This window comes from Chenopodium quinoa, unplaced genomic scaffold (assembly GCF_001683475.1).
Source record: "Chenopodium quinoa cultivar QQ74 unplaced genomic scaffold, ASM168347v1, whole genome shotgun sequence".
Taxonomy (NCBI): Eukaryota; Viridiplantae; Streptophyta; class Magnoliopsida; order Caryophyllales; family Amaranthaceae; genus Chenopodium; species Chenopodium quinoa.
The window spans coordinates 1,649,352-1,721,440 of NW_018743014.1; the positions used below are offsets into that span (position 1 = coordinate 1,649,352).

Genomic DNA, 72,089 nt, shown 5'->3' on the forward strand with positions numbered 1-72,089 from the left:
TGTATTTCTGTAGTTTTCTGATCATCACACACAGATAAAACCTTAATACGATGACTCTCCTTGCCTAATCTTGGTTATTATCCCATGCCTAAGTTCGTAGATCATGAATGACTTGTGCGAGAGGCACCTCGATCCATAAGGTTGATACACACGAGTCCAAGTAGCATACTCCTTCCTATGCCAACTACAAGAATTTGTAACAGATAAATACTTACAATTACCAATTCTTTAGGAGTGCACCTTGCTTAAATTTATGTTGGAAACAATGATACGTACTCATGTTGTTTGTACAGAATTACAATAGTTTAATTGGTAATATAAGTAGTACCTTGCTTAGTGTGATAGAGCATTGTTATTTATACAGAACTAATTTAACAAATCATCTACTAATTTCATCAATATAATATTGCTTAATGTGATAGAGCATTGTAATTTATACAAACTAATGTAACAAATCATCAACTAATTTTGATCAATATATTAATGCTTATGCAATTGTGTAAAGGATGATCATGGCCTAACGAACTTGTTTACAAAAACTTAAACAGGATGTCAAAGAGGAAGGGACAGGGACAGCATTAAGGCAATCGCAACGACTCCTCCGGGCTAAAGGAATTGCATCTCCATGAAGCTGAAAACAACATTTTGGTGGCTATTTCCATCCTTGAGCATAACCAGAAGCAGCATATTTCAGTGCTTTCCTGCTGACATTAACTTTAGATAGTCTAAATGCTCAAGTTTTGCAAAGTTAGGGCTTTTTTTTTTCTTAGAAAGTTGGAATTAATCTATACTAGATTATGACTATACTTCCTCTGTTTTTTTTTTAGTTGACACATTTCTATTATTACGTTTGCCAATGCATGTTTTTCACGATTAATATCTATAATTATCAACATTGTAAAATATTAAAGAGTGGATATTAATTAAATATATATCGAGACAATTCAAACAAGATTTCACGTGACTATATTTTATTGTATTTTATCGTATCTATAAATTACAAAATGCGAATCAAAGTATAACGTGTGAATGGTGTAAAAGTCAACAGGGTCAACTAAATAAAAACGGAGGAAGTATTTGATATACTTTTATGTAGTAAAAGTGGAATAACTTTAGGCCTATTTTTCACTATTCTTCTATGATAGTGACTAACCTATGTTTGCCTTTTCCTTTAAATTTGTGCATTGGCCTAATAATCTTATCCTTGTGACTTTTTTTTTAATCTTTTGGACCACAATCAAAGTTACCTTAAAATTGGCTTTTTTGTTGTGGATAATGTTAATGTCAACGCCTCAACGGAGGGGCAAATTCATTTATAAATTTGTTATGAAAAGTTGGGATGAATTGGAATCCATTTTCCAAAAAAAAAAAAGGTAGCCTTCCTTTAATAATACTTCTATACTATGTGTCCGCACCATGTTTCCTTGTAGTTTAGCAAGAATATGTTTTATAATAACTGATGCATTCCTGTTACACGTTACTAAGAACTTCGGTTGATACAATACACAATATCGATATAAAAAAAATAAATAAATAAATAAATAAATAAAAATAAAAAAAATTGATATGTCCCCGCTAACACGATCAAAAATCGTTTAATTGCCCGAAACTACCGACTCAAATGAGAACCGAACCGAATAAAAACCGATTTTTTTAAACCGAAAACCAACCCGAACCATATTTTGGTAAACCCGAAACCGAACCGATCCGAATAATGTTAAACCGTATAAGAATCGAACCCGTTAACAAACCGAACCAGTTTTAAACCGAACTGAAATAAAATCGAACCGAAAAAAACCGAATCGTTTCTAACCCGAAACCGTTTGAACCGAAATAAAAACTGTTTGCACCGAACCGTGAACAAACCGAAACCCGTTTGCACCGAACTGTGTACAAACGAACCGTTATAAAGCGAACCACTTACAAATCGAACCGTCTATAAACCAAGCCGTTTATGAACCGAACCGCTTATAAATCGAACCGTTTACAAACCGCTTAGTAGAAAGGGAAGATTAAAATCACGTTAAAAGGAATTTTTAAATGAAATCTACTTATGCACACATATTTACTAAGGAGCAAGTATATTATTGTTTTCCTTCACTTTTAAATGAAAACTAATTATGCACACATATTTAATACGGAGTACATTATTGTTTTCTCTGACTTTTTATGTAATTATGATCAAACAAAAATAATTTTCGTCTTCTCTTTAAACAACATCATCAAAGTGCTTCATATCTTGCTCGGAATTATATTGGACCAAGATTAGAAAGCACTATCAAATTTCTAATCAAAACCGTTTAACTGCCCGAAACCAACCGACCCAAATGAGAACTGAACCGATTAAAAAAACCAATTTTTTAAAACCGAAAACCAACTCAAACCGCATTTTAGTAAACCTGAAACCGAACCTATCCGAATAATGTTAAACCATATAAGAACCGAACTCATTAACAAACCGAACCGAAAAAGCACTGAACCGTTTCTAACCCGAAACCGTTACCAACCCAAAACCGTTTGAACCGGGATAAAATCCGTTTACGCCGGACCGTTAACAAACCACAACCCGTTTTCACCGAACCGTTTATTACTCGAATCGAATTAAAACCCCTCAAGAATAAACCAAAACTGAACCGATAATAATTTGAACCAAACTGAAACCGACTCGTAAGGCACTTGAACCGATTTCAAGCCGACCCGTTTTCAAACCGAACCAAAACCGAACTATCAAACCGTTTTAACAGTACTAGTCCCCGCTCTTTGTTCCGCTCTTGTTCATGTCAACGAATTGTGAAATATGTTAGACTGTTAGAGTGTATGGTTCAAAACATTAGTACAGTATTTCAATAATTTCAATCGGACATGTAAAGGTTTGAGACACCAAATTTATTTATTTATTATCAAGTAAGGCTTGGTCTAATGATAAAGGTTGACCTCATAACTTAAAAGACATGAAATTAAATTTCCCTTGGAATTTTATGGGGTGATAATTCAATTATCCTCTCCCAAATCCCAATAAGACTGATTTGTAAAATTGAATTGGATTAACATGTTAGAGGTGCCAATTCAATAGAGTTGTTTTTCTCACCTGTAAAAAATAAATAAACAAGTATTTTAATTTTTTATTTTATTTTTTTTAACGTTTGAGCAAATGTTGTCTTACAAATAATTGAATATGGACTATGATAAATGGCCAATATGTGTTTAATGATCTCCAAACATCCATTCTCTCTGAAGTGGTAATAAAATTTGATTAATTCTGGAAAATAATCACTTACTATCTAAATATGTAAGTTATGACATTTTTTTTGGATAAAATGTCAAGACTCATTACTACGACCCCCACGGCACACATTCACACCATCACTCACAAATATAAAGTATTAGATTAGTGTCTGTGCGATGCACGGTAGTAATAATTTTTTTTTCCCATAATTAATTGTGATATAATATAAAAATGAGGCAACTCATGTGGAATAAACAAATGCAATGTATATAGAAAAATAAAATAATAATAATTCAAAAATTATTAAAACTACAATTGAGGAAAAAAAAATTGTTGATTAGTTGTGTTGAAAATATTTAAAAGTAGTATAAATTATAGGAAAATGATAAATATAGCCTTTAGGGCTATGTATAAGAAGCTCAAAAAGGAAATATTGAGAAAAGTTAACATTAATTATATCGATCCGCGCGTGATTTTGTCATGAAGTCCCAACTTAATTCCATTTTGGGAAGTATATTTAATGTTTATACATAGCCCTAATGGCTATGTATATCATTACCCTAAATTATATTACATTAATGATGCATATTATTCCCAATAAAACTATACAATCTAGCGACTCTATGACTAACGACTTATTTATAAATGTCTTAATAAATATGAAAAATATTAATCAAACAACAGAATAAAATCTACGGTAAAATTATTAGTACAACATACTGTACATGTAAATATATAAATTACAAATAATATATCACCTTTAATTTATATCCAATAAAATAATTTCAATGGAAATAATTACTAATCGGGTTATTAAAGACAATAATATAATATTCAACAATCAGGCAACACTGACTTATGTTATTAGTAGTACATTTTTCTATTTATGAATTGATGCTCTAAATTATATCGTCGTTCTTTCTTATTGTATAAAAATGTGTTTGAAGCTATCTAATAATTGTAATTTGATCATTGTTTGTTTATTACCTTAAAAATTTATTTGTAGATGATAGCTATTTATCGAAAAAATAAGGATACACAAGAAGATATCACTTGTCACTATATCTGATGTGTCTTTTACTGTGCATCTTATTTATAATGTTGAATGTAATAAATTTATTATCACAATCACATGTTTCAGCAAAAGATAATAATTTTGTTTGTATTTACTAAGATATTAATTTATTAATTATGTAATAACAAAAAATGATTGATATTTCACATTTTCCTAGAATAAAAAATATGATATAGTTGTCGAACATAACATTTATTATATAGTCATATGTAATGCTCCATTAGTCTAAGAAACAAAATATTTGATGTATTTCAAAAAAATTAAAGTGATATTTTAAATTAATTTCCTTAATATCAATAATTATATGAATCAATTTTATTATTATTTTTTGGGAAAAATTCAATAATACTCTGTCTTAAAAGATGTCCGGCAATAATAATAGTATCTTGTACCTAAACCAGTGGCTCACTGTTTCTATAATTAAAAAAGAGTTAGAACACTGTGTATGGAAGAATTAAGAACACGAAATAAAAAAAAATACATTTTATGTAAAGATAATATATAATATTTGAAATAATATTATTATAGTTGTATTACGCAAATATTCCAAAAAATAAAGATTTTTTGCTAAAAGGGAAGGGGGAGTTTTTTTTTTTTTTTTTTGGGGGGGGGGGACAACACCGGGGAGTAACACGTGTCATTCCTGATGTCTATTTTAGTATTATGTTATTGATTTCTATTTTAGTATTGTGTTATTGATTAAATAATTTTGCAAAAAAATTGTGTAGTACATTTAGATAATTAGAATCTTTGACGGATAATAATTAGATTTTGATGAACCATTAGATTTATTTTAAAAATGAATTTCATAACAGATATACTCAATATATTTTTTTTATAATTTTAAGATTAATTAACAGCCAATGGGTGAGCACCACTTATTTTCTTTACCTTTACAGATTCTCTTTTAAATCTATTAAATATTACTAAAACAAAATGTTTCTGACGTCATCACTGTCCACATGTCACTCACATAATAATTTTTTTCCTCCCTATATGCAAGGATAATGTCATCTTTTTTTTTTTTTTTTTTTTTTTTTTTTTGGAGAGCTACCATGTTTAACATTTTTGAAATTTGAATATTAGTAGTTTTTAAAGTACAACTACAACCTATAAATTTAACTTTAAAAAATGAAACAATTGTAATAGCACACTAATATATGGACTCCTATTGAAATATATATTAGGCAACGTTAAACAGGTATTATATCATAATATTGATGAAAATCTAAAACTATAAAATTACAAATATTTTTGTACAAGGTGCATAATTCTTATTTATATTTATCCATATTTTTTTAAATATACAAATTATAAAAATAACCGTGCATCGCATGGATTCTAACCTAATTCCCTAATAAAATCTTAAATCTTGTTGGTGGCATGAAGTTTCACATTTGAAACATTCCAATCCTGTGTGCTTGTACTACTTGCGCAACAATTTCCACTCCGCAGCCTAAGAAGATTGTTCATTTTACACTATATCTAGAAAATCTAGACTATAATCAATTATTCACATCAGTTTAAAGTAAGTGACAAGATTTTGGACATATTTAGTCATGTTTCCTCTTTGACTTTCTAACCTTAAATCTTTTTTTTTTTTTTTTTTTTTTTTTTTTTATTTATTCACTCTCAGCTCCCAAATCTTAATTTTTGATAGATTTAACTTAGGCCCCTTTCACTTCACTTTATTCTTGTTGAATTGAAATTATTTTAATTTACTGGACTTAAATTATTTTTACTGAACTGAAATTAATTTTGCTGAATTAAAATTAGTTTTGCTAAAATGAAATTATTTTAACTGATTCTCTATTATATCTCTTTTTTAAAGTTACTGGTTTTTACTGAACTTAAATTATTTTTACTTAACTGAAAAGATTTTTGCTAAACTGAAATTATTTTTACTGAATATTATTATTTTAAGGTGAAGTGAACAAGGCCTAAAGTATGTATTCAGGATTTGCATTTGTGACATGTCAAAATTAAATTAAGAATATTAGCCCATTTATTCAACATTTGGAATATTATTTTGAAAATTAGTTGAAAATCCGATGTGAATGTTTTACGTGTCTCTCTTTAAGGGAAATTTTTGCTGCAATATTCTTTTCATATAGGAACAACAATTAGAATGAGTATTTTAAAAAAGTAAATTACTTTTTATGAACATAATAGACAAATTATATATTATTTCTTACAGGACACAAATTATAAATTAGAAAACTTAATTGTAATCATGTAAAATAATAATAATAATAATAATAATAATAATAATAATAATAAAAAATAAAAATAAATAAAAACCCAAGAACTCCTCAATTTTTTCTTAATCATACACATGCATTCAACCATCAATTGGAAAATGGAGAGGAAAATGGCCAAATTTAACAATTAGATATTGTCTCACCCCTTTCCCCTCTCACCAAAATCGATAGAACTAAATCCTAAGACTTTAATTACAGCCCAATCTTTTGAATGAGTTCATCTATATCGTAATAACAAAGTCACCACAATAAAGAAATTACAGGTTCAAATCTCATCTGAGTATCTGACACTCATTATTTTCGAAGTGATAAAATATAAAAGGTACCCATATAATGGTCTTTTGGCCATATATACACAAATTAAATAAATTCATTGAAAAGACGTCTTTCGTTATTTGATACAATTATATTATACCTAGATATATTCCATGGAGGCCGGAAATTAAATTCTCTATAAGCTATTTAATCCATAATATTCATTTAATTTGTATATGTATGGTTGAATTAGTTTTGGTTTGGAATGAGAGTTCGTTTGACTTAAAGTATGGATGCAATATGGGCCCCACAATCTAACGCTTAATATTTCACTTGAAAGGAGGAGTGGATGATATTTGAAACCCGTGACCTCTATGTCGTTGATTCTTCTTGGATACCATATTAAAGGTTCATCTCAACTAAAAGGTTCAAATACTGTAGGAAAATTGTCATTTCGTAGCAATTATTTTGTATTGATTATACATTCGCTACAATATGCACGTATGTTTGTGAAATAATAGAGGAAATCGTATCATTTTACAATTGCCATATATGGTAAACCCATATAAAATTGATATAAAAAAACATAATAATATATATTTACCTTTTTCTGCACATTTATAAAAAAAATATGAAAAATCATATCATTTACGCAACTAATATATAAACTAAAAATCGATACGAAAAGCCTTTTTTACACTAAATTTACAGATTTTGTTTGACAAAGAAAACATAAAGTACGTCATAACTCATTGGTAAAACATTTAATGTTAGAGCTTGAGGTTATATATTCAAATCTTGTATATATCATATGTATGATTAGTTTTTTTGTACAAAACGAGTTTAACATTTATAGCTATTATAATCGCTACAATAATCACCACGATTGGATGTAGTTTTTCGTATCGATTATTGAGGACAACCCCAGCGATACCGAAAAACACTACTGAACGTTATGGTAACAGTAAATATTGTATCGAATAATCATTCGTTGGGAAAGTTTTTTGTAGCGCTCAATCGATACCAAAAGTTAGAATAATTGCTACGAAAAGGTAATTTTCTTATAGTGTGAAATTGATGGCCAAAGTCAAGAATAGATTTATAAGTTGTATTGTGTGATTGTGTTTAAAGGGAATTTAGTTGATTTTCTATCTATTATCATTGCAATATGAGTACTTGATTGTGTGTATGTCACGTAATAATTCGTAGCAATATTACTACCAAAATATAAGATAAGTTATTATCCGGTAGTATCTCTAATAATAGCACATTACTTTATTGGAATTGTGGTTGAATCTTTCAATTTAGGTAAGCAATTAAACTTTCACTCAATTTTGATAGACATATCTTCTAATTTTAAAAAGTTACTCCGTATTATAATCTCTTGTGCGTGAACCAAAAAAACCTTTTCAATATTTAGAAATGTAACCTTGAATTAATAAAAATATTTTTCCTAGGCAAGTTATATTATGATATTTGCCAACGAAATTGTATTCGAAATATCACTCCATATTTGTCTTGGCAAGTATTATGATAAATCATTGCCAAATACTACGTAATATTTTTTGGCTTGATCACATGTATTGTATAGTTATCAGTTAATTATACATCTGCCAAACTTAATCTCCTTACCAAAATATATAATGTTAAAGTTCAAGTATAAGCAGATCTTTATATCTAGTTTAAAGTTCATAATAAAAAGCTGTCAAAGATTACTATGCAATATACATCTATACCATGGGATCATAATATAATTAAGTTGTTTATGTAAACATATTAGCTGTTTTAGCTCGAAGATGGATCGATTGAAGATATATCGTGTTTATCATATCGAAATCAAATCATATCATTCATAAACCAACCAATTCGCCTTTAATAACCTCATTCAATTTGAACAAATGATGTAAAGTATTATACAAAGTATATTTGAACACTATATCTAATTTCATCGATCAAGCTCAATGAAGTCCAATTCTATACTTATCATAACTTAATTCATAAGTAATTATGAAATTAAAAGTAAAAACAAAATTAAAAGGTACTTTGTACAGGACTTAGAGGAGGTCTACAAAAACTACCTTTCCTAGTTAAACACGATAAATTTGATAAAGAACCCTTTGAATTTTTCTTTGATATGCCAGATTTTGGTAGAGTATATGATTTATAATTATTTAAACCACCTCCATAACTTTTACATGCTTTTAATCTTCTTTGATAAGGGGTATCTTTCTTTGCAAGGTCTTCTAAGCTTGCCACTTTTGCTAGTGACGTAAATGATTGTGATTTCCCTTGGTAAAACTTTGATAATCCTCTTCTGCAAAAATTAATAATAATAACAAACACGATAAGTAAATATGTCATGGATCAGATCATCATAATAATTTTGCTATAAAAGATCTTAAGTATTGAGGATCCTATCGAGTTACTAGACATGTAGTTATTAAAACGAAAGAAAAAAGGGTTATGATAAAATATAAAATTTTGAAATTCCTTCATAAGTGGACCGTCTAGTAATTGGAGAGGATCTTGTTTGGCACGCATTTTAATTTTGATCAAGGCATAAAATAGTGGAACTTACTTGATGGGAAGTTGGTTCATGAGCTCGGATAATTCATACAAGGGTCCATTTGGTGATGATGGTGATGATGATGTTGATGATGCATCATCAAGCAAATCTGATGAAGATGATTCCTTAGAGTTGTTTGAGTCTTCAAAGGAGGATGCACTTGATGATTCACTAATGTATGTATCATCATGATGATCATGATGATGTTGATGATTTCCTCCCATCATGAACTTATGATCTTCATCTATATGATAAAATCTCAAAAATTGTGATGCTTCCATTTTCTTGTGTTTATTTCTTTGTGTTTTTGGAGAGAAAAGAGAATTAAAGAAGAGAGAAAAATAATAACAATAATGATAGAAAGGAATGGTGAGAGATGAGAATATATACTAGTTATGTTTATAATAAAGATAGTATTAATAATACAACAACAAAATATAAGATTGAATCTTTTATGGGGAGCATATTTATAATATAATATATATCCACAAGATTTATGCCACATGTCTAACGATGATTGTTGTCTTGGCCCCTTCCTAAGAGATGATAAGGTGACACCAAGTAACACGGACCAAGTAACATATCACCCACCATGATCATGCAATGTGTATTGATTTCTTTTGTTGATGTTCTTGATTGCTTTGATTGAGTGATCAAGTCATATTAATACCAACCAAATATGGGTTTGGTCTAGTGATAAAATTAGTTTCGTATTTTATGACATTAAAGTTATGAGATAAATTTATCATTGAGCCTTTAGGGGATGAGAATATGAAAATAATAACCTTGTATTGATTATTTTGTTTTAATTAATCTTGATATGCGGACTATAATATAGACAATTTCAGTATTTATACATAAATTCTAATCATGTTGTTATAAATATATTAAATAAATTTACATGTTATCATTATAAATTAGAGCTCTAAATCGATTTTAATCTTAAATTTAAAAAAATCTATCCGTAATAGATAATCAAAATGGTATTAACAGGCGTAAAAGTCAAAGTAGAGAATTAGTTCGACGAAAATAATAGGATATACAAGAAGCATCCATGTACCCTCATGTATGGGATAATTTATAAATTTTGGAGTAAGGAATTCTTTTTCTTTGAAATAAATAAAAAACCTTATCTTAGATTCGATGTTATCCTATCCTATGTGGGGTTTGTGGATGTATGAGTTGCTTATATTAGACCTCGCAAAACATTTGATAATAATTAATTGCATACTATGAAAGGATAAGCTTTATCGGCTATATCCGAGTCACCTTTTCTTACTCGCCGACCATTTATTTTTGTAGTGTTATAGGTCACCTATCAAATATTCAAAAGTATGGTATGGATTCTTAATTTTTTTTTTATTTTTTTTTTTGGATAAATTATAATAATTGATTTAACCATAATTTTATGTCGTCCTAATATTAAAATGCATGGATAGAAATCCTAACATATTGAAATACTATATGTCTTATAACGCGTTGTTCAAATCCATGTTGACCCATAATATGTGTTTTTCTAAGGCATGGCTTTGAATGCTTTCTCTTGGTTGAATTTTGGAGTAAACCATTGTTTCAAGTCAAGCTTGAAAATGTTATTTAATTTTAAGGAAAAAGGACTTTTTTAGCAAATAAATATATTCTATTCATTTTTTCTTTTGAGAAAATATATTCTATTCATTTGATATAAAATGATACATATTTGAAAATTTTATTGGTTTGGTTTATGATGATTATATATCTTGACGGTATATGCCACTAATATATGAGGAAAAAAAGTATTATCATGCTAGGATTAGATACATCTCAAAGTATGTTATTCAAATATGTGATTCTTTTTATTTAGTTTTTCTTATTCTAATCTTAAAAGTTTTACTAGTATTCCAATATACCACACGCGTTTAATTGGTTTAGTTATGAATCAAGAATATTTTTCTTTCCTTTTATTTGACACTTGAAGTATTAGTATAATTGGAAGTGCAAAATCTACCACTCTTATGTTTCAAAATCCCATATATATGGATGAACCAAGTAGTACTTAGTGTCGTTCGTAGGAATTCACATCAGGATTTAAACGTCATGGATTTGATCCCTATTAGTTGCGATTCTTGGGGGAGGGGTTCCTTTATCCTTCCACGCACCCCCCTCTCATTTTCCAATGCAAGAGCTTGACCTGCAAAACTAGACTGGTTTACTTACTTGTAAGAGGTTCTGATTTAGTAGAGTCGTCGTTCTCCTTACTCCAACAAAAAAAAGGAAAAATTGATTCTAATAATCCCACCTTTGGCCGGTTCGCTGTTAATAATTTCACATTTGGATTATTATTTAATAATCCCACCTTTATAGTGGATCTTCTTCTATTGGTCCCTAACATGTTGATAACCGGTTTTGATAGATTAAAATGCCACATGTCTCTTTGTGATTGGTTGAAAAATTAAGAAAAAATTAAAATAAATAAAAAAAATAAAAAAGGGAGGGGGTGGTTTTCATGGGTGGGGGGGAAAAGGGAGGGGGTGGTTTTCGGGGTGGGGGAATAAGGGAGGGGGTGGTTTTAGTGGGTGGGGGGTAGGAATCGGGGTGGTTTTAGACTTTTAGGGGGAGGGTTCCAATTTTTGCTGAGTGGGGGTGGGGTTTTGGCGGTGGGGGTAGGGAGGGGGGGGGGGGTTGCCGGACGGTGGGGGTGGGGGGGTTAGGGTGGTTGTTGGGGGTGGGCTGACTTTTTTTTTAAGAAAATAGGTTTTTTTTTTTAAAAGTTTTGACCAATTATTTAGTAACACGTGTCACTTAAATAAAAAAAATAAAAAAATAAAAAAAAAGAGTTTACCAAATATACTGGTTACCGATTATAAGAGACCAGTGGAAGAAGATCCCCTATTAACAGTGAATCGGCTAAATATGGAATTATTAGAATCAATTTTTTAAAAAAAAAAACAAGAAAAAAAAATAATTATACTTTAATAATCCCAACTATGGGCGATTTACTTCTAATAATCCTCAACTAAGGTTAATAATCCCAACTATTAGGTAAGTTTGCCTCCAATGGTCCCAACCGGTCAACGACGAGTCAATAACCTGTTATAACAGGTGACCATGACACGTGTCAACATGTGATTTGTCCAAAATTTTAGAAAATTTTATAAAAATTAATACCATAAAAAAATATCAATATATAAAAAAAAAATTCCACCCACCCTCTCTCCACCCCTTAACCTCGTCGGAACCCTAACACACCCCCTAACCTCGCCGGAAACCGGCCGACCAACTCCCTTAATCACCGAAAAACGGTCGGCCGGCTCACTAACACCCATCCCCGACCCCCGAAACCACCAACCCAGCCCATCCCGACCCCCAAAACCACTGAAACCTCCTTAATTAACCACTCGAAACCAAGCCCTCGCTTCCTCCGCTGCCAATACCGCCCTTCCTCCCTTCCCCCACCGCCGAATGCTGCTTGCTGGTTGTATGGACCATTCACGTGACACGTGGCTAAAAAAAAAAACTCTTTCAACAGGTCACCGGTAATTGAGACCATTGAAGGCAAACTGACCCAATAATTAGGATTATTAGATAATATATCTTAGTTGGGATTATTAAAAGTAAATCGCCCATAGTTGTGATTATTAAAGCGTATTTTTTTTTTTAAAAACAAAAAAATATGGATGAGGTTAACATTTTTAACATTATCAATAAAAAAAATAGTATGGAGTATGATTAGATCACCGGCAAGATACTTCTTTCCCTAAATTTAAGCATTAAGAGTGTTGAGTCCCTTAGGTTTTGATTGATAGTTTTGAATGATGACAAACAGCTAAGGGAAACAGGTCCTTGAAAGTGTTCGATACAGTTGGGGGAACCAGCTAACATAGAACACTGTTTCCCCAGACAAGTTATTACTTACATGAGTTTTCTTATTGAACTAACTTGTCTTTATACAGGGAACAGTTATATGATAAAAGTGTTATGTACTGGTAGGGAACCAGTATGTACTGTTTCCATGGTTGCTACGTGGTAAAGCAGTCACATACTCTTTATTGTGCATTAACCATGTTACATGTGCAGTAGTTGAGTTGATTCCAAGACTTGGAGCATAGAAGCCTTTCGAAGATATTTCGAAGAAAGATTGTTTGCTCATAATAGAAGTATTCAAGGAAGATTCAAGTCTTGAAGATTACATGAAGAAAAGACGATTTATGCTTTAATATGTTATCTAGGTTTTCATGTAATATGCTCCGTAGTATGCTTACATGTTTGGGTTATATAAGTGCTTAAAAGTATATTGAAGTATGATATGAAATCTGGTACAAAGTTGGAACAGGTTTCATAACATGTTTCAATTCAGGGAACCAGGTCGGGGAACCAGGTTCACTGTATTCGAGCTGCCGTTTTGGAAAAAGATTTTACAAAAAGATTTTTTCGAAAAGATTATTTTGAAAATATTTTGTGCAGCTGGAAATAAGATGAAATATTCTTGGTTACCTAAAATCTAGGAGTATTTATCTTAATTGATTCTATCTTTGTGATTAAATCAAATAAGATAAAAACTTTCCTAAAATTACATTATATCTTATTCTCTAAGATTGTGTGATTTAAGGAAACTAGGTTTTAGGAATCTAAGCTTATATAAACTCATCTTATTTCACATATTTGGTGTGCTTCTCCAGAAATTAAAAGAGCAATTATTTGAGAGCATATACTTAAGCACTAATCCCATTCATCAAGTCATATACAAGAGCATTCTAGTACTTAAACTTTTTCTCTTAATTAGCTTCGTAGAAGTGAGATCAAAGGAGAGTTCTTGATTCTTGTATTGAGTCTTTAACAAAGGGGTTAAAGGCTGGGTGAGTGTTTGTGAGTTCAAACACATTGGGCTTACGAGTGTAAGTCGAGAGCACACTCGGAGTAGAGTGTGGGGTTTGCTGGTTCCCGGAGTAGGGAACAGCAGAGTGTTCTTTGTCTTTGTTTTTCGGAGTAGATTAATAAAGAACTTAGGATAGGAGGACGTAGGCCTGAGTTGGCTGAACCTCGTTAAATTTGTTGTGTTCTTTATTGCTTTGTTTTATTTCGTTAAATTTGTTGTCTTCTTTATTGCTTATTTATATTCCGCTGCGTACGGGAACCAGCACAACTGGTTCCTCACACATAATCCGAAAAGAAGCAAAATTAGCCAACGATTACTTAACACTCAATTCACCCCCCCCTCTTGAGTGCCCATTGAACCTTCAAAGAGCTCGTTTTGTTCATATAAATTGAAATTGTATAACCCTAATGAGCACTTATATTTTTGGAACTTATCTTATTTGAACTTACTTTCGCAAAGTAAGTGAGAAAAATAAGGTAAGTAGAGTAGGGCCTAAAAACGTAAAACCATCTTGAATCCTTATTCTCAAGATCATAAATTATACCCGCTTCCATGAAAAAGCAAGAGAGATTTTTTTGGGCTAATCCCCCTTCGTCCTTTTTATCATCTCATTTACATTTTGTGCGATTTTCAATATGTATAACTTAGACTATTAATACCTCTTATTTTGTATTGGTAACATTTATTTATGAAAATATAAATGAGCATGTATATGATCAGTTGTTGGAAAGCTACTAAGACAAAGTTTCACCTCTAATTTCATTCACCTTAAAATTATTTGTAAATTTAGAGGGTTGTGCATTTGAAGTCGACTCATCAGTATTTGATATTCGTTGATTTCAAGGCAAAATTAACAATCCATGAATTGTTTTCTATTTAATTAATGGATTTTATTTAAGTGGGTTCGTTGCTTGGCTAGAATAATAAGTTGTAGAGAGTAATCAATTGAAGCTTCCATAGTAGTTTCTTTTATACTTTTATAGTGGTATAAGGAATATCATATAGTAAAGGAAATATTTACTTTGTTGAGTAGTTTTTGTCATCATATATATTTAATGTTACATTACAAACAAATAAACAATTAAGGGTGTAAATTTCGTTCCTATACTGTAATAGCTACCATTTTTCTGGTAGCAATTATTAATTTATCCTTAATTAACATTTTTGATCGATTATTTTTAATATGCCTCTATCAATTGTCCCTTTGGCATATAAACCAAGAGCATATACTTTAAAATTTTAAAACTCGTTATACATTAGCAAACTATGCTAATCCTTAATCTTCTCTTTTAATTTTGAGAAAGCATTCTTTTCCATCCCCTAACTTTTGGGTAGGGAGGATCGTGGTCCATGCAAGATGGCAAGAGAGTTGCTTTTGGTTAGGGAGAACCGAAGAAGGACCGTGTGGTCCATCATATGTGAGAGGGTCGATGCCCATATAGATAAGGATGATTAAATACGAAGTACTCCGTATTAAGGAAGGATACTTCTCTTTTCTTTGTTGTTGTTATATACTTGATTGTGCCTTTCAAATTATACACGCACCAAGTTTCACCTTGGATTAAAACTTGTAATTACTGGGGGTAAGCAAAATATAATCGAGTAATTAAAACCGAAACCATGCAATATAATACATGGCGGTTCCAAAATTTTAGGAACTATTTCAATTCAAGTTTTCAAATTTTCAGAAAACCAACTCAAAATTTGATTCCTAAATTTTGACTAAGTAACCGATTTGCTAGCCCAATCACCGCTTTTAAGTATAATTGTCAAGTGCAATGATATTGAAAACTTGATAATATAGTAAAGGTAAACCAATTGGCAATAGTTGTACTAGTACTTTTCTTATCATCACAAGGAGAAACAAAAGTACAACAAATTATTAACGCCCACCGTGGGGCTCGAACCCACGACCACAAGGTTAAGAGCCTTGCGCTCTACCAACTGAGCTAGACGGGCTTGTTTGTACACTTTGGCGTCTATCGGACCACCCAAGTTGGTAGAGTTTGAGCCTTGATCCAATAATCATGTGGTATGACCGTACAACGAATCTTCTCTCATGTAGCATATATATATATATATATATATATATATGTGGTAAAATCTGTAAAAATCGAATTATTTTACCGTGCAGTAGGTTTTGTAGAAGAAGTGGCAGCTTGGAGAATTAATTGATAGGCATTTTCCATGCAAGTGATTAATCTTTGGTGATCGATGAAGCCGTTCTCAACTACTAAACCAATTCTTAGATTATCCATGTAACTCATCACTGAAACTGTTAAACTCTGCAATAGCAATATTGACGACATTTGTAAATCTTTTGTTGATAATTGATAGACGTTACAAAAATTAACGTCCTATTAAGTGTTTGTATTATCCCTTCAAAAAAGAAGGAAAAAAAAAAAGTGTTTGTATTAGAATGTGACCACATACCACATACTAAACCAATCGACAATAGATGAAAACCTCTAGTAAATTAAGCATATTGATCTGACAATGGTGTCATATATACCGATAGTAGATTAAAGGACTTAAATTAATTAAGTTCTGAGAGAGAGATAACTTTGTAATAAATGTGTTGAACATATATACTGATGGTCGATGGAGTAGTAATGATAGGAAGGTATATACGAGGATAAGATATTTAAAAGACTACTACTTGTATAAGGGACGAATAGGATAATAATTTAACCTAAAATTTATGTGGAGTATTTTGTTTGAACATTATGAAATTGAAGAAGAAAATAAAGATGAATCTAACCAAGTTCAATCTAGTTGGTACGAAGTAAAAGCCTTTGATGGGATGATCAGCGATACTGGCGTGCTGAGTTGGACCAATCAAATTCGTGATTGCAAAGGTTGAATTTTTCCAGCTTTTTTCAAAGGCCCGAGCTGCTGCCTGCAAGAGCTAGCCTTGCATGAATATCTTAATATAGTTCTATTTCAAAACAATAAAGTATGTTATTTATATATAATCACATATTCACAAAGCCGTCTAAATAATAAAAAAAAACCCGAAAATACGTGTATATAAAATATACAAATAATCGTGAATGTTATAACGGAAGTGTGCATGGAAAATAAATAGCAAAAACACGATAATAAAAGAGACAAGTGTTTATAAAGAAATTTAGATTTCCTCCCCTCAAACAAAATATTGTTTTATTAAGTTCCTACTAAATAAGACAATAACCCTCTTGATGATTTTCCTCCTCAATAAATCATCAATTCAACTATCATAATCAATTAGGATATTTTACTTGCTTCCCAAGCCTAAATATATCTTTTTCCCTAACAAATCTCGTTGGTATTTGGTAAGTTTAGTTTATTTCTTAACAAACCTTCCCTTAAACTCAACTTACCAAACATCCACATATACCAATGAACCTTGTTCCTCTATAGTGCCACATCATAATTGATAGAGTATAAAACATAATCTTGGGCCTTAACCATCAGCTTAAACTAACCAACTCAACCAAAAGCTTAAGCTGATGGTTGAAGCACAAGATTATGTTTTATACTTTATCACACCCCCTCACACGAGAGCCCATTAGGCTTGAAGTGTGAATGCAACATGGGCCCTCCTCATACCCAACGCTTAATATTTCACTTAAAGGTGGGGGTGGATGAGATTCGAACCCGTGACCTTTATGTCACGTTGGCTTTGATACTATGTTAAAGGACCAACTCAACCAAAAGCTTAAGCTGATGGTTGAGGTCCAGGATTATGTTTTATAATCTATCAATAATCATCATCTACTGCAATAGTAGCGATCCCACCCCTAACATTCTTCAACGTCTTCAAGTCCTCCTTGTACTTAGAACACCTTGTTTGAATGTGTCCCACTTCTTCACAATACCAACACTTGATGTTAGGATTGATCACCTTCTTGCCTTTCCAATTTTTTCCACCACTTGATTTAGCTACCAATCCCTCACTATTGATTGACGATCCTTCTTGCTTTATAAATCTCTCCGCCTCGATAAGGCCACCATGGTATCGTCCAAAGCAATAGTTGTCTTCCCTACAAGCAAACTATCTATAACATAATTATACTTTTTAGGGAGAGATGTCAACAATATAATTGCCTTGTCTTCTTCCTCGATTTTCACATCTAAACTCGTTAATTAGGTGATCAAGCCATTAAACTTATTTAGGTGATCTTGTAGTGAGCCACCTTCCTCCATCTCGAGTGAATAGAGATCTTTCTTCAAGAACAACTTGTTTGCTAGTGACTTGGATGCGTACATCTTTGTCAAATTCTCCCACAAATCTTCCGGATTCGTATCCTACAAGACGTTGTACTTGATCTCTGGAGCAAGAGCCAATCGAATTGTACTAGTAGCTCGAAGTTGCATATCCTCCCACTTGTCCTTCTCCACCGCATCGGGTTTCTTATCCTCCAAGGTTTTGTGAAGACCTTGATGTATAAGAATATCCTTCAACGTACTTTGCCATAACAAAAAATTTGTCTTATCGTTAAATAATTCTACTTTGTATTTGTTCCCAAAATCTTCCATGCCTCAATCTAGCTCTTGATACCAATTTGGCATAACGAAAGTGTGCATGAAACGATTTGAGAACTCACCTTCTAACACAATGTATAATAAACAGCAAAAACACGATAATAAAAGAGACAAGTGTTTATGAGGAAATTTAGATTTCTTCCCCTCAAACAAAATATTGTTTTATAAAGTTCCTACAAAATAAGACAATAACCCTCTTGATGATTTTTCACCTCAATAAATCATCAATTTAACCATCATAATTTTCTAGTAAACCTAAGCCCTCTTATATAGGCTAACCAAGAAACCCACATCAATTAGGATATTTTACTTGCTCCGGTCAAGCCTAAATAATCCTAGATTGATTATATTTCTAAAATCTATCTAAGTTTCCTAATTACAATCCTTATCAAAATAGGAAAGCATAAAAGATAGAAATAAATAAAAGATACATCATATCTTTTCCCTAGCAAATCTTGTTGGTATTTGGTAAGTGTTAAAGGACCAACTTAACTAAAAGCTTAAACTGATGGTAGAGGTCCACTATCACGCCCCCTCACATCAGAGCCTTTTTGGACTTGAAATGTGGATGCAGTATCGGTCTCCCTCATACCCTGCGCGAAATATTCCATTTTAAAAGGAGGGGTGGATGAGATTCAAACCCGTGACCTTTGTATCACGCTCGCTCTTAATACCATGTTAAAGGACTAATTTAACCAAAAGCTTAAGTAGATGGTAGAGACCTAGAAATATGTTTTATACTTTATCAATAAGTTTAGTTTATTTCCTAACAGTGAACATATTTAAAGTCAACGGCAGATTGTTAAAAAAAAGTCAATGGTAAACTCCATTAAACTAACAAATGCTCGGCACAGATTATAGTAGATGGTAGAGACCTAGAAATATGTTTTATACTCTATCAATAAGTTTAGTTTATTTCCTAACAGTGAACATATTTAAAGTCAACGGCAGATTGTTAAAAAAAAAGTCAATGGTAAACTCCATTAAACTAACAAATGCTCGGCACAGATTACAGTACTATGCATATGCTATAATAAAATTTACCAAAAGTTAGTTCCTTTCAACTTACTTGAAGTTAATTATTACCTCCGTTTTTTTGAGTTCTACCCAATTACTATTCACAAAGTTGAACTTTTGAAATTTTAACCATGTCTTAATTGTGTACACACAAGAAAACCATTATCATGTTGGATTTTATTAGATTCGTATTATCATTAATTTTTAATATATTAACTTTGCGTAATTTTTACTAATATAATACACAATCAAAGATATTAATAGTCAAAGTTGTGCATTAGAGACCGCATAAAATACAAGTGAGTAGAACTTTGAAGACGGAGGGCATAGTTCCTTTCATATGTCATATATACTCATAGTTAATACTTGCAACAATTGAATTTTAACACATTGAATTTTGCAATATTTTTTAATACTAGCTAGCTATCTACTTTGAGTATAAGTATTTGGTTTTTTCTATTTGAAAGTAAATATTGTCACGTGGGATCTAGCTTGTTAGATTCAGCTCAATGTGTAATTATAAATATTAAGTATATAAATTGTATATTTTTTTTTAAGGTGAAGTTAATATGGCCTAAGGTGATGAGGACAGAGTCTTAAAAATTAAATGAAAATAAGGTTGTTGATAATTGTAACAATGTGCAACTAAAAAATGATGATAGTAAAGTTTGCTCGATTAAAAATAAATAAAAGTTGAAAAAGTGGGGCTTGGTTCATATGTAAGAATAAATTATTATTTTCAAATAATTTCTTATAATTGTACTCGCACCCTCTCCAAATATTTGTCTCATTTGAAATCTTGAATTGAGGAATTTTATGAAAATTGGAATTTAATAATCACACTTTTTTTTTTTTTTTTTAATTTCAAAACAAAGCTATGTGGAGTCTTTTTAGATTTGTTTTAATTTTTAGTTTCAAAATATTGTGTTGAAAATTATGTGCGAAATGCAAATAGGACATACAAACATTTAAAAATGGAAGGAATTTTATTATATATCTTTAAAAGTATTTTAAAAAAAGATCCATTTATGAGATTTAATCGATTAAAAATATGATTGTTATATTGTAATTTATAGTTTCTAGATCCAAAACTACTATAAACTTGTAAGAAGAATGATGATATAAATTTCTTGCTGCATACATATAATTACTAAGGGATCATTGATTCATGAGTAACAATTAAAATAACATAAATATACTAATAAAACTACGTAGAATACACCATTGTTTATCAACTATGGAGTATATTTCTATGGTATATATTGTTCTTATATAAATGATGTCTAATGTCAAAATATCAATGTCCTACATCAAAAGAGACATGCCTCTACAAATAAATGATTTAAATAAATGATATGTGTTAAGATTTGTCATTCAAGCTAAAAGATTAATTTTAAAATCCAATTAACTACCTACCTAAGTCATCAACGGTGCACAAAACTAATAACAAAATAATTTTAGAAATTTAATATTTCCCAACTAGACCTCATTTTGATTTGTTTAAAATTTTGTAATTAATTTTAATTTACTATATTGTTTGAGTGTATTAATTACCTTTATAGCGGGATTGGATTTGTTCAATTTTAGTTAGAACTAGCTCAAAGTATAGCCTCTAAATTTCTATTTTTATACTTATTATTGTCAATTAGAAATATTAGCGGTTAAATTTTCACATTTATTGACACATGTGAAAAGCCAAAATGGGGCAATTTAAGAAAAAAAAAATTAAGATAGATTTAGACTTGATCATGCATGGGCTAGGACGGACCTTGGCAAAATAGTTGTTGGGCTAAATCTTCGGACCAAGATGGCCCAAGTTTGGACCAAAAATTTATGTCCAAAATCCGCTATTTTGGGCCAAAAATAAACGGGACATTTGGGCTATAATTCATTCCGGGCCAAAAGTATAACTAAAGAGTAGAAAGCCCAAAACCACCCCCTACCCCACCCCCCAAAAAAATCAAATTGGAGCGGCCAAAGCCTAAGCTAAGATTCAAGCCAATTTAGCCCAACACAGTCAAATTTCGAGTTGTGAAGCTACATATGTTCAATACTGTATTTATTTTTCATATTCTCTTAAAATGTCTGCTAACTACGAGATTGAGGGCATGTGTATAATATATTACATGGTAAAATTTCTGAACCCCCATTTGTAATTTGTGTTGCCCCTGTGGCTCACTTGTCAATTTCTAAGCTAAGATCTGAGGACATAATTTGAGGACGAAGTCAATATATAATTAATAATGCAACAATCTATTTATGATTTTGGAACAAAAAAGAAGCAAAATGTTGAAGGTCTAAAACGGGACAAAGAATGAATGTGTAACATCCAACTGTAATCGGAATATAATGTAGATCGATGCATATATATACTAATAACGAACCTTAAAGCCTCCGAATATCTTTATAGCATCAAGGGTCCAAGCCGTGAGATAGATGGCACCAATGCTTTTCCTTTTTCTCTTCATAAGTTTTTGGACTTTCATGATGAAATTTAGTGGATTTTTAAGATCTTCCTCTTTATATTTTGGTAGTGATAGTTCAATCACTGAAATTCTATTTCCCCATGTTTTTCCCTTGCGCATCTTTTCCGGATTTGCATATCCCTTGATACTCCTTGTATTGAGGGCTATTGATGCCGTCATGCCGCTGTTGTTTGATCGTCGTTGGTCTATTTCTTGGATATACAATTGAGTTGCAAAAGAGATTATACCAATAATAACATCATTGACAGTCTGTAAATAAAAAAGGATACAAAAGTTAACTTATACAATTATGATTCGAGGTGACTAACTTTGTTGTATACAATACACCCACTGTATTACTTGTGTAGTTGTGTACAAGATACATTAAAGATGTTAAAGTATGTTAGTAGTAAATGGATATGTATTGATCCATATTACATGCATGTAAATTTTTTTTTGGAATGTAGAAATTATTAAACATGCATAATCAAAGGTTTTAACGCAATTGTCTTACTGCTCTAAGAAGTGATTTGATTCTCTTGACATCACTGAGAGGTAGAGTGACCGAACAAACTCGGGCCAAGCTTGGAAGAAGCATGTTGGTATTCCCGGACCTAATCGGAGTACACTCGTCTTCAAACAACACCACCCCAAGAGTTTGTCCAAAATCATAGACCGAAGTAAAAATAGAGGATAGAAACCTAGGCACAACGCTTAAGGTTTTCATCACATTATGAATAGCCCTTTGTTTTTCTCTTGAAGTATTATTGCTAGTTTTTGTAGGGAAAGTGAGAGGAAGCGTAGGATCATCGACTCTCCGAAGGCAGGTGAAGACAACTCCCATGAGGGAGATGCCATCACCAACAGCATGGTGAAACTTAACAAACAAAGTTGAAGTTGCATTGTTTGTAGGGTAGTTGAAAGTGTGAACTTCCCACAAAGGTTTGTTTAGTTGAAATGGTGTTGTAGCTATTTTGGACATGTAATCATCTAAATGCTTACTATAAATTTCTGTTGTTAGACCTTCTGGCAAAATTGGGCCTTTTATAATATGATCTTCAACATTTACTTCCACTTTCTTCCACATATTTCTTCCTTTTTCCCCTTTAATCTGTATACACACACGAGTATATATTGTGCAATCAAGAACATTTGTTAGATTAAGTGTATGATTATTTTCTTTTCATGTGACTTAAGCTCTAGATATAGTACAACTTTATTGTTGACGTTGTTTTTAATGACAATATCAAAATCTTAGACACGACACAGACTCACATGGGATATGCAAATGGAAAAAGCATAAACCTAGATCATATACACATTTATTACTGTACGTTCATAGTCTAACTTAAACTGTAGCGGTGACAACTTAATCCAGACAGAAGCAATTTTACGAGTAAATAAGATTCAAAAATGATAGTGGTTATGGTACGTGAGGGACAGAGGGAGAGAGATAAAGTAGGAGTATTACCGGAATACAGGAAAAACGGGGATGACTGTTGAGAAAAACGCCGTTGAAGAAAGCATAGACGCATGAAGTATCAATAGGGATCTCTAATTCGAAAATGGAAAGAATATAAACTGTTGCAACCTCACTCAAGAAGTATTCTGATGTTGGACTCGCGGGCTCTAACTCATCTAGCTTAGAGCTTGTTTTCTCTAAGTTGGCTTTGGTCTTTACTTTCAAATTCTTTTCCATATCTAGAAATTCTTTGTGATATATGATTATAGATATTAACTATCAATGCAACTTATAGTTGCATATATTTATATGCGAGTCATGCGTTATCAGAATCACAAATACCATGCCCTCGCTATCACGCCAATAAATTGTGCTACGTAAATCATTCTAGTGCACATAATCTTTTTTTTTTTTTTTTTTTTTTTTTTTTGTGTGACAATAGCAAAAAAGAAAAACCATACTAATTACTATACATGTAATTAGTGAGGGTAATACGACATTGTATTGCAACATCATGTGCCCTTTGAACCTGATATCTCTAAACCTTTATAATTGCACATCTCTGGAATGTCGGCCCCAATTCCTTTATCTCCTTAATTGTCTAAGCAATCGAAACATCCTTACCAAGACTGTCTTGAAGGTTGTTGACGAGTGCCACCGAGTCAGAAAGGATTAGAACCCCTTGCTTTCCTTTTGCTTTAGCCCATCTTAGCGCTTCAAGCCACGCCCATGCCTCACATTGTAGTGCTGAAGAAGCAGCTCCATGGCTTCCTCCTCCCTCGACGGTGTTAGCTTGCTCTTTACCTATGACTGCCCAACCAATACTTGCCCTTGTAGTACTCTATCCCATGCTCCATCGACCTGCACAATGAAACTGTCATAATCACCCTTATCTCTTCCTAATTGCACGTTGTAAAAACCAGGTGGGTGACTAGGTTCATCCCTGGTTTCACCGGCAATATTAGTCTCTTGCACTGATGTACGTGTGAAGATATCATGGTCTTGCATAGTCCTGTTAAAAAATTCCGTAGCTAAACTTGCACCCCACACCCCCCCCCCCGCACCATTGAAGTTCCTCTCATTTCTAGTCTTCCACAACCCCCATAAATTTGCTATGAACTTGATGATACGATTAATATGTTTGCCATCCTTGCTATAAACGAGCAGAATATTATGTTGGATCCACATATTTATCAAATTGAACCCAGGAGACTCAGAGCAAAAGTCAGGGAGCCATTCTCCCAGACTTCCTTTGCTAGATTACACAAACGAAAGAGGTGTTGGCTATCTTCCATTTCCACCCCACAATAGTCACAAGTTTCATCAATATGTATTCCTCTAATAGCTAAGTTTACCTTAACTGCAATACCATCATGAAAGAGCCGCCACAAGAACAACTTCCATTTTGGCTGAATGTTTAACCTCCAGATTAGCTTCACAAAGTCTTGTTCTATAGTAGATAGTGTAGTACGTCCTTTCCAATCCTTGCTCCTTGGAAAGGAAATAGAATCCTCTTTTCACAGTGTATCTACCCGAGGTGTGATACTTCCAGTATAGATAATCATCATCTAACCTGGGAGGAAGCTCCATAGACAAGATAGCCTTTGCACTTTTCCAATCGAAACACTCCCTTACCTTCCCCGCTTTCCAAGTAGAGGTACTAAAGTCAATGAAATCACTTACTTTCCAATTCAACGAGGGTCCCAATGTTTGGCTTGAGTTTGCAACTGGAATTTCACCTCGTAGCCAAGGCATGCTAATAGCCTTAATGTTCGTCCCATTACCAATTATCCATGCATACCCTTTTTTGAAAGGACATTGCTTGTTTGAAGAATAGGGCATCGTTGAGGATAGCAGTTCCCTGAATACCTAACCATCCCATGCTATTTGGGAGTATTTCACTAATTGTATTGTACACATAACATTGACTTATTTTACAAAATGGTACTTAAACACATAGTACTTATAACTCTAACATAATTATTACTATATTAATACAATCACTCAAAAACTTAAACATGTAAAACATGTATATGTACCAATTAACTAAGGTTCTGTTCTTTTGGACTTGGTGCGTACACAAGAAAATTGATTTTGCATATAAATTGTTCGTAGAAATGCTCATAAAATAAACTTTAAAACAAAGTCAAACTGAGTATTTTTTTTACAGGAAAACTGAGTCAATTATTGTTATTCTTTAATGAAGGTAGTAGTAATTAGTTTAATTATTTGTTAAATGAAAGAAATAATGGTTAACTAAATTTAGGTAAGCTCGTGAGCTAGCTTTCCATTTCATAAATTAAATGAATTTTCATAGTTTAGTTAGGCATCTTAATCATGACATTAATTTTGGTGACAAGTAACGTAAATTGACTAATTAGCTGACAGCAAAATTTAGACCTAATATATATACTTCGTATATATTATGCAAATGTAGAGGTGTCGATCCTTCGAAAATTCAATGTTATCTAGCTTATCCCCTTCAGCATTGATTTCCTATTTTCACCTATATAAGGTTTAATAAATTCAAATAATATAATACAACAAGATTATAATGCAAAGTACTTCATATAAGGGTTAATAAAATAACACTTTAAATAAAATAAGGTATAATAAGATAATAATGCAAGGTATTTCGGCTAATTAAGCTTAGGCCCCATGCCATGCACGATAAGTCTATTTTTTTTTTAAAAAAAATAATTATATCTAACAAATAAAAGTGATGCTTTAAAGTAACTTCTTTAATATCAATAATATGAATCAATTTTGCATCAAATAAAAAAAATATACAATATGAATCAATTTTATCACGGAGTATTACATTTTTGGCAAAATCTAATATAACTATGTTTTATCAGATAATCAAAAAGGAGTTGGAATAATATTTTAGGTAAATGCGTGTGGAAGAATTATGAACACCAAATAAAAAGGAATATATTTGTCATAAATATAATATAAAAGATTTGGAATGATATTATTATAATACTAGATAATACCCGAGCTATGCTCGATTTTTAATGATGGTAATTGAAATTAAATATAGAAGTCTCATGAAAAATGTGATCTAAAAGTCCATCATAATAATAAATAATTAAAGTATAAAGTTTCTAGACACATTAATAATTCTTCAAAAATCTAAACGAAAAAAAAAAAAAAAATTAGAGTTTAGGAGGGGAAATTCCCTCCAAAAAGACTCTAATATAGTTTAAGTATATAGATAGATGGGCTTAACATTTGAGCGGAAAATTTTTTCATGAGGTAGCACCATGTGTACAACGTTGGAAAAAGATGACATCAACGGTTGCTAGTTTAGTATTAGTTATAGATTCTAGCAAACTACTCATGAATGTTTTTCTTTTTCTTTTTTTTTTAATTCGTTTTCATGGTGTTTATTTATTTATTTTTTTTAATATAAATTTCTCCTTTTTATTTTTCCAATTATTTTTAGAGAAATGAAAAGTTGAAGAAAATAGTTTAAATATTAATTTCACTTAATTTTCCAATCCCTTATTAAGGAATTTTTTTTTAAAAAAGGTAAAAAATAAAATGGTATGAAATATTATTGCAAAGTTTCAATGGGAAGATAAATTTTAAAAACACGAAAACAAATTAAAAAAAGGTATTCTGAAGAGTTTGTCGGGGAAAAAAAAATTGAATTTTTGGTCTAAATGTCGCTTGTGAGTTTATAATTTTCACCATAATTGTCGTAAGTGGTTATCTTTTTTTTTTACCAAATTGTCGCTAAGGTGTTTTTTTTTTTTTTTTTTTTTATTTTATTATTACCGATTTAGTCAATTGGTCATACTAATTCATATAAGATAAGGGTTGATAAGTTCACATCAAATAAGATTAAGGGAAAATAATTTGAATGAAGGATTATACATGGTGACCTCTAATTGTTTCACATTCAATTCTATACGATGGAAAAATATCTTTTGGGCATATTCTAAGATGAACCCTTAATTTTGTATATATTTTCAATGTGCCCTTGTATTTGTTTAATGGCCAAATTTTGGTGCCTTATGGTTAGTTTTAGAGTTAAATAGAAATTTTACTACCTTTTAGGTAAGGGTGAGTTGTTTTAAGTAGGTGTGGGTGAGGTGGGTCATTTTTGGGTTGGTGGGGGTGGTTTGGGATGGGGTGGGGTGGATTCAAGGTGGGGTTAATTATTTGGTGGTTATGGGTGGTGGCTCTACTTTTCTTTTGCGGTCGTATATTATTGCTTGCTTCATTATTTCCTTTTTTTGAAATCTTTCACAATATTTTATTAACTATTTTCTTCTAGTGGATCCCCCAACTGTCATACTTTAATATATTCATATTCTCTTCTCTCTCAACTATCATACTTAATTTATTTTTCCATCAACCCCACTTCTTTCATATTTTATTAATTACTTTATACCGATTCTCCTAAAATTCTGCGCGTAGAGAAATAGAGCTAGTAATAAAATATAGTGCAATAACTTGAGGCCATCAAGAAAAGTAATTTTCCTAATTTCAAATAAGATAAGTTCAAAATGAATGAGATTACATAAGTGACACATCATATATCTTCATATATATAGATCATTAATTATTTCTTATAGCAGTGTGAACTACAATAATGAATCGAATGTTAACATATAACTAAATTTGCAACCACATAAAATTAATAATGTTACACTTGCAATAATAATAATTTTGATGGTGAAGTCCTGAATAATCCGGCCTGGTGCAGCTAGCTAGGGTTGATATTCGATATCAAGAGAACAATATTCTTCTTTCCTTTATTGGTACTTCAAGCTATGGCTCTTCGCAATGTTCTTTTAGCCATTGAGCATAATACTACTGATATTTTCATTGAAAGAGATAATACTCATATATGGATGATATTACTCATGGACGATATCAAGAGTTTGTTGTCGCCATATCTACAGAGAAGCTAATCTTGCAACGTTACAGATTACATAGCAGTGATTGATCATCTTCATTAGACCCAAAATATAGATCCATTCTTAGATCATAAATATTTCTTTTTCTTTTCTTTCTCTTGATAAGGTTGGTTTCAACCTTGAGAAAAGCTCCCTTAACCTTGTTGCATTTTCCTTTTTTTATTTTAAACAAATAAATAAAGTGCCACCTCTTTAATAATCTCTTGAAATAATCCTGGGATCATCCCATGTTGTACATAGGGTTAAATCAATTATTGGTACAGCATATAATAATTATAGCACCTATTCACCTAACAACTACTTGCTGTTAGGAATGCTCTCTTTGATATTTATTGTCAATTACTCGTAGTTTATTACTCGTATATACATAGAGTTTTGGTTGATTTGAATATGTATATACCAGGTACATAAAGATCACATAGAAATAACAACTAACAAAGTGAAAATAATTACTAGTTTTCACGATCCGAGTCTCCTGCCATTATTGCATTGGTCTCTTGATTGATTGTAGGGTTTTTGGCATGAATAAATTAAAATGGATTTCATTTTGATGCATACTAAAGAGAAGGTTTCGCGTGACACCAGACTCATCGTGAGTCCAATATATTTGACAATATTATTCTAATATTTGATAATAATATAATATTCTAATATATGACATTAATATTCTAATATCTATAATATTTGACATTAATAATCTAATTTCTGACATTAATAATATATTAATAATCTAATGTCAGATATTAGATTATTATTGCCAAATATATTAGACTCAACGTGAGTCCGACTCACCCAATTTTTTTCGCATAGTGAATGAGAAGTAGATTAATGAGACTTTAGAGATGTTGGGCGTGTGATGTCCTAGAAAAGGCACTGCCTGAAAATGCATCTTGTCCGATATACACACACACACTCATTTAAGAGGGTGCGGGATTGAAGTTATACAAGGTTCTGCTTAAGTATGGAGAAAAATAGATTATAATAAAACCATTTGAGACATTTCTAACAAAATCTTATATGAATATGTTTGTCTCAAATATAAATCACAAAACATTGTCAAATGAGAGTGTAAACAGTGCAAAAGTCAAATTAGGTCATCAAGTGTGTAAAACTTGATTATGTCATCAATGATCGGATAACTACAAATAAATAGAGTATGCAAGTACAAGCACTAAACAATTAACAATAATGATTTAATAAGGAGTACATTTTAGACGACAAGATAAGAGACGACAAGATAAGAGTAAATTCAGGTTTCTCATATTGATAAACAACATAAGTATCTCAAAGGGGTATTTGTGTCATTTTGAGTATATAAGTGGGGTTAATGTTGTAAATCGATCTTATTTTGGCCTTCTAATAACACCATGGGTTCTTTGTCTTCCTCCATTCTCTCACCTCCAATAATGGGAATCAAAACCTTCAATGGAGAAATCAGAACGCATGAACAACCTCAATTGAGGAGGAAGACAAACCTTTCCTTTAAGGGTTAACCATGCCATAATTTCTCCAATTTTTTTTATGGTTTTTCGTTTGATTCGGTTCGCCGCCGGAAAGGCGAAGGAGGGTGAAGAAGATTGATGAATCACATTTATATAGGATTTTATAGGCACATTTATGGTAGTTTTATAGTTGCTTTCTAGGTTTTTTTGTCGCTTTTTAGGTCGCAAATGCATAAGTTGTCCATTTTGTGCTCTATTACGCTTCGTTTGTGTTTTCTTAATGTTTCTGGTAGTGCTTATAACTATTTGGACGCTTTCGAGTAGTTTTGGATGAATTAGACAATGAAAGTATGAAACGTCGATGAATCGAGGTCGCTCAATGAAAGATATTGTGTTTACGGAAGCTTAGGTTGAGATTAATATGCATGAGGAATGAAAATAGCATCCACAAGATACGCTATGCATCTTTTGGGAATCAATTTAAGTTAGAAACGAAGCTAAACGAATATTTACAAAGTGGCAAAACTGACCCTTGTCCACTATTTTGATAATGACTTGAGTTCTGCATGTTAGATTTGAGTGATTCAAGTTGCGTTATAAACTAGACTTGAAGAGCTTTCCAACGATAGGTAACACGCCCCAAGATGACTTCTACAACAAAAGTTATGGCTATTTCAATCCAAGCGTGTAGTCTGCGACCATATCCCACGCCCACTCGAGCAAGCCGTAGCTACTGCTAGGCTGCAGCCTAGCCTACGCCCGTAGGTTTTGGCGAGTGAGCAGCAGCCCAAGAGGCATTGCCGCTGCACATCCTTCGCTTGGCCTTCGATTCTATCGAGCATCTTTGTGCCATGTCATCTTCTGTCGTCCAATCATTTGACAACTTGCTTGTGTAATTTATATTTTCTTATTTCTTTTCTTTAATTATTTTTAGATTAGAATTTAGAATAATATAAATACTTAAGGGATTATTATTTTTCTCTTATGCTGTTTTAGGCCATTTATTCCTCTTTTTTTTTTTTTTTTTTTTTTTTTTTTTTTTTTTTGTTGTAGTTTTCTTTTGAACCCTAGCTAGTTTCTCATGGCATCTCCATGGATTCTTCCATGGATGATTCTTGGGTTCATTATTTCAATTCATTGAGGTAATTTGTTTCTATTTCTTGCTTTTATTTATGTCTTATTCCTTAGATCTAGTCTTAATTATTTATTTTATGGCAGGGTAGTTTATTTCTAGGGTTTGGGAATCCATGTTTATGTGATGAATTTTGATTGATGTTGTTGATATTTTGATTATTGATTTCTCTAATTGATAGTGTTTTATTGTTAATCTTGCAACCTGATCAATTGTTTGATTAATTATTGTTAATAAGAGTTTGAATCAAAAGATCTTACCTTTAGAGGCTTACCTACAATTAGCAATTCTGATTATGTTAGCGACTGAACTACATATGTTGAATTGAGAGCATTAAGACCCGACCGTAGGCTTAGCAATTGCTCTAGATAATTGATTGATCGAATTGTTATTGATATTTGATAGATTTATAACTATAAACATGGTGAACCATCATAACCCTAGATCTTTTTATTAATTGTTTTGTTCCTATTTTAATTTAGACTTTTTTTTATCCCAACTCGTGACAGAGTTTAGTTTCTCCATACATTGAATAGTCATCTCTCTGTGGTTCGACCCTACTTAACCTACTACATTGTTAGTTGGTTTTGTTAGGAATTTATTTTTGACAGGTGTACGACAACCTATCAAATTTTGGCGCCGTTGCCGAGGAGACGACATAATTTGAATTGAATTTTATTTTTTGTTGAACTAAACTTGTATATGATCCTTATTTTTTTCTACTTACTTCCATTTTCTTCTACACTTATTGTTGTATTGTCGTGAGTGGTATGATTATAATTCGTACGGGATGAATGATTGTAATTACTAGGGGCAATATGATTATAATTCCGGGTATTATAATGCTAATGTTTCTATGTTTGATGCATCACATGATTATCAAAATTCACAAAATATATGCATGAATTCCTGTGAAATTTCTTATTACCCCAGTGAGTTTTATATGTCTGATTTTAATTCCTCTTACCAACCCCAAGTGGATAGTTATACTTAACCCAATTCATCGGAGTGTAGGGAACTTTTTAATATGCTATGATGAGTGAGTTTATTGTTAATCAGCATGAAGCACTTAACGAATTAATGTATGATTGCCAACGTTTTTCAAAATCTATTGAATTGCTTGATGTGCAACAATATACTAACCAACAGGTGATACATGATGATAATGATATTGATTTTGAGGATTGTATTTCAGTGGAGGAAAGCGTTAATTAAACTCATAATATTTACTCCCCATCGAATGAAAGTATAATAGAGGAGAATAATTAATTTTCCATCTCTTTATGATTCCGATGGTGAAAATTTTTGGAATGACGATATGGAGGTAGTGGAGAAGGAAGAACAACAACCAATTATTGTAAAGTCCTTGGTTGAGAAACCATTGGTTTTGGATCTTTTGGTAGTCGAAGATTTTGCTGACAAGCTTTTTTAGCAAGGTGAAGTTGAAGGTAAAAGCATTGATGTTGAGCCTAACCCACCTCCTCTTTACATCCCTTTTTCCCGGAGGCTTGATCTAGTTCCTTCATTCACAATGTTGAATCCTCCGTACTTTCTCAAAATGTCTCCATTGCATGATGGTGGAAAAGTGGACCTTGATGTTCATTCTAAAAGGTTTATGTTGCCCAAGGAACAAGTAGAGAGAAGTTGTAAATTATTCCCATTTTGTTTTTCTTCTGATTATTCTTCCTCTTATTTTTCTTCTCATTTCTCTTTTTATTCTTCTAATCCCCTGTTTGTGAAGATCTTTGTGCTTGCAGTCAAGCCATATGTGGTACTCAATGATATGTTTGCAGGGGCATATGATAAGTTACTCAAAGCATAGGCTTACTCCAATTGGCGATTTGAGTAGCTAGGGTCTTGCGAGACCTTAAAAACTAGCGCTTATCGGGAGGCAACTCGACTTTCTTTCGTATTTTTTTAATCTCTCTCTTTTTTTTTTTTAATTATTATTTAACTAACAAAGCTAATGTGTGTTCAAGTGATGAAGTCTTTTGCTAGGTACAAACATAGCTAAGGTCCTTGGCTAAGTCGGCTATCCAATTACAACCATCAATTGTGGTGGAGGTGTCAATACATTTTGACACTATTAACACTCCCTTCGCTTACCCACCCGTTTGTGAGTTGTGCCTCTCCCTTACATATGCTTTAGTTTCCTCTTTGTTCACATTGAGGACAATGTGATGTTTAGCTTGGGGGAGGATGATTGTTATTACTTTTGTGCATATTAGTTATGTTAGTTTTGGCTTAGTTTTTTTATTGCTTAGTAGGTGTTGTACGGTTTGTACCATACATTCATTAGGAGTGGGAGTTTACGTGCAATGGAAAAAATGTATTACTTTCTTAGTTTGATTTAGTCTAATTTTTGCATTCTTGTGCCTATCTTTCGTATTTATATTGACTTCGAAACCATGTGCGGATTAGATTAGACTCTCTTGAGCTTCTTCTCATCATAGTTATGATTTTGAAATTCGGTCGGTGTGCTTTATACGTTGATAACCGTGTAGCAATATAGCCTGCGATTAATTGGTTTGTGGTAAGATGTTTTTCTCCTTTTGAGTCTAGCTAGTCGAAATTCTATAGACCCCAAGCCATGTGAGTTTTTGAAACTTGATTGATTGATTGCCTGTCACATTTGTAGCAGTCTATATTTTTGTACGTGTGATAGTTACTGGTGCAACATTGATCTTGATTTTGCCTTGAGACTCGTAGTAATTTGGTTGTGATGAGTGCATGATTGAAATGATAAAGGTCTTTTCTTTTTCTTAATTTGAGCCTCTAGAAGTTTTTCTTGTACATTTGCTTCCTCATTGATACTCATGTTGAGCTTTACCCTTCATTGAATTAGCCATATTACAAGCCATCAGCCTTAATTGGTTACTATTCCCAAGCCTAGCTTGGGGGAGTGGTCCATCTTGTGATCTATGACTTTTATATTATATTGCTAAATATTTTCTTGAGGTGCAATAAAGGAGATTTTTAGTGGTAGCTCAAAGTTTTTGAAAGAAAAAAAAAATAAACAAAGCCAAAAAAACAAAAGAGGAAAAAAATAAAGAAAGAAAGAATAATAGCAGAAATAATGGGGTACATTAAAAAAAAAAAAAAAAAGAAGAAGAAGAAGAAAAAAGAAAAAAAAAGAAAGTAAATAAAAAAAAAATAATAATAAGTTTAAGAAAGAAGGGAAGAAGAGGAAATCAAATTACTTTGGTGTATAGTGATCTTTGATTTGGCCTTTATGGTGTTTGGGGAGGCTAGATACTAAATGAGATTATCTTTGACATGCATTCGATTGAGTTGTCATTGTGGACTATCATTACCACTCTCCCAGCTAGTTCATCTATCACATTTCACAAAACGTTTATCCTACCTCTCACCCTAACCCCATTACAACCCTTATAAAGACCTTTTGATTTTTATGCATAAGTTATATATGATTGATTGAATCGAGTTTTAAGTCAAAGTTTAAGAGTATTTGTTGCATTCCGAGTCGACATGGTATAGGTTGAGTGTTTGTTATAACCCTAAGCTGGTTGGGGCACCTCTCATGCTCGACTTTAGCATATCTGTAGGAAATCATCGAAGACTAGCTTGAAAAAAGACTGTTTGTGGCCTAGATTGGTAAGTTAATTGCAGGACTATGAATGCTGCGTGGTTCTATTTGTATCCGAGCCAGATTTCAATATCGTTAACTTTGGTTTAATTGTTTGCTCGAGAGTCGAGTCGGTCTTATTCTAGTTCCCTAGAAGTCTTATTTGTCTTGTTTCTCCGTCTTGTGTCAAGTGTTTCTTAGGGACAAGCAACGCTTTAACTTGGGAGAATTTGATGAATCACATTTATATAGGATTTATAGGCACGTTTACGCTAGTTTTATAGTTGCTTTCTAGGTCTTTTTGTCGCTTTTTAGGTCGCAAATGCATAAGTTGTCCATTTTGTGCTCTATTACGCTTTGTTTGTGTTTCTTAATGTTTCAGGTAGTGTTTATAACTATTTGGACGCTTTCGGAGTAGTTTTGGATGAATCGGACAATGAAAGGATGAAATGTCAATGAATCGAGGTCGCTCAATGAAAGATATGTGTTTGTGGAAGCTTAGGTTGAGATTAATATGCATGAGGAATGAAAATAGCATCCACAAGGGCCGCTATGCATCTTTCGGGATTGAATTTGAGTTAGAAATGAAGCTAAAAGACAATTTACAAAGTGGCAAAACTAACCCTTGTCCACTATTTTGATAATAACTTGAGTTCTGCATATTGGATTTGAGTGATTCAAGTTGCGTTGGAAACTAGACTTGAAGTGCTTTCCAATGATAGGTAACACGCCCCAAGATGACTTCTACAACAGAAGTTATGGCCATTTCAATCTAAGCATGTAGCCCGCGACCATATATCGCGCCCACTCGAGCAAGTCGTAGCTACTGCTAGGCTGCAGCCTAGCCATCGCCCGCAGGTTTTGGCGAGTGAACAGCAGCCCACGAGGCATTGCCGCTGCACATCCTTCGCTTGGCCCTCGATTCCATCGAGTATCTTTGTGCCACGTCATCTTCAATCGTCCAATCATTTGACAACTTGCTTGTGTAATTTATATAATCTTATTTCTTTTCTTTAATTATTTTTAGATTAGAATTTAGAATAATATAAATACTCAAGGGATTATTATTTTTCCCTTATGCTGTTTTAGGCCGTTTGTTTCTATTAGATTTTTTTTTTTTACGTTCATAGTAGTTTTCTTTTGAACCCTAGCTAGTTTCTCATGGCATTTCCATGGATGATTCTTGGGTTTATTATTTCAATTCATTGAGGTATTTTATTTCTATTTCTTGTTTTTAATTATGTCTTATTCCTTAGATCTAGTTTTAATTATTTATTTCATGGTAGGGTAGTTTATTTCTAGGGTTTGGAAATCCATGTTTATGTGATGAATAATTTTGATTGATGTTACTGATATTTTGATTATTGATTTCTCTAATTGATAGTGTTTTATTGTTAATCTTGCAACCTGATCAATTGTTTGATTAATTATTGTTAATAAGAGTTTGAATCGAAAGATCTTACCTACAATTAGCAATTCTGATTATGTTAGTGATCGAACTACATATGTTGAATTGAGAGTGTTAAGACCCGACGTTAGGCTTAGCAATTGGTCTAGATAATTGGTTGATTGAATTGTTATTGATATTTGATAGATTTAGAACTATAACATGGTGAACCATCATAACCCTAGGTCTTTTTATTAATTGTTTTATTCCTATTTTAATTTAGACTACTTTTCTATCCCAACTCGTAACAGATCTAGTTTAGTTTCTCCATACATTGAAAGCTAGATTGAATAGTCATCTCTCTATGGATTCGACCCTACCTACCTTGCTACATTGTTAGTTGCTTTTGTTAGGAATTTATTTTTGACAGGTGTACGATAACCTATCAAAGATAGGGGGCAACGAAGGTGATGGTTGTTTATGAGCAGAACGATGACGAAAAAATGGCAATTCACGCCAGATTAATGGTGTACAGGGGTGAAGCCATGAGCCCGTGAAGAAGGACGAAAATTGAGATGTAAAAAATTACAAAAAAAAAAACTATAAAATATTTAAAAATTTATTTTTATTTACACATTTGTCATTTTGAGATACAATTATGTTTCTCAATATGAGAAACTGAGGCTAGCCCACGAGAAAATTATGAACACATATTCTTGCACGACAAAAACAATTTGGATATAAATGCAAAAAACATAAACAACAACCACCAAAAAATTGAAAAATCTCATACTCGTAATAAGTTTGTGACAACATTCTCTTCTCATTTAGCATAGAGCACATTATTGTTCTATGCATGCATTAAAACCTGGATTAGTTAAATCGTTTTACAGTGCACGGTAGATTCTGTAGAAGAAGTGGCAGCTTCTTAGAGAATTAAGTGATAAGCCTTTTCCACACAAGCAATTAATCTTTGGTGATCGATGAAGCCATTCTCAACTACGAAACCAATTCTTAGATTTTCCACGTAACTCATCACTGAAACGGTTAAGCTCTGCAATAACAACATTGACATTTATAATTGTTAATCGATCATGCATAAATACATATCACAAAATTTTAAGTCCTATTAAGGTTTTGTGTAGCTCATTTAATTTTATTTGCATTTATTTTAACTGAATTGAACTTATATTATTTTATACCGCGTGAATCTAATCTATATAAAATTATAGAAGAGAAAAAGATGAAACTAACCAAGTTCATTCTGGTTGGTGCGAAGTAAAAGCCACATACAGGGTGACCGCCAATACTAATTTGCTTAGTTGGACCAGCCGAATTTGTGATTGTAAAGCTTGAATTTTTCCAGCTTTTTTCAAACGTCCGAGCTGCTGCCTACAAGGTCTATCATCACTTATGAAATTAAAGTAACATACATGCGTGTGACGAGAACTGAGAAGCCATTAAACATAAGTTAAGGCGTGAACATATGTATGTTTGAATTGTTGTAATATTACTGAAACGGATGTAATAAATGTGTGAACATATATGTGTGAATTGTTGCAATATTACTTGAATGGATGTAATTGACGTAATAAATTAATAATAGTGCAGTGGTATTTAAATTAAGTGACTATATAATGAAATGAAATGTTATTTTTGGCCGGATGTTAAAGGTCTAAGACGGAAATCAATGAATATTTAACAATAGTATACTTAATACTCGTAGTAATCAAATATGTAGATGCATAAATAACATACTATACCTTAAAGCCTCCGAATATCCTTATAGCATCAAGGGTCCATGCCGCAAGATAAATGGCACCAACACTTTTCACTTTTCTCTTCATCACAAAATTGAGTGGATTTTTGGGAGTGATAATTCACTAACAGAGATTTTGTTTCCCCATGTATTACCCTAACGCATTTCTTCTGAAGTTGCATATCCCTTGATACTCCTAATATTGAAGACTATTGATGCGTTCATGCCCCTATTATGTGTTCATCCTGGTCTACTTCTTGGATATACAATTGAGTTGCAAATGAGATTATCCCGGCTATAACGTCATTAACAGTCTGTGAAAAAGGTCACAAACATTAAAACAATTATTCTAGTTAACATCACCGTATTCTGTGACTCTATTTAAAAAATAATAACAATTAAAAAAAAATTAAAGACGTTAGATGTCTTACCACATTTAGAAGTGACTAAATTCTTTTGATGCCACTGAGAGGTATATTGACTGAACAAACTCTAGCTGAGTTTGGAAGAAGCATGTTGGTATTCCCGGACCTAATTGGAGTACACTCCTCATCAAACAACACTGCCCTAAGAATTTGTCCATAATCGTACATTGAAGTACCAATAGAAGATAGAAATCTAGGTACAATGGCCAATGTTTTTATTACATTGTAAGTGACATTTTGTTTTCCTCTTGAAGAAGAAGAAACGCTAGTTCTCGAGGGTATAGCGATAGGAAGCGTAGGATCATCGACTCTTCGACAGCAAGTGAGGAGAACACCCATGAGTGAGACTCTATCAGCAATAGCATGGTGAAACTTAATCATCAAAGTTGAAGTTGCATTGTTTTTAGGGTAATTGAAAGTGTGAACTTCCCACAAAGGTTTGTTTAGTTGATATTGTGTTGTAGCTAATTCAGACATGTAATCTTCTAAGTGCTTACTATAAATTTCTGGTGATAGACCTTCTGGCAAACTTGGGGTTTTTATTATATGATCTTCCACATTTACATCCACTTTCTTCCAATATTTTCTTCCGTTTTTCCCTTCAATCTGCTCATAAATGTACAATTAAGAACACGTGTAAAATTAAATGTACTACGTACGTATATCAATGATACGTTATTTTTACGAGGATTGTTTCAAATATAAGACACGGCATAAATTCATCTGGACTTGCAAAAGGGGAAAACATAGACGACCTATGTTTTGTATATCTACGGTTTATCATTATCTAAGTGTAACTTAAACTGGTAATATGATAACCAAATCAGGCTAAAAGTAGTACAATATATAATAAAATAATATATCTAATTATCAATAAATTAAATAGAATTTGTAAAAAGTTGATATTTTGAACATATGAATTGAGTCGATCTTAACAAGTAATTATATGACTATATTTAATCTTATCTGTAGGGCATCAATTAATATTGGTCAAAGTGTTGTATGTAAATAATGCAAAAGTCAAATTAGAGTAACACTTCATTTAACGAAGGGACAAAAATATGAGTAAAAGAGAATGGGTAGATATAAAGTAGGAGTATTACCGGAATACAAGAAAGACAGGGATGACTGTCAAGAAAGACACCGTTGAAGAAATCGTAGAAACTCGAAGTATCAATAGGGATCTCCAATTCAAAAACTGTAAGAACATAGAGTGTTGCAATCTCACTCAGGAAGTATCCTGATGTAGGACTCGTTGGCTCTAGCTCAATGCTTTTTTCCTCAGTTTTGGCTTTGATTTTAACTCTACAAGTATTTCTTTACACCAAATTGTATACGGGAAAAAGATCAACTTATAGTTGCATAATTTATATATGGGTGAAGATTAACGTGCTCATTAAAGCTAGGAGAGTAGCGTTGGATCACAATCATAAATGATTAAATTCCATGCTGGCCTTCTCTGTAACGTGAACTAAATTATTTTAGAGCACGATATAGACTCAATGATTACATATTACAGTGGCCGAGTGGCGGATCTAGAATTTTCAAATAAAGTAGGCATATTAAATTAATCATATCATGATACTATGTACTTCGTATTAATCAACCAATAGATTGAAAATTGGGGGATTAAAAAAGGAAATCCCTAAACTAAACAAATTAGACGATTATTCAATTAAAAGAGTTCTTACTCATATTGGCTTTTTGCGCTAAAATCACCATTTGGCCAAAGCTAGTATATCTTGCCACAAAAAGAAAAAAAATAAATTAAATAAAAAGTAGTTTTTAAAATATTTTATTTATCTTAATGTATATTTTCACAGTATTATCCGTCAAAAATAATAAATTCCATATTATTAACCTTATAATCTAATTTGATCGATAATTATAGATGTTAATTGATGGTCAATTAAAGTTTTACATAATTCAAAGAGATACAATTAACTATGGAGTATTAAGTAATCTGAAACAGATAGAGTATATAATTGCATGATTTGCATCAAGGTGTATATGACTATATGAGGGAAATCCATCCTTAATGCTAGTTGCATCCGCCCATGCTCGATGTTGGTGTATAATAACTTTAATTGTCAACATTAATAACTCAATTTGGCATATCTAATGCGTTTCTTCATGCTATAAATTATAGTATTGTAAAACACGATTTACCATTATAGTAAACTCCAACAAACATAATGTATAGAAATTTAACATTTAGGCCATGTTTTTTTCAACATTTTTGCTGAAATGAAATTGTTTCTACTGATTTAAAATTATATTTGTTGAACTTTTTTTTTGAAACAATAATTGTTGAACTTAATTTTGTTTAGTAAATTGAAATTATTTATAAGATTCAAACTTATTTTTACTGAATTTTTTTTTATATATTTTTTTTAAAATTTATTGATTTTAACTAATTAAAACTTATTTTACTGAAGTGAAAATATTTTTGCGTATTATTTTTTTTTACTGAATTAAAATTATTTTTACTTAATATAACTCCCTTAATTCCATAATAATTAACACATTTGACCTTTTTTTTAATAACTTTGACCATTTTTTTTATTATTATATAAGTAAATGGTACAAAAGTAAGTTGTTTGTTAGTTTTATGTAATACTACCTCCGTTTTTTTTTATGTGCAACTTTGAGGAATATTTGTGAGACATAAAATATTCCAAAGTTGCACATGAAAAAAAACGGAGGTAGTATATGTATATTATTGGAATATCAAGTTTTTATTTTTTTTATATTTTTTTTAATTTTTACTAATATAATGATTAATGAAGTATAATCAACGATATTGATAGTTAAAGTTGAGACAAAAAAGGCAATTGTGTCAATTATTATGGAATAAAAGGAGTCTTGTTTTGAGGTGAAGAGAATATGGCCTATTATTAGTTGAGCTTGCATTCTGATCTATAAAAAGGATTTATCTACTTGTACATTGTATGCGCTTTGCATGAATAAGAATATGTTTTGTTCACCTTAATCAAATGATGTTTAGTACAGTAATATGATTTATTTAAAATATACTTTCAGCTCAGTAATAATAAGTTAAGTTTATTTAGAAAAAATAAGTTCACTTCGGTAAAAAAGTTTTCATTACTGAATTTTTGTAATTACAAATATTATAGAAAATCAATAAAAAGTAAGTATTAATTAGAAATAAAATTTAAGTTAAATAAAAAAAAATATGTTTAGCAAAACAATATCATTAATAACATGAATTGCATGATTTGGAACCTATTATGTTCACCTTAATTTTGCAGAAAAATAACATATTTTACTTAAATTAAATAATTTTTTTTTTATTATTTTTACGAAATTTTAATTAATTTTTTTTCTTCTAATTTCTATTATAACCGTTCTTTAAAGTTACTAAAATATGCTGATTAAAATTTATTTTACTGAACTGAAATTAAGCAATGTTCTCTTCATCTAATTTTAGCTAAACTAAAATTAATACAAAGAGTAATTAAAAGGTGTTATGTTAGGTTGATTTCTTGTACATAATTAGGGTTTTTAGTTGATGACTTGTATTAAGTATGTATATCTCAATTACAATTTTACAATTAATATGGATAGATTTAATTGGCATTGAAATTGTTTTTCAATTGATATTTGAAGTTAATTTTTTAGTACCTACGGAGTAGCAATTAACAAAATTTGGTATATATTATTAATTTGATATAACTGAAAATTGATTGAATGATTCAAGTCATTATAGTTTGACATAATTAGACATCTTTATCTAATCCAAATTGCGACTTAAATTTTATACCGAAGAGGTAAATATATGAGGAATATTTTAAATATATATTTAAATATTAGCATAGATGATATCATATATAAACAACAAAACATGAAAAGTTAAGAGTTATAAGTCTCAATTTTTTTTATCCATGCAATTGTTATTGATTGATATGTGATCGATGAACGTTGGTGATCAACCATCTGTCAAATACTGAATCCGTCATTGTACATAATACATTACCAAATTATGTGATCACGCACAATAAATGTGTAAGAAAGTTGTGGTGTGGAAGTTTGATGAAAACATTATTCCTGGGATGAAAAGAAAAATCATATTGGACCAATCTATACTGATATATTAAAAGACGTTCCTAAAATGTCTGTGTCACATATATCCCTCATTATGCCACGTTATATATATACTCAATTCCTCATCACGCCTTGTCATACACTTAATTCCTTAATACGTCATGTCACCCACGCAACCTCTTAGAAGAAAGATCATTGTTTAACCATTTAGACTGATTGTCACTTATGCTTTAATTTTGCACACAAATTAATACTATAGTACAAACGTATTGAAATCACATACAAACTATTAAATGCCTTTTAAAAAATTAGCAGTTTCACAACTACAAAAGTAGCAATGTGGGGCAACGCCCGTCGCCTGGGCTACTCAATAGTTATTAAATTAATTATTGGTCACACATACTTATTATAGCACTTACCAAACTACTTGCTATTAGGAATGCTCCTAAATCTCATGTATAGGGGTGAAACTAATGTGGTTTAAAACCGAACTAAACCGCAAACCAAACCAAGTTAGAAATGTGGTGCGGTTATTTTTCTAATATGGTTCGGTGCGGTTTGAGGAATCCTAAAACCGAATTAATATGGTTTGGTTTCGGTTTTAAAATTTGAAAAACCGAAAATCGAAATCCAAACCGAATTATGGCCCATATCCAAATTATAGCATAGCTAGCCCAATACTAATTTCTACCCTACATATATAAAGTCAAAAAATAATAAAACTTGTGTTTTTTTTATGTATTAGAATGTCAACCAATGTGGGCGATGTTGGAGTGAATGACCAATTAGATGGAGCAAAAAGGAAGAAAATGAAAAATTTCAGTGTGGTCAGTAAAACCGAATTTAAAACAGTGTGGTTTGGTTCGGTTTCAATAGTAATATGGTGTGGTGTGGTTTGAAAAATCCCAAAACCGAATAAATGTGGTTTGGTTTCGGTTTGGGCTATAAATCACACCGCAAACCGAACTTTCACCCCTACTCATGCATCTTATCAGTTCAATGAAATATAATTACTACTCCGTATATACCAAACAATAATTTGAGAATTTAGTGTTTTCTTCCCAACTCAATCCACACAATTAATGTCTAAGTTCAACGTGCCGACTTTTCAAATTGGGTCGAGTTTGGATAAGGTTACAAATCAGGTTAATTATTGACAATTCGACTAGGTAATGGGTGCATTTAGAGACTATAGGTGTCAATTCAGGTTTCCGGATCAGGTTTGCTGAGGTTGAGTTGAGTCGAGTTTATTTTTAAAATTGTGTCATGCTAAATTATTGTGTCCATGAGTTAAAATCTGAATCGAATATTTTTTAGGTCGATTTTGGATCAGGTCGGGTGTGGTTTTGACACCTTTAGGTGCATCTATTATTATTTTTTAAGTGATTATACACGCTAAATTTGTCCTACCTCCATTACTTTTTAGTTGCAACAAAGGGTATTATTTGTGAGACATAAAAATTCTTTTATTACAACTCTAAATTAACGAAAGTAGAATTTAACTTATGTCTTAATTTGTTGAACTCAGCTGATCTAAAATAGAATGAGTTGAATCAAATTGGAATGAAATTTACAATATTTACGGTTTTCAACTAACTTTCTCTAACTTTATTTGTCGTCCTTTCTTACAATAATCATGATCCACCAACGATTATTTTATCCTCAAAATTTTAAGGTTTAGGCGTTTGTACCATGCTTGGTACAGATAAAAAAGGCAAAAAAGAACATGTAGCTGTTTTGTAAAGAACATATAATTGTTTTGTAAAAAACATATAACTGTTTTGTAAATATCATCCAGCTTTATGTTTTTTTTTGTATATCTAAAGAACATCTGTAATATTAATTTAATAAAAAACATGATAATATTATGTAATGAACATTATTTATATATACCTACCATAATTTCAATATAAAAATTCAATAAACATTTCACAATAAGCAATGAATATTATGTCACAAATAAAAGTATATTACACTGACAATCAAAGAACATGGACATATGTTTTTTCCACTCTTTTTTGATGCAACTATGTTCTTTTAGTTATATGTTTATTACATTTTAATAGCATATTTTTTTCACTATAGCTATATGTTCATTCTTGTAAAAAAAAAAGTTATATGTTCATTACTTTTCTATATTATATTTTTTCCGTTGTTTGTTTTACAAAACGTATGTACGATGCGCATCTACAAACACATGTACGAACCATGCATAGATTTTATCCACCTACTATTTACACTTACCCACTTTTTCCTATCCTTCATAGAAACAATGGTCAATGGTTTACCGTTTAATACCAAATCAAACTTTCAAGAACAACGGACATATGTGTATAATGTCACACTATTAAATGTCTTTATGCATGTCATTATAAATCACGTTTATATAATACATCTCTTGTTTGTGTAGTTGTCCCTCCATCTCTCCCATAAGTGGCGTGGGTTCGATTCCTCATCCCACCTCCTGTGATAGGAGGTGAGGCCCCCGTATCTTACCTAGAAAAAAAAATGCATAACTTATACTTGTAGCTTTTACCCTTATGTTAATGCGTAAGTTTAACCGTTACTATCTTTTTTTAATAATAAAGTAAAAACTACTACGTATAAAAAGTTAATATTTTAATACATTAGTAAGAACTTAAAAAGCAAATATCACATGATTAGATTTTTCTTAAATATAAATTACCATATATAAAAAAAAAATATGCATGTGAATAATACAAAACGTAAAATTACATGTAGCTACTATAAAAAAAAATGAGAAAGTATATATAGTTAAAAAGGTCTTTGCTCAATCTCAACATACATATAGGTTGACATATCTTGAAATTAGCTTTTTAATGGATTTGATACAAACCAAATCTAGTTTAGAAAGAAAAAAAAAAAGTCAAAGACTTTCCATGAACTAAAAACAGTAAACAAGAATAAAACATCATTTTATTTCTTAAAATCGAGGGACGACATACACAAAAGCAGACATAATTCGAGATTATGTTTTGGGTGTCACTCTAAGACTTTATTAACAAATACGATACATAAAACGACACCATATATTTTTTTTGCAACAAATTATGAGGTAGTTGTGGCAGCATCGAAAATCAATTGAAAGGCTTTCTCCACGCAAGTGATTAATTTTTGGTGATCGATGAAGCCTTTCTCAACAGCTAAGCCAATTGTCAACATTTGCATATAACTCATCACAGTAACCGTCAAACTCTGCAATAAAAAGTCACCAAAATGCTAGTCATTATTATGTATTTATCTACATAATATCAGTTATTTAATACTCTATCTACCAAATCAAATGCTATAAAAATACTATGGAGTCAATGGAAGATGGTTGTTGGGTTAAGCGGCCAAAATTTGTGTGCGGGTCGGCTCATCACAAGTCCAACTCATAATTATTAGGCTCATGAGACTGATATGTGCTGAGGTAGATTTTTCTAGGCTTTTTAGAGAATTTTTCCATGTTAAAATTGTGTGTTTCTTTTCATGACTTTTTTTTTTTTTTTTATTATTTGTCTTATTATAAATCTCTATTTATTTTACCCAATCTCTTCCACTTTGATTCCGCTGCATTCACAATCTTATATAAAGCATATACCAAACGACATGTGTATTAATAATTTGTGACAAGCAACCAAACGATGGTTATGTGATGAGAATATGACATACAGATTAATTTAGTATATATGTATGAATTGGTTACGCCAAGTAAAATATATATGTAAAATATATTTGTATTTGGTTGAGCTATTGGCTGTAATGCGTGGTCTTGCAATCGCTTGGAATGGTGTCACAAGAAAGTGTGAGTCAGGGTGGACTCGAAGGTCATGTTTCGTTTGTCAGTGGAGGTGACTCCCCCAACTCTTCTTATATACATATAATCCGAAAGTGTAAGTCACTCATGGCAAGACGTGGGTGAAGTCACTATCGGTCATTGCTATCGAGAAGCTAATAGAGTTGCGGATTGGCTCGCTAACTATGGAGTTTCCTCGGTGGAGAAATTGGTTCTCTTTGAGACGGTCCCGAAGAATTTTTGAGCCATTTTATTGGAGGACTTGGGAGGGGTGGCATGTCCTAGGGTTGTTTGTGGAAGCAAGACTTAGTAGTCTTGGAAGCTCGTTGTTAGTAGTGGTAGTTTTATATGCTGTTTTTTATTTTAGTTATTTTTCCTTTCTAGTTTGTAGTGGTTTCTCTTCTTTTGGGGCTTGCCCCTCGGTTTCACCGAGTAAAAAAAAAAAGAAAAAAAGATATGAGGCACAATGCTAACCGATTTTAGGCCAGTTGGCATGAAATAAAAACCGTCGACAGGATGACCAGCAAAACTCATTTTCTCAATTGGCCCAATCATATTGCTCATCAGAAAGCTACAGTTCTTCGACCTTTGCTCAAAAGTTTTTGCAGCTGCCTGCAATTTGCAAACATAATATTAAAGTTAAATGCAATAAAAGAACATAATAAACCTAAACATTTAGAAATACTCCTTTCAAAAACACTACATCACCAAAAAATAAAAGGGAAATTCTCTTTGATAACATTTAGATTTTTCTTTTTCTCTTTGGTAAATTGGAAAAAAATTTATTATGATAATATTGTATTATTGTTATTAAGTTAATCATTGTACTAATGACAATTTTTATAAATTTCTTAACTATAGTTAAGCTTTTAGTGACAAAATAAAGGGTGAAAAGACATAACTTTTTTTTTTTTTTTTTTTTTTTTTTTTTTTTTTTGTGTTCCACCCACTTTTGGGATAAACTGGATTCGGATCAGTTCTGGGTGGTTAGGTTCCACTTCTCTCCCAAAGGGTTTGTTGTGAGGGATTGATCACAAAATCCTTCCTACCAAGTGTAGTCCCAATCACAACTGCACCAACAATCAATTGATAAAGGTGAAAAGACATACTTGACTGATAAATTAATTTCGACTTAAACAAAAAGGGCAAATCCAAATTTTGGCTGCATAATCGATGATGAAAAATGGTTGAGAATTGATAGGCAAGAATGACATCGGAGAGGAGAATAAGCAATAATTATTGGGAGATTGGGAAAGAGTTTTAATGGATTGTAGAGGAGAAAATTGGGATTACATAAACGTTCCAAGGTATTCGAACACCATCTTTTGTGATGATGAAGATGGTTTTTTAGGGATGTTTTTGAGGTGGTTTCGGGGTGATGGTGAAGGTCGCGGTAGTGGACAACTTAGGTGGTGGTGGGGAGGTGTTTTTTTTTGAAAGAATGGTGGGAGGTGTTAGTTTTGGTGGTTTAGGAAATTTTTTAAGGGTATTTTTGTAACTCCATTGTTTATTAACCATGACGAAGTGTCGTTAGTTTTATAATTGTGTTTTAATGTCATTAATGTTATAATTAATTTAATAACTATAATACAAGATTATCAGAGATAATAAAACTTTTTTTACAATTTATCAAAGAGAAAAAAAAAAAAAGTGTTACCAAAGAAAATTTCTCAAAACAAAAATATTTTGAATTATAGAGTTTATTTACTTTAATAATTAATTTTCATTTTTTTTTTGCTAATCAATAACTTAAAACTGAAACAAACACCATGTCACTTCCTAGTACTATTTTTTTCCCTCTAAAACTCCCCTTTCTTTTTAGCCAAAATAACTTTGTAGAATAGTTGTATAATTCAACTATAATAATGTTATTCCAAATCTTTTATAAATATTCTTTTTTTTTTTTAATTATTTTTTATTTTTTTATTTGGTATTCTTAATCTTTCCATACGTATTAACCTAAAATATTTCCAACTATTTTATGTTTATCTATTATACGGAGTATTAAATTTTGCCAAAAATTTAATACCCATTCGTTCCTAAATAAATGATACGTTGGATCTTTTTTGATATTTATTTACTAACTTTGATCGTCATTTTTTAGTAACGTATAAAATACGAATTTTATTATAAAATAACGGGACTTGCATAAAAATTTAAATTAGAATTACCATTACAGTTGTACAGTAGTGGGGGTCATTGGGTAAAAAAACATTTATATTCATAGTATTGATTTGAAATCTTATGAAACAATAAAAATTGCACTAATTTTCTGTAAAATATTCCTGTAATTTTACCAACTTTTTTTTTTTTTTTTTGAAGGTTTTATTTAAAAAAATTTCTAAAAATAAATTAACAACGACATAGATGAAACTTTGAGAAATGTGAGAGAAAAAAATAATAAAACAGTAAAGATAACAAAGGAGACAAAATTTTTAGATTTCCTCAATAATGTGTCTAATGAAGTCCAGATTATTGTATAATTAGTTTATTTATTTAATTTATTTATTTAATTTATTTTTTTTTATCTAAAATATGAGTTTATACATTAAACTTGAGTTTGTATATTAAACTTTTGCTTTGCCTTTTAATATAAATTTATGACAATTTACTTTCTATATGTTTGATATGTATGTTTTATCAAATTTTTTTTGTTAGATATAATTAATTTTTTTAAAAATAGAATTACCGTGCATGGCACGGGGTCTAAGCTAGTTAATTATCAAACTATAGCTAATAAAAAGTATAAATTAGTGTTTTTTTTTTTTAAAAAAAAAAAGTATAATTTAGTAATCATCGTTCATTGCAGTGATCTAAATTAGTTGTAAAATATAAGTGACTTATCTACTTTAGGAGATAATTCTGTAATACTCCCTCCTTCCCTAAATATAATTCTCGTTTGAAAAATAACACCAAGCAAAATGTAACATACCTGAAGGCCTACACATGTCCTCACAACTCCAAGGCACCATAATAAGAGAATTTGAGCAAAAGGGGCATTCCTCTTTTTCTTAATAATTTTGTGAGCTTTCAAGATAAACTTTAGAGGATTTTTAATATCATTCTCCTCTAAATTTGTGATTGGTATTTCGATACCTGAAAATCTATTTCCCCATGGTACCTTGGCATTGTGTTTCCACATTTCTTCTACGCGTGCATATCCTTTGTCACTCCTAATATTAAGAGTTATCACTACCGTGGATCGTGTGTTCTTTAGCAATCCATTGTTGATTTCTTGCATATATAAGCGAGTTCCAAGAAAAAGTATCCCAACGACAACATCATTTACCGTCTATCCACCAAAAAGAACGACAAAATTAAACAAATGATGAGCTAGATTCTAGAGACGACTTAAACATGCATGGCATATAATGTTATAACAAGTTGTGTCTTACCACTCCAAGAGTACTCTTGATTCTTTTGATATCGGTAAGAGATAAGTTGACAGTACAAATTCTACAATCTGGATTCATCTCTGTATTACCTGACCTGATTGGAGTCCGATCATCTTCCAAGTAAGATAACTTAATACTTTGTCCAAAATATAGGAAGGTGTAAAAGATAGAAGCAATAAACTTAGGCACAATGTTGAAAACTTTCTTCATAGAATGACTTTGTTTCTCCCTTGGAGTAGTTCTAGATGGGAATGTGAGAGGTTTCGAAGGATCGTCTACTTGTTTATAGCAAGAGTAGAGGACTCCCATGAGCGAGGTGCCATCAGCAATGGCATGGTGAAACTTAAATATGAAAGTTGCAGCGGCATTCTTTGTAGGGTAGTTGAAAATGTGAAGTTGCCACAAAGGTTTATCTTGTGGAATTTGTGATGTAGATATTTTGGATATGTAATCATCAAAATGCTTACTATAATCTTCTATTGATAAACCTTCAGGATATACTGGAGTCACAACAAGATCTTTGATATTCACTTCTACTTTTTTCCACTTTTTCTTTCCCCTTTTGTCTTCAACCTACCCACGTACATGTATTATTATCTATTAGTCATGCATACTCGCATTATTTGGTGCGAATGAGCTACAAGAACGTTACACATTATGAATTACACTTTATGAATTACAAATGGGGAGGAGGACTAGATCCAACATGTAACCTATTGTACGGTCTTCAATTTTTGCCACCGGGCCAGTGTAAGACCTCAATACTAGACCACGTTAAAATACTACTTTAAATCTGATTTTATCTCCATGTTTAAAAATATGGCTCTTACAAGAGTTGAACACACAACCTTAAGTTTAAAATTTAAGGTGTTACCCACCAAGCTATTGCCATATTACACGTCATTCAATAAAAAATAAATATTAATAAAGATTTTTACCATAAAATTGATGCAGTAGCTCAAGGCATCGCCCGAGCCTAAAAACTAGTTTTGTTTATTAATTATGTGAATTAAAGCTAGCCCACTAAAGTTGGTTTTAATGATGATAATTGATTTTTTTGTTGTTGTGGATTCATTAGATTTTTCTTCATTGAGTACCATTATTATATAAAGATTTATAGAGAATCATTCAATTATGTACTAATGAAGCGTGATAATCATTTATTGATAATTAAAACCAAGCCAACTACTTTGGGCATTCCTAAGAACGTCGATGTGCCACGTATAGTAGTCCCTTTTGTATTGCACCACGTCACCTTCTCAACATCTCATGACGCCACATCATCACTCAAATTAAACAATCAAAATCATTATGCCATGTCACCCAAGAAATCAATATTATTTCATATAATATGCCACATCACACAAGCAACCTATATTACTACATATAAAAACATAAGGATAAGAAGATTTGAACCCTCAACCAATTATAACAAAGATGGCTATTTAACCATCTAAGCCAATTACCAACTATGTTTAAAAAAAATTATATAAGTGCAAACCACAAGGTTGAAATAAAAAAAAATAAAAAAACCCTCAAAGAATACTGGTATATATGACAATGACAAATTCAGTTTTGAAAAGCGTTTAAAGTATCAACCTGAACGCCCGGGCTACTCACTAGTTGATAATTAAAACCAGGCTAACTACTTTTATTTTTCTATTTAAATATGTTTATTGTATCCCTACCTTTTAAAAAGTTTAAGATAACTCTTATGAATAGTGTTTGGACAGTTGTACTCTCTTAAATGTTTATTTACTTATTTGTCCTCATTAATGTTAATTACCTCTTTTTAAAACTCTCAATAGTAGTGTGCGGATATTTATACCATTAAAATATTTGTCTACATATTTTCTCTTATTAATACGTACTACTCACAATTATATACTTCCTCCGTTATAGTAATATTGAAACAACTGGACTTTTACACTATTCATCACGCTTGTTGACCACATATTATGATTTATACGTAAAGTAAAATATAGTCATATGGGGTCTTGTTAGATTCGTTTCATAAAATACTTTCACAATATCAACTTTTTATAATTTTTACTCTTATATAATTATAGATATTTAGTATATAAAATGTGTTTTGGGATGCGTAATTTCATCCTTGTCGCAATATTTGTGGAGCAGAGGAAGTATAATTGTGGCATAAGGCCAAACCGAAATATCTTCCCGTACATGACTAAATATAGTTAATTTACTCCCAATTTACATTGAATTCGCTCCAAAAAATTTCTCTTACTTTTTGATTATAAATTAAACAAGGGTTCGTTCTAGGTAGTGGTTGACAAAAAAATCTTAAAGATTAAAAAACTTTAAGATTATTATGTATTACTAACGCAAAAGGCATGAAAGCAATCATCCACAGCATGCACATATGTAACATAATCGTTAGCATACGTGCATGTAAAAATTAGGAAATGAGATTACATTAGTATATGTTGTGTAATATGTGATGAATTTTGCAAATAATTAACATAATCATTAGCATCTTGCATCACAGAATCATAAAAAAGAGAAGCAAGATGATACCGGGATGGAGGAGAAACGAGGATGAGCATTAATGAAGACATCATTGAGGAAAGCATAAACAGATGGAAAATCAGTAGACACCGCCAATTCAAAGAAACAAAGAGCGTAAATGGTTAATCCCTCTGTTAGGAAGTATTCTGTTGTAGGACTCACTGGCTCTAACTCCTCATCAAACCCTAAATTTTTCTGTGATTTTGCTTTGGTGCTTACCCTTAACTTTGTAATTTCCATTTTTAGTAGATAATTATTTGGTTAAATGCCAAATGTTGAAAAAACAAAATAGGGAAAAGTATTTATACATAAATCTTCGAACTTGTACATTGAAGATTATAAATGAAAAATTAAAGCACCAACTAATTTTTTTTTATTTAAACATGCAAAAATTAAAATGGGTTGATATTTATGATCTCAATTTATAATTGAAATGATTTGCTATTTCACTGCTTTAATAATGAAATAAATTTTTTTTTTCAGCTTTAAAAGCTTGCTAGACTTTCGCACATGACTGGAGGAATAGATTTACATGTTTACGCAAACGTGAAATGTAAGGACATATGCTTATATTGTCTCTTGAAAAGCATTTTTTTTTTTTTTTTTTTTTTTTTTGTTTTTGTTTTTGTGTATGGTATAAGTTGTTATATTACCTTTATGTTTTTATTAATTTGCAGCAAATGAATTTTTTTTTGGGAAGTTCTCTTTGTTAACACCCTAATTTTTATTTTTCTCTTTGGTAAAAAGAAAAAAAAAAAAAAACCACTTGAAAAAATGGGGGGTTGGATGGGATTTGAACCCGTGACCTTTGTGTCACGCTAGCTCCAATACCATGTTAGAGGACCAATTCAACCAAAAGTTTAAGTTGATGGTTAAAGCCCAAGATCAGTTTATGTACACTATCACGCCCAGTCACATGAGAACCCATTGGACTTAAAGTGTGGATGTAGCATGTGCCCCACCATAACCAGCGTTTTATTATATTCCACTTTGAAAGGAAGGGTGGATGAAATTCAAATTCGTGACCTTTGTATCATGTTGGCCATTGATACTATGTTAAAGGACCAAATCAACGAAAAGTTTAAGCTGCTGGTTGAGGCCCTAGAATATATTTTATACTCTATCAACCAGCCGCCTCTACCCCACCCACACCAGTGCCAAGCGTTAGGGAGAGGAAAGCTAATATGTATTCATTAATATTATTAGAATATGAAAGAAAATCATTAAATACATAAATTGAATTACCAATATAATTATATTTTTTGTTGAAAAAAAATTTATTAAAAGGAAGGGATGACACTTGGTGCAAATGGTTTGAGTTATAAGATATATACTAGCCAAAGTCCCGTGCCACGCATAGTTTTCTTAAATTTTATATCGAATTTTATATTTTATGGTGTAGTAACAAAAAAAATTATTTTTAACCATATAACTTAACTTTAATCTATATTCAATACCAAAAACATCAAAGTTATTATCCATTGCTTTTTTTTTTCCTATATACTTCGTATATGTTATCAAAATATTTTTTTTTAAATGAAATGAATTTTATAGCCAAAAAATAAAGTTCGAGAAAAAAAATGATAATATTACTATAATCAATGATAATAATATTATTCTAATTACCTTTTTTTTAGGTAAATTTTAATTACCTTATATAATAGTATATATATAAAAATTTACCTAGTATATTATTGAAGATATGTACAAATGTTCAAGGAAATATTGCCCATAATAATCCGACCTTTGCCTCATCCGTCCAAAATAATCCAACCTTTCGATTAGTTTTTAATAATCTGACCTTTAATGTCAATCCGCTGAAAGTGGTCCCAAGTGACCGGTTACCTGTTAAATATATATGTAATTATTTTTTTTTGGTTTAAGTATACGCGTCACCACACGATTTTGTCTAAATTTTTTAATTAAAAAAAATTCGAATTTAAAAATTAAAAAAAAAAAAACAAGAGCCCCTGCCACCCTTCCCTAGCCCCTACCGATTTGAAGCCCTAGCCACCACCGCCGAATTGCAGCCCAGCCACCGCCAACTTGAAGACCCTGACACCGCCGATTTGAAGCCCTAGCCACTACCGATTTGAAGCCCTAGCCACCACTGACGAATTGTAGCCCCAGCCACCGCAATGTCGTCCCTATTGTGGGTGGTTGCTCTAAAAAGGGAGGCCAAAATCGAGGCATGGGAAGGTACGAGGGAGGCCGAACTCGATGCGGGGAAAGGGAGGGAGGCCGGAATCGAGACGGGGGAAGGGGAGCGGGGCCGAAATCGTGACGTACGGAGAAGGGGTTTTCAAGGGTGGGGGATGGTTTTAGTGGTTTTTTGTAAGGGAGGGAGGGGGATGGTGGTACGGGGGAAAGGGAGGGGGTCGGCCACGGCGTTGGCGCCGGCTCTAGGGGAGTGGGGTACGGGTGGCTGGAGTCGCGGGATAGGGAAGTCAGGCGACGGGGAGGTGGTTTGGGCTGGTGGCGGATTTTGAATTTTTTTTTTTTCCTTAAAAAAGTTTAACATTTTTTTTAAAATAATTATTTTATTTCATTTTTTTTTTACCAATCACATGCCGCCACATGTCACATAACTTGTTATAACAAGTTGCATGACCGGTTGGGTCCATTTTCAGCAAATTGACGTCAAAGATCGGATTATTTAAAAATAACCAATAGGTCAGATTATATTGGGCGGATGAGGCAAAAGTAGGATTATTGTGGGCAATTTTTCCAAAATTCTAGCTAAATGTATACAGATTGAATATGATTACTAAAATGAGAAGACAATAATATAGGTTATAAAATGAGATTTTTAATCTGATACATATTTATAGGTCCTATTGTAATATACTTTGTATATAAGTGAATCAATTGTAATTTGAAAATATTTTATTTAATATATTTTCCTTAATTACATAGGAGACATTACATTTATAAATTAAGGAAAAAAAATTACAATATCAAGTGACCTAAATATATTTGTATATTGTTAGTCAATGATTTTCTTATCTGGTAAATATATGGTAAATAATTTTTAAAATAAATATATGAAAAATCTTGTATATAATCAATCAATGGATATTTTTAAAAAATAAATTAGATTTTTATGTAAGTTGGAGGAAAAAAACACAGCACAAGGAAGTGACATGTGGTATTCCTGAGGTTTGTTTTAGTATTATGTGATTGATTGTGTAAATAGCAAACATACTAGGCCCTTTTTCTGGTCTTAACAGCTCAAAACGTACCACAATCTATTGGGCTAGATCACAAAATATTTAAGATTAGTGGCCCAAGTCATAAACTTTAAAGATTATTGGGCCAGCACTCTCGAGTTTTTATTTAATTGCATCATTTATACTATTCACGTATGTCATTGCGTAAGTTCAACCATATTTGCTATCTTTAATTGTCAACGAGTAAAAATTATATAACAAAGTTAATATATTAATTAATACACGAATATGAACCTAACATGCAAATAAAGCTCACATGATTTGATGATTGAACCTTTTTTCTTAAATATATACACCATTAAAAAATATGTAAATAGTACGTACGAAGCCTAAAAATAGGCATAGCAACTTACAAAAGGAATTATATATAGTTAAAAATGACTTTTGTCGAACCTTAAGTAGTTTTGATGATGATGGATATGCAAAATTCAACTAATGTGATTTCTCTAAGTGTTGAATAAGAACAGGTGAAATAGACTTAGGGAATGGAAGAGTAACCTATCTATAAAGATCCAAGGAGAAATAAAGGAAAAATAAAGAGAAAAGACGAAGAGTTCCTCATTGGAACTAGAAGTGGTCCCTAACGGGATCACAGAGAGAAGTTCCTTAACAAGAGCTGGAAAGCAAGCTAAGGAGACTAGCTAAGGTGATTTAATTGATTTGCATGTGGCCAAAGCGAAAAGTGATAAAGCTCTTAAAATTCACATAGAACACAGTGAATGGGTCGACAACATGAGATTTGATATTCAACATAGATATTTTGATTTGTTTGGTGACAATGTGAAATTAAAAGAAATTGTTGAAAGATTGTAACATGCATGATAACATACAATTGAATGTGGAATTATCTTTTTTTGAAACTCAATGGAGCCACTCCGGACTCTGAAGCTCCTCTACTAGATCAATATCCAAATTTTGAAAAACTAAAATCTGATTTGGAAGAATTAAAATTGGATAAGGCTAGACTTGAGGAGGAACTTGAAAGTGCCAGGAAAGACAAACAACTTGTAGAGTACACTATTCCTGATTGGATTACTAATGCTCAAACCAAAAAAAAATTGAAGGTCTAGGGTATAAGAAGTTCTAGAAAGAAAAGAAGTATGTTCACCAACCTAGTAGTATTGTTTGCTATTTCTATGGCAAGACAAGACATAAATAAAACAAATGTCCTAAGAAAGATAAGAGCACTCTTAAGAATGAGAATCATGTTAAACAGATTTGGGTGAAGAAATCTGAATCTACATCTGTTACACAGGAACCCAAGGAGACCTGGGTTCCTGACACTAATGTTTTATTTTCATGCAGGTTCCAGTGAGAGGGAATAACACGTGGTACCTCGAAAGAGGTTGTTCTAAGCATATGACTGGAGATAAATTAAGATTTTGGGAAATTCTCAATGGTAGCCCCGAACTTTTGGCAATTCTCAATGGTAGCCAGTTTTTTAAAAATTCTCAATGGTAGCCCTGAATGTTTTAAAAAGTTGCTTCCGTAGCCTATTTACTTTGAAACCGTTAACTTTCCGTTAACTTTGAACTATGGTTAAATATTTGACGTTGGTCAGCATTTAAGACTGTTTAATTGATTGGAATTAACTTTTTGATATTTAATTAAATTCGTTTAATTATAATTAAAAAAAAAAAAAAAACGAACAAAGGGGAAACAAAATCGAAATTTTGATCTCTAATTCGACAAGTTGTGTTGAAATTGATTGACGGCTTTGTTTTCTTTTGATTTCAATTGCAAAATCATGTAAAAAACTGTTATTTTCGTTTTGAAATCAAAGAGTTTGATTCAAAAGTTTTTAAGAACCCTAACTTTTTCCCCAATTTGATTTTGAATGAAAATCATCAAATTAATTCAATAAGATTGAAAATTGATACCAAAATCTTGTTTTGGGATTAAATTCGAACATCAAACGCTAGAAAATCCTGATTTTAATTCGAAATTGTTCGAATTTTGGGACGTTTTTGTTCTTTCTCTTCGTCGCGGCACCACCGTAGGTGGCTGCGTGTAAGGGTTGCGCGCCGTTCAACTGGGACGTCGGTGGTTGCGATGGCTCGACGTTTTCCGGCTACTTTGGTTGCGGTGGCTGTGCGTGCAAAGGTTGCACTGCTACGCTGACTGCTGCTACACCTTGCTGCTGCGTTGAATGCTGCCTGCTGCTGCGTTCGTGGCCCAGGCTTAGTTAACCTTTTTTTCTTTTTTTTTTTTTTTTTTGAAAGAAGGCTTAGTTAACCTTTTAAAATAACCTTAGTTAGCTTTAGTTAACTTAACAAACCGAAATGACCACTTAATAACAGAAACTTAACGTTTTTTTACTAATAAAGGCTACGGAAGCAACTTTTTAAAACGTTCAGGGCTACCATTGAGAATTTTTTAAAAAACTGGCTACCATTGAGAATTGCCAAAAGTTCGGGGCTACCATTGAGAATTTCCCTAAGATTTTCTCACAAGACATGTACTATGGTGGGACTGTGACTTTCGGTGACAACATGAAAGGTGAAGTTATTTCTATTGGAAAAGTAGGAAGGTCAAGTTCCCACGCTATAAATAATGTATTTTTGGTCGAGGATCTGAAGCACAATTTCTTAAGTATCTCACAATTCTGTGACAAAGGTAGCTCAGTTAGCTTTACTTCTAATTTGTGCCGATCATTAGCAATGACACTGGGAACATTATATTGGAAGGAACTAGTAAAGGGAACTCTTATATAGTGGATCTCAATGAAATTCCAAATAGTAGTCTGACTTGTCTTAGTGTCATTGAGGCTGATCCACTACTGTGGCACAAAAGATTTGGTCATGCAAGTTTTTCTTTATTAGACAAACTTAGATCTAAGTAACTCGCGGAAGGACTTCCATTCATTAAGTTCCTAAAGGATAAAGTTTGTCATGCATGTGTTAGAGGAAAACAGACACGTATCTCTTTTAAAACTAAAAATGTTGTAAGCACCAAGAGACCTTTGGAACTCATACATATGGATCGGTGTGGTCCAATGAGGATCCAAAGTAGAAGTGGAAAAAGGTATGTTATGGGTATTGTTGATGATTTCTCAAGGTTTACATGGGTGTTCTTTCTTGTTAGTAAAGATGAAATTTTTGATGAGTTTGTTGCAATTGTGAAGAAAGAACAGAGAAGAATTGGTCACCCACTTGTGCATCTAAGATCTGACCATAGAACAGAATTTGAAAACTCCAAATTTGATGAGTTTTGCAAAGATCAAGGAATGGACCACAACTTCTCTACACCCAGGACTCCACAACAAAATGGAGTAGTTGAACACAAGAACATAAACCTTGAGAACATGGCTAGAACAATGTTGATTGCTAGTGGTCTACCTAGGAACTTCTGGGCAGAAGCAGTCAACACAGCATGTTACATATTGAATAGAGTCACAGTTAGATCCATCACCAACAAAAACCATACAAACTCATCAAAGGGAGAAAGCCTAATATATCTTACTTTAGATCTTTAGGTTGCAAGTGTTTTGTTCATAACAATGGAAAGAGAAACTTGGGAAAATTTGATGAACATAGTGATGAGGCAGTATTCTTAGGATATGCCTTAAATAGTAAAGCTTACGGAGTTTATAATAAAAGAACAATGTGTGTGGAAGAATCTATACATGTGATTTTTGATGAAACTGGCCAATTGATTGACGTACGTGATTTAAAGTTTGGATTAGTACGAAAGTATGATCCGGATGAAGAATTAACATCTATGCAGAAGCAGCACCATGAAAAGGAAGGTGAAACAAGTCAAGAAGCAACTGAGAATAATACTCATCAACGTGAGCAGGTAACTGAAGAAGCACAAGGAACTCCATAGGAAGATTAAGTAGAAGTTCCAGTAGAGGTTCTAGCAAAAGTTCAAGTGAACAATACAACTCAAGAAAGGTTATTTCCCATTAGAGATTTCCAACCTAAGCCTTGGAAACATCAAAGCTCACATCCAGTGAATGTTATTATCAGTGACATATCCAAAGGAACTCAGACAAGATCAAAACTAAGGAACTTCTGTGCATTTTATGCATTCCTGTCCTCTATGGAACCTAAGAATCATGTGGAAGCATTAACTGATGCTGACTGGATAAATGCCATGCAAGCTGAATTGAATAAATTTGAGAGAAATAAAGTTTGGCATCTAGAACCTAGACTAAGCCATCAAAAGACCATTGGTCTCAAATGGGTGTTCATAAACAAACTAGATAAACATAGCATTATAGTCAGAAACAAAGCAAGATTAGTGGTTCAAGGTTTCAACCAGCAGGAAGGCATAGATTATGATGAGACATTTTCCCCAGTTGCAAGGTTAGAAGTTATTCGTTTACTTATAGCTTTTGTTGCTTTTATGGGATTTAGATTGTACCAGATGGACGTTAAATGTGCATTTTTAAATGGATTTCTTGAGAAAAACGTCTATGTGGAACAGCCTCCTGGATTCGAAAATCTTGAGTTCCCAAACCATGTCTACAAGCTTGATAAGGCCCTTTATGGACTAAAGCAAGCTCCTGGAGCATGGTATGAAAGACTGTCTAAGTTCCTATTGAAAAATGAGTTCAAACGAGGAAAAATTGATAAAACTTTGTTTTTAAAATCAAAAGGAACAGACATTTTAGTTGTACAAAATTTATGTTGATGATATATTATTTGGTGCCACTAATGAATCTTTGTGTAAGTATTTTACTGATCTCATGAGTGGCGAATTTAAAATGAGTATGATGGGCGAGTTAAATTTCTTTCTTGGATTGCAAATTAAACAAACTGAGGAAGGAATTATGATTCATCTACTGAAATACATTAAGGATCTTATTAAGAAATATAAGCTTGAAAGTTCCAAAACCAATAGAACTCCTATGGGAGTAGCTAGCAACCAGACTTGATGAAGACCTAACTAGAACTAGCATAGACCAGACTATGTATCGAGGTATGATTGGCTCTCTACTATACTTAATTGCTAGTAAATCTGACATATCTTTTAGTGTAGGTTTGTGTGCTAGGTTCCAAGCCAACCTAAAGGAGTCACACCTGATTAAAAAGAATCCTTCGTTACTTGAAAGGAACTAATGATTTGGGTCTCTTCTATCCTAGAAATGATTCATTAGATTTAATTAGTTATACTGCGCTGACTATGCAGGTGATTTGATTAATAGAAAAAGCACTTCAGGTATGGCACAATTCTTAGGACCATGTTTAGTGTCTTGGGGTTCCAAGAAACAAAATGCAATTGCATTATCTACAGCTGAGGCTGAATATGTAGCAGCAGCAGCATGTCGTTCTCAAATTTTATGGATAAAGCAACAGGATAGAGATTTTGGTATTGTTTTTTAATGTGTTCCTATTTGCTGTGATAATACTAGTTCTATATGTATTTCTAAAGATCCAGTTCAATACTCAAAGTTTAAACACATCCACATTAGACATCACTTCTTGAAGGATAATGTGGAATAGGGCAATATAAAGTTAGAGTTATGTCAAACTGAAAATCAAATTGCAGATATCCTAATTAAGCCCTTGAACAGAGAAAGATTCGAGAAATTGAGATTGGAACTTGGGATGATCAAGCTGACTTTATTGCTTCTAAAGTTCCAAGATATGGAAAAGTTGGAAATAATGCAAAACGAGGAAAAAGGACATCTAGCACAATCTTGGTGTCCTAAACATAGCTGATGTGACACCGTTGGTGAATTCCTAGAGGTTAGTTCATTAACACTTGATTGCGCGTATGATTGTATTATACAATGTATGCGTGTATATAACGTGTTCCTAATACATCTGATTTTTGGAAAATTTATCTTTTGGAAATTAATCATTTTGGAAAAGAAAAGATTTTATTTCCTAAAATCATCCTGGTTTATTGTTTTTAAAATAAAGGTAAGTTGTTCAATTAATGACTGAACAGTACAACTCATTCATATCCCTTGCACTGCTTTAATTAATATAAAAGGCATCTTTTACCCACCTTTTCACTCCACTGTCAAATCACAAAAACCACTCCCGATAAAAACTATCAAACTCTCCGAAACCCTTAAACCTTCAAACATGGCAATTAAAACCAGTGAAAATTCAATAGAGAAAATCCCAACCCCTCAACATTCCGAACCAGAAGAAACATCACCTCTAGCTATGGTGGTGTATGAATCCAAAGACGAACCCAAAGAAGTTCTTGAAGTAAATACGCTCACTACCTCAACCACAAATAAGAATCCCATTTAAAGCCAAGAAAAAGGCAACTGAAGGTGAAGTATCATCTTCGTCAGATGTCATCAAGAGATTGAAGGAATGGAAAGAAAAGAAAGCGAAGGAAAAACTTCTAGAAGAGCATATCAAGGAGGTGGAGGAATTTGCTGAGGGGGAATTGGAATCTGAGAAAGAAAACGATCCTATGGAGGAGGACGATGATTAGAATGACTTGGAAAAGAGTGCTGGAAGGTATGTTGTTGGTTATAGACTTGATTTAACTTGGTGCAAAATATCTAGGTTTTAAGAATTTCTTAATCTGTTGCGTTTTCAAGGTTAGGCGGAACACATGTTATCTAAATCTTCAAACAATTGCATGTATCCACTAACTATAAATGAGTTCTATGAAAGTTTCAAAGTGAAAGAAGGAATAATTTCGAGTAATAAAATCAATAAAGTTGTAATTGAGTTTGATGTTGAGACATTAGGAACTATTTAGAAAGTTCCTACAAAAGGCTATGAAGCATACATTAAGGGAAAGTCTGGTGTGAAAGTAAGATATATATTACCTTAGTGGAGACATTGTTGTGTTCTTGGGAGGTAAAAAGGGAGTAAACATCATGAATCATAATAATTTCAGCCCAATGAACAAATTGCTGTTTAATTTAGTGAAAAAGACTATCACACCCAGAACTCAAAAGGAAAATGAAGCTAGTTTATTGGATATGACCGTGATCTTTTGCTTAGTGAAGAAAAACAAAATTAACTCTCCTTCTTTAATGTATCAATATTTGGTGTAATGTGTTCCTAATAAGAACAAAGCGGGCTATGGGGCTTTACTATCCACTGTGTTTGAAAGTCTTGGTGTGAAACTTGAAGGAGTTTATGGTGGATTGTAGGAGAAAGCTGAAAATGTCATCAATGAGGAGACCTTGCTAGGGTTAAGTTTGGCTGTTTTAGATGGAAAACTTGAGAAGGTAGAAAAAAAAGTGCAGCTAGTGGGAAGAAGAGAGAAGGAGCTAAGTCTAGTGAGCCAGTGAGAAAGAGCAGAAGGCTATCAGCCAGTTCCTTTCCTCAAACAAGCATGGAGAAGCCACTGGAACTAGATGAGGAAGAAATCAAGGTGGTGTTAGGGCATTGACAGAGTTAAGATTGTAGAGAAACAACTCAAAGAGATGACGAGTGTTCAGAGTCTTGAGAAGGGTCTTAAGGGACAACAGGTGGAGTTCTAAAAGACTATCAAGAGTCTAGAAGCAAAGCTGGATGCTAGTATTGAAGCTTACAAGGAGGAAAACAAGAAGATTCTTTCCATCCTTGAATCCTGAGCCATCTTACAACATAGCCTAGCCTAGCCTTAGCTACTTTTTCTTTTCTGTTTATGTCATGAACAATTTACTTTTCCTTTTGGTTTTTGAAACTTTGGTCTGTAACCGTTAAACAGGGTGATCTTTTTGGTTTTTATGACAATTTGGAACTTATGCTTATATATGTGTGCATAGTATAATACGAAAGTATGTGCAGGATTGTGTGAAAGTTTTGGCTATAGGGAGCTAGCCAGCGCTGCCTTCAGTTTCCCACACTCGATGAATTGCTTGTGGGGATGTGTTTAGATGTCTAATAATTTAACTTGAAAGACTTTTTTATAATGCCAAAACGGGGAATAGAAGAGCAAACTTGGAAGTGAAGTTGATCTGGGTTTAGTTGATAAAGTATCAAAGATTTCTTTGATAGTTTGTGTTTAATAGTTTAGTTCAGTATTTTTTGTTTTTTTTTTTTTTTTTGGTTTATTTTTGAATGTTTTTAGTTTTTAGTTTATGTGTTTTTTTTCATGTTAAAAAAACAAAAATACAAAGATACGAACCTTCTATTCTGTTTACTTTCTTGCTCGAAGTTTGCTAAGTTTGTCATCATCAAAAAGGGGGAAATTGTTGAACTTTAAGTAGTTTTGATGATGATGGATATGTAGGGGTGTCCACAATTCGGATTTAAACCGAAATCCAATCCAATCCAAACCGAATTATCAATTTGGATTGGATATGAACTTTAAATCGAATTGAGATTTTTTGAAAATTTGGATTTTCGGATTGGATCGGATTGACCCTAATGAGATCCAATCCAAACCGAAAACCGAATTGTAAAATTAAGCTAGTATAAATATGGATTTCTTTATTTTTTGAAGTTTAGCTCAAATACTTAATACTACATAAAATAAATTAGGAAGACTTTGTATTAATAAATGAATGACTTGATGTTAAACTATTTATTTTAATCATGATTTTGAAAACTTGTATTTATATTAAAGCTTTATTTTTATAATCGTATTAGGCGCTAAAAAATAATGTATTATAATTCGGATTTTCGGATCAGATCCAAATAACCAAAGATCGGATTGGATTGGGAGAGAAATTCGGATCGGATTGGATTGGAAAATTGAAAACCAAATTATATTTCGGATTTGGATTAAATCCAAATCGAAAACCAAACAGACACCCCTATGGATATGCAACTTCAACTAATGCGATTTCTCTAAGTGTTGAATTAGGACAGGTGAAGTAGACTAAGGGAATGGAAGAGTAACCTATCTATGAAGATCCAAGGAGAAATAAAGAAAAGAAAAAGAGAATAGAAGAAGAATTTCTCATTAGAACTAGAAGTGGTTCCTAACAGGAACACAGAGAGAAGTTCCTTAACAGGAGCTGGACAACAAGCTAAGGATACTAGCTTGGACTGCGTTGAAGACAGCAAGTTCCACAAGAACTTGGTCTGTAAGTTCCAGCAAGGAGCTGGAGAGTTGAAGACAACATGAACTTAATCCTGGTCTGCGTAGAGCCCAAGTATTCTTACAATGCAAAGCTTGAGGAGGCAATACAACAATGGACTTAGAGTCTTTTCAATAAGGTTTTAATAAGTTTATTTTTATTAGGATTATTGTAAATATGTTTGGTTAATTATGCATGAGACTTATTAGAAACGTGACAAAGCTTGGCAAGCTTAGTAATATGGAAAGTTTTTTTAAAAAAAAAGATAAGTTTAATTTATGGAAAAGATCTTAGAGAAATTTTATCTTATAAAATCTGGTTTGCAAAATAATAATCTTTTTCTAAATTATATCTTTGTTAAGTTTTCCAAAAGATTTTCCTTCAAAAGCTTTATTTCACATTGGGTTTTATAAAACGGCAGTTTTCAATATTCTATCTTTTCAAAAACCCTACTTTACGTACAAGAGTCCTTGTATAAAAAGGAGTGATGATAATTGATACAACTTGTGAGTTTATGCGTGAAAATCTGAAGAGTGCTTAAGAGTAAGTTTGCCAAGTTTATAGCTTTGTCACATTAGTTTCGGGTTTCATGCGTAGTTTTCCAATCATATATTAGAATCAAGTGTTTGTATTGTTTTGGGTATTGGGTGCGTGTTTGATTCATTGCATACAGTTTGTAGGCTTCTAGTGTGAAGCTGAGTTGTGAGTGCTCTGGGAGTACCGAGTGAACTTAGGTCAGGGATTTAAGTTGGGTAGAATAGGGTTCTACTGTGTAGCACGTTCAGTCTGGAACTTGTGAGTAAACGTCTGTGAGTAATAGGTTGTGACTAGGTGTGTTGCCCTATTATAGTGGATTGGTTTGGTTTGAAATCCCTTGAAGGGTCGAGGTTATACTTCTAGTTGGGCCCTGGAAGGTTTCCTCGTAAAATTTCTGTGTGCATTGCAAGTTCCTACTTTAATCTGTTTTATTATTCCGCAAAAAGTAGTCACTAGGAACTCTCTACAATTCACCCCGCTCTTGTTAGTTCGTCTCAACTAACAACTTTGCTCATGCTCAACGCACATAGGTTGACATACCTTGAAATTAGCTTTTTTAATGGACATAATAAAAACCCAAATCAGATTTAGAAAGAAAAGGAAGAAAGACATACACCTAAAACTTTCATGAACTAGAAACAGTGTACAAGAATAAAAGATCATCTTATGTATTCTTAATTAAATCGGTGAATAATAGAGGAACGATATACATGAATAAGTAGACATGATTCGAGATTATGTTTTGGGAATCACCCTAAGTCTTTATTTAGTATTAACAAACACGGCGCAATAAACAACACCATATATTTATAGTATTTATTTTGCAATAGAGTAGTATGAAACTATGAACTATGAAGTAGTTGTGGCAGCATCGAAAATCAATTGAAAGGCATTCTCCACGCAAGTGATTAATTTTTGGTGATAGATGAAGCCTTTCTCAACAGCTAAGCCAATTGTCAACATTTGCATATAACTCATCACGAACTCTGCAATAAAATTTCACCAAAATGCTAGTCATTATCATGTATTTATCTGCATAAAAATAAATTAATAACACAATAATTTATTGCTCAATGCTCTATCTACCAAATCAAATAATAAAAGGCTTAGTTTTATTTGGCACATGCACTCTTAGATGAGTTAATTAGATCATACTAGTGGAGTCAATAAATATGTTAATGGGTCAACTCATCCGAAGACTGGCTAAAGCTGATGATTGAAACCTAAGAAATGTGGATGCGACATAAACTCGCTCATATTTGGTACGAAATATTCCACTTGAAAGAAGTGGGGGTGGATGAGATTTGACTCCGTGACTTTTGTATCACGTATTCATGTTGGCTCTATCATGCTAAAGGACCAATTCAATCAAAAGTTTAAACTTATGGTTGAATATCAGATTGGTTATATACTCTATTAATGAGAAGCTAAAAATGGTTGTTGGGTTAAGTGGCCAAAGTTTCATCTTGCCCACGTTCATTCTTATAATAACGGTGATCATCTTATATGTTGCATATTCATATCATTATAAGGCTTTTTTTTTTTTTTTTTTTTTTTTTTTTTTACAAGATTATTAGGCTCATAAGATCGACTGATGTAGATTTTTTACCACACTTCATCACTGACAAACATCATCTACGAAGTATAAAATTGTTGGACAACATTTTAATAGTGATCCACCAATATGATCCTCTAAGCTTTCTTATCCTACATATAAACTTCGTCTTCATTATTGATTCAACTACTACGTACACACATGCAGTCTTCATATCCACTAAATCATTATCTCTTTTTGCACTACGTGCTCTTTCCTGAGTTTATAATCTAAATAAGAATGATAGTTGTACCTTTAATTAGTTTATAATTCACACTAATGCAAAACGGGGATTATAGAATACTCATTACACGACGATTTTTTTTTTTTAGAAATTTTTCCATGTTAAAAATATGTGTTCCTTTTTTTTTTTTTTTTTTTTTTTTTAACTTGTCTTATTATAAATCTCTATCTATTTTACTTAATCTCTACAAGTTTGAATCTGCTATTCCGCTGCATTCATTTTCTCACAAAAAAAACATAAACCAAAAGATGTGTGTTTATAATTTGTGACAATTAATTAGCATGCATATATTGTAACCGAACGATATTGATATTATAAGAATATGACATAGAAATTAATTTAGTATATGAATTGGTTACGCCACGTAAAATATATATTTGATTATGCGATCACGGTTTGAAGCCATTTGTTTAAAAAAAAAAAAAAAAAAAAAAAAAAACCAATCCCGAGAGGAAAGATATGAATCACAATTGCTAACCGATTTAAGGCCAGTTGGCACGAAATAAAAACCGACGACAGGATGACTAGCAAAACTCATTTTCTCAATTGGCCCAATCATATTCGTCATCAGAAAGCTACAATTCTTCGACCTTCCCTCAAAAGTTTGCGCGGCTGCCTGCAAACATAATCAATATGAAAATTCTAATGTAGTCTTATGACTTTTAAGTATCATAATTTTTTAAAATGGACGGCTGAGATTATTTGTTTTTTTATTTAATTTTAATTAAAAATCATGTTTTAATTATTTTATATTTTTTTTTATTTCCAAAATTTCGAAAATATTAAAAAATAATTTCTAGAAGATAAAAAATATATTTAAAATAATTAATTTTTAAATAAAATTACTAATTAAAAATAAATCAAAAATAAATAATCTCAGTCATCCATTTTAAAAAATCGTGATAGTCAAAAGTTATAAGTCTACATTAAAATCATCTATAATAAATAACATAATAAACCTAAACATTTAGAAATAAACGTTTCAAAAACACTACATCACCACAAACAAAAAAACAAATGTTTGAATTATAAAGTTTGATTACTTCAATAAGAAAATTTCATTTTTTGTTCAGTAATCATCAAACTATTGCTAAAATAATTTAGTAATCACCATGCATTGCGTTGATCCTAAACTAGTTGTAAAATATGAGTGACTTAATTATTTATTTTAGGCGGTGATTCTGTAATTCATACTTATAGAATGTTGATAAACAATAAAATACAATAACTTTGGGATTGTGTTTAACACTTCTTGAGTTCTTGTATCGGCTTGGTGGTATCTTTCCCTTGAAAAACTTATTGTCGATGCTAGAAAGTGGGGGTTTAAATCTTACTCTAAGCATTTATTAACCAAATTAAAAAGCACAGAAATCATGTAATCATTTTTGTGATACTTTTTTTATGTCGAGAAAACAATAACATATGGTAAGAACTTGTTCTCTTCACCTGAAACAAGGAGATCTGATCTGATTTTAATAATGTCTGATATCGTCTCATCTGGTTTAACAGTTTGACTAAATTTTGACCGCATTTTAATACTAATTTATAAAGAAAAAATTATATATCAAAATAGATCTTATTACATTCGTCTCATTATGAACTTTTCAAATATGTAATTTTCATAATTTTTTTTAACGATATTTAGCAATAAGTAAATGATAATTAAAAGTTCTGATCTGATCTGATTTAATTTGAATGTTTCTTATCTAATGTGATCTGATCTAAATTTATCAACTGATAAGTAATAAGTATATAAAACAAGTTGAAAACATATCTACTTACCGTAGAGTTACAATAAAGTATAAATCACACATACCAAGTAAAAATGTAACGTACCTGAAGGCCTCCACATGTCCTCACAGCTCCAAGGTAGCATCCTAAGAGAATTTGAGCAAAAGGAGTATTTCCCTTTCTCTTAATAATTTTGTGAGCTTTCAAGATAAACTTTACAGGATTTTTAGTATCATTCTCCTCTAAATTTGTCATTGGTATTGCGATACCTGAAAACCTATTTCCCCATGGTACCTTGGCATTGTCTTTGCGCATTTCTTCTGCACGTGCATATCCTTTGTCACTCCTAATGTTAAGAGTTATCACTACCGTGGATCGTGTGCTCTTTGGTTGTCCATTGTTGATTTCTTGCATATATAATCGAGTTCCAAGAAATATTATACCAACGACGACATCATTTACGGTCTATACACCAAAATGAACACCAACAATAAATAAAATGATATAGAGACGACTTAAAAGATGATATATATAAGATTATAAGTCATGTCTTAGTCTTACCACTCCAAGAATGGTCTTGATTCTCTTAACATCAGTAAGAGATAAATTGACGGTACAAATTCTACAATCGGGATTCATCTCCGTATTACCCGACCTGATTGGAGTCCGATCATCTGCCGAGTATAATAATCTAATACTTTGTCCAAAATAAAGGAAGGCGTAAAAAATAGAAGCCATAAAATTAGGCACAATGTTGAGAACTTTCTTCATAGAATGACTTTGTTTTTCCGTTGAAGTAGTCCTAGATGGGAAAGTGAGAGGTTTCGAAGGATCGTCTACTCGCTTAAAGCAAGAGTAGACGACTCCCATGAGCGAGGTACCATCAGCTAGGGCATGGTGAAACTTATATATGAAAGTCGAAGCAGCATTCTTTGTAGGATAATTGAAAATGTGAAGTTGCCACAAAGATTTGTCTTGTGGAATTTGTGATGTAGATATTTTGGATATGTAATCATCAAAATGCTTACTGTAGTCTTCTGTTGATAAACCTTCAGGATATACTGGAATCACAACATGATCTTTGATTTTCACTTCTACTCTTTTCCACTTGCTCTTGCCCTTTTTGTCTTCAACCTACCCATGTGAATGTAATTAATTGTCAATTAGTCATACTACACACATGCAATAAAATTTTGTTTGGTGCAAATGAGCTGCAAGAACGTTACACAATACGAATTACAAATCGAGAATCATACGGAGAATTAGATCCAACATGTAACCTATTGATTATTGTATATAGGTCCTCAATTTTGCCACCAGAGTAAGACCTCAACAGTACGTATATCACGTCGTATAGTATTCTACATAGTATTATTATTCGTAGACATGTTATATTATTATGCTAAAATCACACTTTTTTTTTTGTTGAGTAATTATATTTCTTCGAATAAAGTGGTTTATAGTGACAAAAATAAAGTTAGTTTGCTTATTAATCTTGTGAACTAATATAAAACTAGCCCACTAAACTTGGTTTTAATGATAATTTCATTAGTCTTTTCTTCATTGAGTATCATTCAATTTTGTACTAGTGAAACGTGATACTACTTACTAATTAAAACCAACAACTTTACTTTTTCTATTCAAATATGTTTATTGTATGCTGTACTTCGTATTATTTCTGGCAGGTTGCTGAGAAGAAAATGATACCGGAACATATTTACATACGAGGTAAGGAAAATAATCATTAGAATTCAAATTCCTTCTCACGAGGGAAATTCCTTAAGTAAATCTATAAGTATACTTTTTTTTTTTTGAATAGACCTATAAGTATACATGATACAAGTATATAAATAATCATCTTGATTTTCTCTATACTAGCTAATTCACTATAAAGTGTTATAATAAGATGTAGGAGTATGTATGTATGTATGTATGTGTAGTGTACAAAATATTAAAATAAAAAAAACAGTAAGATTATTGTGTACGTCAGTTCGTGTGTACGAGAGTGTGCATATGTATTACAAACGCATAAGGCATGTACGCAATCATCCACACGTGCACATTATTAACATAATCACTGGCATACGTGCATGTACAATTTAGGACATGAGAGTATATTAGTACTCTATGTTATTATGTTGTGTAGTGTGTGATGAATTTTGCAAATAATTAACATAATCATTAGCATTATACACATTGTTAATGATCAATTCATTTTTGTATGACAGAATCATAAAAAAGAGAAGCAAGATTATACCGGGATGGAGGAGAAACGAGGATGAACATTAATGAAGACATCGTTGAGGAAAGCATAAATACAAGGAAAATTAGCAGGAGTCGCCAATTCAAAGAAACAAAGAATGTATAGTGTTACTCTCTCTGTTAGGAAGTATTCTGTTGTAGGACTCACTGGCTCTAACTCCTCATCAAACCCTAATTTTTTCTGTGCTTTTGCTTTGGTGCTTACCCTCAACTTTGTAATATCCATTTTTAGTAGATAATTATTTGGTTATTTGCCCTAGCTAGCTATATTAGCTGAATGAGGAAACATCTAAATATGGAAAGGTATTTGTATACATAAATCTTCCAACTTGTACATTGAAGATTATTTGTGATAAAATCCATTATAAATGCGAAAATTAAAGCACCAACTACTTTTATTTTCTTAAAATGCAAAAAATTGGTTCGTATTTATGATCTCAATATAGAATTGAAATGATTTGGTCTTTCACTGCTTTAATTATGAAACAAAATATTTATTTCTGCTTTAAAAGCTTGCTGGACTTTCGCAACATGACCGGAGAAATAGATTTACATGTTTACGCAAACGTGAAACTTAAGGACAATTGGACAAATGCGTACTTTTCAGGTTGCCAAAAGTTCAAATCAAATTTATGGGTTGTGCGGCCATCTATATGATGGATACATACGCTGGAAGAACATTTTGAAATTGCTCAATAGAGCTTGAATATTTGTTTTCGGTCTAGGATTTCTGCAAGAAAGGAGGTTAACGTTGAGTTGAGTAGAGGGATCGACAGGGTTCTTTGACCAGCAGACGTGTTGCTTTATTCCTGGGACAGAGGCCTTGATGTATGTGTTGACTTGACGGGGTCTTCCCCTTTAACACAATCTGAGTTGTCTGACTTTGTTCCTGGTCATGTTGTGTCGGCTGCGGCTCGGCGGAAGCGGGACAAGTATGGGGCGCGTTGCTGGGCTATTGGCTATGGTTTTCTTCCTTTCTCCTTTTCTTCATTTGGGGAATTAGAGAAGGATGCTATCGCGTTGCTGAAGCGGGTTCAGGTGTTCGCTAGGACTCAGGATATTGGTGCTCGTGCATCTTTAACAGGATCGGTTTCGCTATAGCTAGAGGAGTGGGGGCCCAGATTATATCTCTGCTCCCCACTAATTTCTTGTAAATCGATTGACTTTGTAGGTTTTTGTTATTTTTCTATAATAATAATAATAATAATAATAATAATAATAATAATTGTTGTGCCAGCACGCAGTACCTATGAGCCTATGACAAATTTAGAGTAACGACTTATAATATGATTTGATTATTATTCATCAATAGGTAGAGTAGTTAGACAAAACCTAAAATCATATAATTGGAAACAATATTCCTAAAATATGTATTATCATAACCATAAATCCTA

At 32.0% G+C, this 72,089-nt stretch overlaps 3 protein-coding genes, 1 non-coding gene and 2 pseudogenes across 4 annotated transcripts; all 6 read right to left on the minus strand.

Annotated features, from left to right (window-relative positions):
- Positions 1 to 8,658: 8,658 nt before the first annotated feature.
- On the minus strand, positions 8,659 to 9,826 carry LOC110729886. Its single transcript, XM_021909672.1, has 2 exons — positions 9,396 to 9,826; positions 8,659 to 9,131 (listed from the first exon to the last, which is right to left on the minus strand). The coding sequence occupies exons 1-2, from the start codon at positions 9,662 to 9,664 to the stop codon at positions 8,849 to 8,851; spliced, it is 552 nt and encodes a 183-aa protein (XP_021765364.1). The 5' UTR covers positions 9,665 to 9,826; the 3' UTR covers positions 8,659 to 8,848.
- A 6,213-nt stretch (positions 9,827 to 16,039) lies between these two features.
- On the minus strand, positions 16,040 to 24,035 carry LOC110729887 (O-acyltransferase WSD1-like). The gene is made up of 5 exons (XM_021909673.1): positions 23,719 to 24,035; positions 22,762 to 23,358; positions 22,167 to 22,517; positions 17,000 to 17,137; positions 16,040 to 16,523 (listed from the first exon to the last, which is right to left on the minus strand). Exons 1-5 carry the CDS (start codon positions 23,944 to 23,946, stop codon positions 16,362 to 16,364), a joined length of 1,476 nt encoding a protein of 491 aa, XP_021765365.1. The 5' UTR covers positions 23,947 to 24,035; the 3' UTR covers positions 16,040 to 16,361.
- Positions 16,125 to 16,197, minus strand: TRNAK-CUU. The gene has a single exon. It is a non-coding gene; the product is annotated as a tRNA-Lys (tRNA).
- Positions 24,036 to 36,649: 12,614 nt separating the features above from the next.
- On the minus strand, positions 36,650 to 39,932 carry LOC110729949 (annotated as a pseudogene).
- A 5,419-nt stretch (positions 39,933 to 45,351) lies between these two features.
- Positions 45,352 to 52,501, minus strand: LOC110729888 (O-acyltransferase WSD1-like). The gene is made up of 5 exons (XM_021909674.1): positions 52,169 to 52,501; positions 49,631 to 50,203; positions 49,168 to 49,527; positions 46,710 to 46,847; positions 45,352 to 45,652 (listed from the first exon to the last, which is right to left on the minus strand). Exons 1-5 carry the CDS (start codon positions 52,397 to 52,399, stop codon positions 45,506 to 45,508), a joined length of 1,449 nt encoding a protein of 482 aa, XP_021765366.1. The 5' UTR covers positions 52,400 to 52,501; the 3' UTR covers positions 45,352 to 45,505.
- A 13,053-nt stretch (positions 52,502 to 65,554) lies between these two features.
- Positions 65,555 to 70,921, minus strand: LOC110729950 (annotated as a pseudogene).
- Positions 70,922 to 72,089: the final 1,168 nt, after the last annotated feature.

Excerpts from the sequence above, each read along its gene's own strand:
- LOC110729886 (XM_021909672.1), bottom strand. The coding sequence starts at position 9,664 with ATGGAAGCATCACAATTTTTGAGATTTTATCATATAGATGAAGATCAT. Across the intron at positions 9,132-9,395 it reads ATGAACCAACTTCCCATCAA|AAGAGGATTATCAAAGTTTT; the intron begins GTAAGTTCCACT and ends TAATTTTTGCAG.
- LOC110729888 (XM_021909674.1), bottom strand. The coding sequence starts at position 52,399 with ATGGAAATTACAAAGTTAAGGGTAAGCACCAAAGCAAAATCACAGAAA. Across the intron at positions 49,528-49,630 it reads TCAAGAGTACTCTTGGAGTG|ACGGTAAATGATGTTGTCGT; the intron begins GTAAGACACAAC and ends TTTGGTGGATAG. Across the intron at positions 45,653-46,709 it reads TGCCAACTGGCCTAAAATCG|AGTTTGACGGTTACTGTGAT; the intron begins GTTAGCATTGTG and ends TTTTTATTGCAG.
- LOC110729887 (XM_021909673.1), bottom strand. The coding sequence starts at position 23,946 with ATGGAAAAGAATTTGAAAGTAAAGACCAAAGCCAACTTAGAGAAAACA. Across the intron at positions 22,518-22,761 it reads TCAAATCACTTCTTAGAGCA|ACTGTCAATGATGTTATTAT; the intron begins GTAAGACAATTG and ends TTTTATTTACAG. Across the intron at positions 17,138-22,166 it reads AGATATTCGGAGGCTTTAAG|GCAGCAGCTCGGGCCTTTGA; the intron begins GTTCGTTATTAG and ends TAGCTCTTGCAG.